We start from the raw sequence: 72,089 nt of genomic DNA, 5'->3' as shown, positions 1-72,089 counted from the left end.
GTTGGCCTAATATTAGCCGCTAGAGAACATTAAATACTGTATTGTAATTGCTCTACATTAAAGATTTTGCCTTTAAGGTTAATAAACGTAATTAATGATTCAGAAACATTTTACATGACAAATCAACAAACTAGATAATAATAATTTCGGAAAGTAGCTAAGTTACGGAGGAGAACCAGAGCCAGTGGAGTAGCTAGGGTATTTGATGCCCTGTGCGGGAGCTCCTCATGATGCCCTAAAAAAAAACAACATAACAGCAAAACGAAGACTCCCCACCCCCAGAAAATAACTGTTGTTAATTCACAAAAAATTAATCTAACAAAGACAAAAAATGCTTCCAATGAATTCTACGTGTTTAATTGGCTGGCGAAATTATTTTTTTCCCCCCGGAAATTCGTGGATAATAAATGAAATGTCCAATTAAGTCAGTCGTTATTTAGTCATCGTAAGTTGCAAATAATTCTTGATCAACTTTGGTTTTAAACAAACTTCTATGTGTATGTAGACACAAACGTCACATAGATGCGAATCAAGATCACGATATTGTGGACTGAGCTATAAAGGCGATGTTTTTTCAACTCGAGCTCACCAGGTTTTTGTTTTGAAACATTTGGTACTTCTGAAGAAACTTTGATAAGTCGTTGAAGCCTCTATCGCTCCAGACGAAATTAAATTTTGTTAATGTCGTTAGGAGCATTCAAGATTTGTTTCAATCTGAGGATCCAAAAGTTGGGATGGTGACAAAAATCAATTTTTCAGCCTCATCATAAGGTGCTTTATTTTTGTGATAATCTCTTAAACAGACCGGTACAACAGAGAATACATTTCCCTCGATATCTCTTTCTTGTGTGTCAATACAGAATCTTCATTTATTTCGCTAGGCATCTTTTTCTTGTGGCCAATACGAAGAGGTTTTGCACTAATCCCTAGGTCTGAGCATATGCTTTCAGCAAAGGTAATACTGGCTTTAGTGAGGTCCTCTATTAATGGTAGAGTATATCGAAAAATAGAACTATATCGACTTCAGCTTCAGCAGCTTAAATTCTGCCAGATTTAGAGATTTGGACATCCTAGTGCTGAACTTTCATGAGAACAGCAAATAGCAAAGTCTTGACCTCCGCAGTCCATTATTTCTGAGCCATACGAACGTAGTTTTTCTAAAATAACCACAGAGATTCCATAGGCATGTTTATTCTTAGTGTCGATGAAACCCATGAAAGACTCATCGTTATCCATTACCATCAATGTTGGAAGGTAGGTCCAACTTTTAGTTGCCAGGTATACAATCGAAAATAATCGAAAAATAGATGGCTAGTTTTAATTGTTGTATGATCTATTTCCATGACCACCCATAATTACAATAAATTCTTATGTATTTTTGTAAGTTTGGTTCGAACCCAATGTTCATTCAGGAGTGGAGTCCACTAGGATAGTAATATCACTAACTCCAACAAAATGCCTTCATTTTTGTTCTTCCAATTCTTCTTCAAATTGTTCGTGATGCCCAAGAGTGCCAGGTTCTGATTGGAGAGCAAAACAAATGATGTCCAAGAGTCTCTGTATGTAGGGTTTCAATTTTTTCCTTCTTGTTTCAATAAATCTTGACCATCGCTGTGAATACCGCCCTTTACACATTTCCTCCCAGCTGTTTGAATGTTCTGCTGGTTTCTTCCTATTCAGTTCTTGGTGATAACCTCCATCTATCGTTTAATCCATGTTCATGCTGATGTAGCCTAATACTTGATCTGGAGAAAAGAGTTTGCAGGGGAAGCTAAACAGTTGTGTTTTTTTTTTGGGTGGGGGGGGATGGTATCAATTTCTGAAAACTTTTTTTGCCGTTTAGTATTTTCCTTAGAAGAAAGTAACGCGGACGTCTAAAAGAGCGTTAATTTGAGATGTAAACAAACCTTGTCAACTCAGGCTAGTCTTTCGTTTATATTTAAGTTAAGAGAGAATAGAGGATATCAACAAATTAGCTAAATAAACAAACGTTTATATTTGAAATAGAATAGTTTGAGTTTGTGCAGTTTTTACTGAGAAAGTTTAAATTGTCCTTTGTTTGATGCCCCTTGTCACTTGATGCCCCGTGCGGCCCGCACCACCCGCACATAGCTAGCTACGCCACTGACCAGAGCACTTGCAATAAAACTAACTCTGACCAAGTAGTTGCTTAGACGGTCACAGACGATTCAGTCTCGACACTTTTCTGGTGTTTAGCTGAGCAAAGTGGTTGGTAAGATCCTCGTAGTCCAATTTTGATTCCCTTTCTATTGACAAAATTGCTAAACTGCACAGTCTGGTTTGCGACATTGTTGATCGTTAATAGTTTTTGATAAGTTTCTACTTTGAAAAGCAAAGGACACCGGAATTGTCAACATAATTCTGTATGCAACACCAAATGTTGGGAAAAGATGGGTCAAATGTGCCGAAGACACATTGATGATATCAGGAATAATTTCTCGAAAATTCTTCAATTCTGCACACAAGTAAAATTTTATCAAAATCCCGGCAGCCCTTCAACAAATCACCGTAGATTCTTCAAGTTGTACAGAAATCCAAAGATTGAAGCATCCCAAGTTTAAGAATCTTTTTTCCATTGAGGAAACTACTTGATCTACTATAGCTAAGAAATGTCCTGTTCTGATAGCGTAGATTTTTTCAACTTTCGATGCGCCACTCCCAACTATTTTTGAAAGTGATTTTGTTGTCATGAAAGGCACAGCTTCTTCCAAACTTTCCACCTTGCAGGTGACGCTGCAAAACCTTTAAAGATTCTCTGTATGACATCAAAAAAGGTCAATGCTTGAGAGTTGCATTAAGCCATGCCTCCTAAGACAAGGTAAAGATTATGGAAGTCTCATGGGGAGTTTTGCATATCTATTCATGCCAATATTGTGCGCTTGAACTCTTTGGTGCTTTCCCTTTATGTTTACACCATTTTCGTATCCCTTGCCACGGCAATAGGCAATGTCCAGACCAAGGTTCTCCAGCACGGCTAGAAGAGCCTCTGACAAACTCTTCCTATTGTCAACATCTAGAACTTCGATAAAGTGTTTCAGCACCTTAACTTTTGGATCTGATAGGTCCAAAAAATGCAATATAAGAGACATCTGCTCTTTGTGACTAACATCAGGCGTGCAGTCAAGGATGACAGAAAAATATTTAGCAAGTTTGATTTGATCAATAGCTTTTGCTTTTACTTTTGATACCATCAGATCAACAAAACTCATTTTAAATCCTATGTTCGAGGTCATGGTCGTGAGCCTTGGCGTTCTTAATTCATCGAAGATGTTCTTGCATGGTTGAGTCAAATTTGGCCAGCTTCACAACCAAGCCTAAAAACTGACCGTTGTTCGATTTGACATCGATGTTTATACAAGAAATTAACGATTTGGATTGGTTGCTTCCTCTTACGAAACCAAAAATGTATGCTAAGAGCTTAAATGGTAATTGGTATCATAAAGATACTGGGAAAATATTGAGTAACAAATCTAGTTTATGAAAACTGGTTTAGTTTTCGAAGTTGTTGACAATAAAATCTCCGATCGCGGCGCCCCCATAAGGCGCCTCACTTGCCACCCATAAAGCCGCTACTGTATATATCAGTATTCTGCTCGGACTCAGGAAGAAACTTAAACCAGTAATTCATCTGAGCGCATCCATAGTCATTCAAAACGGAAGTATGGTCTATTGAGACCTTTCACACTAAAAGTTGATCACAGTTATCTGCTCTTCTTTTACATTTTCTTCAAACAATAAAATACAATAGGAGTAAAAAAAAAGAAGAAAATGATATATGGAGAAATGTGGTGTAGTTACGATGAGACTCAAAGAAAATGGAGAGGAAAGGAAAGGACTGTGGGAAACTTGGTGTAATGCACAAATTGTAAGACAAATTTCCATACGGACAATAAAGATTATTATTATTATTATTATTATTATTATTATAAAACAGACTATTCAACCATCTCAAGAACGCGATATTAAAAAATCACTTCAGTAATAATAAGATAACTAAGAAAGCTTGTATTAATTTACTAACTCATGCGGCCCCGGCGGACCCTGTCATTGTTCCAAAATATTAATAGCTATTAATTATAAGCTGCCATAAACCACAAAACTATCTTCCCCTCTAAAAAATGTTAATTTATAGAGCCTTGTTAATAAACATATAATAATTGTAACATTACAAACATCAACGCAAGAGCTAAATTGACAGATCTGTCTTAATGTTTTTCTTGAATGCAGTTAAGCATGTTGTCTGTCTGAGATCAATGGGGAGTAAGTTCCGAACCTTTGGACCGTACACTGAAAAAGCCCTCCGACCGTAGCGTTTTAGGGAGAAACGTGGCATCACAAGAAGTCCATGGAGCGCAGGGCTCTCTGAAGGACATATGGAGTGTTCAGTTCGCTAAGATACAAGAGGGTTTCTTTATTATAGATGCATTGAGAGCAAAGTGTGGCCAGATTTCTTTTTTGTAGATGCATTGATAGCAAAGTGTGGCCAGATTTCTTTTTTGTAGATGCATTGATGACAAAGTGTGGCCAGATTTCTTTTTTATAGATGCATTGATGACAAAGTGTGGCCAGATTTCTTTTTTGAATATGCATTGATGACAAAGTGTGGCCAGATTTCTTTTTTATAGATGCATTGATGACAAAGTGTGGCCAGATCTCTTTTTTATAGATGCATTAATGACAAAAAGTGGCCAGATTTCTTTATTATAGATGCATTGATAACAAAGTGTGGCCAGATTTCTTTTTTATAGATGCATTGATAACAAAGTGTGTCCAGATCTCTTTTTTATAGATGCATTGATGACAGGGTGTGGCCAGATCTCTTTATTATAGATGCATTGATGAAAAAGTGTGGCCAGATGCCCGGGCTCCTTTGGACGGATCAGTCGAGGGCAGCATGAGTTTGTGTGATAATATAACATCTAAACTTTGCTAGCTATCTGTTTTTTTTTAGTTGTTTTTGTCACTTTACAATTAGTTTACAACTAATGCAAAGGTTTTCAGTAAATGTTTAGTCGATGATTCAGCGAAAATTGTACAAATAAGTTAAATAAATGAAATCATTAGTTTGACAAATAACAAAACTGTATTTATTAATCTCAATAAAAACAAAAATGACTATTAACATCATGAGACGCACCACGTATTCCTACTATCAGTGCATACTGTCTACGTTTTGAATGACAGCTTTGAAAACTATGTTTTTATATAACAAAAACAAAAACGATTTACAGTTTAATTAAAACAAGCTGAAAGGGTCTCACTTTGAGAAAACCTAAAGTTGCTCGGATTTGTTTCTGTAGCGCTTATGACATCTAAACGTTACAGAAGGACAGACACAGACACTTGGACAAAAAACTAATGACTGCTTTCTTATTTGGGGGGGGGGACTGCTATTCAAGAGACAAGTTTAGCATTATACACATTTATTTTAAAATAATTTTCTATCACAGAAATGTGAACAGATCGCCAAGGGTAAGAAGTCTGCAAATACAGGGGAGAGAAGACGGAGGCGATAGAATGCAGACGATCAACAGTGGTCCAGCACTAAGCCCAATGTTCAGCTTTGCTATATACCCCAAGTGGACTCTTTTTTTTTTTAATGTGATAGCAATTGATATAAAAATAAAATGAAATGTAGCCTTGAAAAGCTTATGTTGTAATAGTATAATGTAATACTATGTAATATGATATGATATAATAAAATATCTTCAGCATTCTTGATTTTTCCAAAGTTTATTTTTAAAATTACTCTAACATTCGGAAAAGTTTTACAGCACCAACTGCTTTAAGCACAAAGGGCACAATTTCGAATGGAGTCGAGAAGATCTTACTATGGGAGACCTGTTCTATATCTAAAAGCGCCAACAAAAGTTGCAAGATCATATCACGAGATCTTTAGGGCTCGCAGAAACCTTCCTGTAGAGAACAAAACCAGTGAAAGAAGGAGAGGCAGACAGAGAAAACGATGGGAAGACAACATAAAAAAAAAACTTAAAAAAACCCACAGCCTTTCTGAGGGGAAGGTTTCCACACTTACAACTATATCTCTCAATAATGTAGAAGTTATTTCACTTGAACAATTATTTAAGGGGACTAAATCACACATATTTAGCCTATGAATACTGAAGGATTAATTTCCCTAGTTGGTATTAAAAAAATAATTAATTACCAGTAATTAATTGAATAATTGTTTTTTTTTTATTAATTGATTTATGTATTGTCTTAATCAATAAATATTTGGGCAAAGTTTCAACTTGATCCAGAAATGGGGTGGGGGTGGGGGGAAATAACGTGTTCAACATTTTTACCAGACAGCTTTGTAGAAATGGACTGGCCAATCACTGAAAGAGAATCTAATCAAAGACAGAAATGAACATATTGTAATAAACCTGGTGGTGGCACAAATGGGGGTAGTGGTGTGTGTGTAGTCAGCCGACGCAAATCGCCCCAGGCCAGCGCTAGACGAGCGGTCAACCTTGACGAGTTACGACGGTCAGCCGAGTCGAGTGTCAACAGGACGGTTCGGGAAGGATCGCCGTCGTGAACAGAGCTCAGGAGCGTCACGAGAGTTGTAGTCATCTGACCACTGTTAAGGCCTCCGCGAGGTGTTGATGCTTGGCAATATGTCTAGTGTAGATCTGACTGGAAGTAACGCTGAACTCAACTAATTCAGTAACACCGGCGAAAGGCCGAAACAATCAAATATGTAGTCGACGCTGACATGTTGTTCTACAAATATGTTTAATACTCAAGAAGGGAATCGTCCGATGTCAATTATGTCGTACTCAAGTCTACTATTCTACAAGAAGCGTCTTCCTTTCAGCGTCACTTAGAGCGTTCTTATTTTTAAAAGATCTGTCACGTCACTTGTCGCTAATTAAAACTTTCCCCTTATTCCCGAAACAAATAACTACTTCCTAATCATGTCATAACACCACCTAGAAACGTCGAGAGGCGTTCTGTCCGGTTCGAGAAGGCCAGTAGGGACCCTATATAAGAGCGGAGGTGTCGCAGTCAAGACGGTCGAGAAAAGGGGCTCAATACAGCGAGGTTCAGAAAGGAGGTTCAGAGCCCGGTTCACTACAGTCCGGTTGACTACAGCACAGTTCAGCGGTGTGGTTCTGTACGGAGCATTACGACGGTTCAGTGCGGAGTACTGTCAAGTACAGTTGAGACGACTGGCGTCTTGATCTTGGTCTGTGATCGAGTCCGACACAACGAGCCCAGTGTGTGAGGTCAGTCCTGAACTGTTGAACCCAGTACAAGCCCGGAACGAGACGGAGAGGCCAGTGCAAGAGTTGATACGGCGGTACGGTGTTATCGGAGAGATATTTGTACAGTGTACGTGTGCCAATTGTACAGTATTGGCTGTTATTTATTCATCTATTAAAGTGTTACGTTACTTTGGAGCTCTGATTTGTCAAGTTCTTTAAGTTGGTGGTGTATGGTGCAGTTTGCAGAGAGCCTGGATAGGAAGATCCCTAACAATATAAAAAAGATCAACAGATCTGGTGTCCCCAACAGTCCAACAGATTCAGGGCTAGAAGAAGGTGAAAAGTGAATCTCATATACATTCTGGATGTGACAGATCATCTTACGCCAGCCAAAACACGCTGTAATATCTAAGCTTCAATGGAGATGATAAGATTAACTAAAAAAAAAATTAATTCAATAAGTCACACCTAAGAACAATATCTGCGTAACTTACCAACTTTTGAACATAAATGAGATTACAAACATGATAACCGGGTCGCTACAATTGTGTCACGTTCTATTAATTAAACTTATAATTATATGCTTACGCACAATGTTTCTGGGGAGATTTCTATCTTTCGATCTACATGATTCACCAAATAAATAAATACAAATAGAACGCATTATGCGCTAAATATCTGTTGAGGACAAAAACCTTCCACGCTCTTAACACGACCTTCGAAATCTATTTCGTATCAATCTAGATCTATATCTATGATTATGATTCTTTTTGGAGACATACAAATGTAGAAATTAATATAGGTTTTAATTGTGATTTTATAAAAAGGAAAACACTTATTTAGGTTAGGTTTTGACTTAACATTGTATGAAATTCATATAATTAATAAACAATCCGACATCTCTCACCACACGCTATACATTGTAGACCTCTTTACAATGTAAAAAAAAAATAGACAAGTCAATGAAAATGTAGGTACTAAGTTTACGTTTGCATGAAGATATATAATTATACGATTTTAAGATGTTGAGTTATTTTTAAGTATGTTTTTTTTTTTGGTGTGTAATGTGGGTTATTTTATGTTTACTTTATTAAGCGGATGGACATAGGTAATATATTAACATAGATGCTTTTTTTAAGCTAAGGTTAAGAATAAATCTTGCGACGAAGCAAGAATGGATTCATTGCGCCAGAGCCCACGACAGATACAGGCAAATCAAGGCCTTTGAAATATAGTCGCTTATTACTTATGAAAAGATGTACAAGGATTAAGTATTATCATGAAACTATTACGTGTACTAAACAGAATAAAGGGAGCTTGTGATGAACATCTAAGGGAAGAACAGGCCGGATTCAGAAAAGGGAGATCTTGTGCTGATCAAATAGCGACACTTAGAATAATTGTAGAAAAATGTGTCGAATGGCAATTTCCTCTCTATACAACATTTGTCGACTTTGAAAAAGCTTTTGATAGTGTGGACAGAGAATCTATCTAGGCTTCAATGAGACATTAAGGGATCCCAAATAAAATAATAACCATAATCAAGAACCTTTATGATGGTTTCACCTGCCAAGTAACCCACTGTGGCAAGCTGTCAGAGGAATTTCCAGGCACAACAGGAATCAAACAGGGATGTCTTCTTTCACCACTCCGTTTCCTTCTAGTATTGGATTGGGTCACAAAAGAAGCCTACTCTAACGCAGGGAAAGGAATCCAATGGACTCTCACACAAAAGCTGAAAGATCTGAAATTCGCTGATGACATAGCCTTATTATCACACAGACTACAGGATATACAAGAAAAGGTCACAGCTTTAAGCGAAGTAGGAAAAAGAGTAGGCCTCAAAATAAACCACCAAAAAACAAAAGTACTTAAAGTACACAATAAACAAATTGGAGACATAGTACTGGATTCTCAGACAATAGACCAAGTAGAAAATTGTATATACCTTGGGAGTGTAGTCAGTATATCAGGTAGAACAGATGAAGACATTAAACGCCGTATAAATCTATCGCGTCTGACATTTACACAGCTGAAACCAACCTGGAAATCTCCTCACATCTCAAACAAGACAAACTAAGAATCTTTAACTCTAATGTCAAGGCTGTCCTACTGTATGGTTCTGAAACATGGAGAACAATTGAAGTGACAAAAAAAAAGTACAGACCTTCATCAACAGATGCCTGAGAAATATCCTAAAAATACACTGGTATGACAAAGTAGAAAACACCAAACTGTGGGAGATGAGTGGACAGAAAAAATATAGAAGTGCGGATCTTAGAGAGAAAGTGGAAATGGGTTGGTCACACCCTTAGAAAAGATACCAGCAACAGAGCTAGGCAGGCCTTAGAGTGGAACCCCCAGGGAACAAGACGCAGAGGAAGACCAAAAAGAACATGGCGACGCAGTGTACTAGAAGAAGCCGAGAGGACCGGGAAGAGCTGGGAAACCATAAAAAAAAAACAACTAGCAAGAGACCGTGTAGAGTGGCGTGTTTCTGTTGAGGCCCTGTGTTCCATGAGGAACCCAAAGGAATGATGATGATGATTACGTGTAAGAAGTCGTAACTAAATGGTGACATGAAATTATCATTTATAAGGTATCGTAACTGAACTGTGACATGACATATTATCATTTATAAGATGTCGTAACTGAACTTTGACATGTCATTATCATTTATAAGATGTCGTAACTGAACTGTGACATGACATTATCATTTATAAGATGTCGTAACTGAACTGTGACATGACATTATCATTTTTAAGATGTCGTAACTGAACTGTGACATGACATTATCATTTATAAGATGTCGTAACTGAACTGTGACATGACATTATTATTTATAAGAAGTCATAAGTTAATTGTGTCACGACACTATAATTTATAAGAAGTCGTGACTGAATAGTGTCATGACACAATCACTTATAAGAGGTCGTAATTAAATAGTGTCATAACCGTTTCACTTATAAAAAAGTGGGACATACATTGAAAATGTCTTTTTGTAAATGTTTTGAAACACAATAACATGAATCTTTTTTGTGTCATAACCTTTCTTTCCTTATCTACATTATCACATTGTATAGGAAAGCAATTTGTTGTTTTTTTTAATCCCATGAAACCGTAACGCAAGACGAGTGTACGTTATAAATTACTTTCCTTTCATCTCAACCTCATGATTACACTCGATGTGACTCGATCGACACAACATTTGGTGTAAGTTGATGTACAGCTGAATTGCAAACACCTAGAGGGTATTAGCTAAAGATCCAATAGATAGCTGTTCAATTAAAGATTTACTGCTTCTGTAACGACGAAGTTGTTTTGGAGTTTTTAATATCATTGTAGACTTGAGCTTGACAAAAAACAAACTATTGGAGAAATGTCATCATGGGGGTTAAAGGCATTGGCGGATTTGTGACAGGGGGGTGGAGGAACGGGTTAAAGTGATGCCCTCCCCCCTTACCCGAAGGCAATTCCAAAACGTTGAAGTGGGTGACTAAAGTGAAAGCCCTGGGCAAGATTTGTGAGAAGGCATCTGACTTTTAATATAGATTTTAAAATGAATTCTATTTATAGTACTCAAGTTGGGTAAACATTTTTTGAAGAAAAATATGAATTCTTGTACCTATGTTAGGGCTCTCATTTTTCTCTGATGGGTTTGTAGCATGTCCAATATCATTAGTGCGTTTATGAAATGAGACTCAGAATGTAGAATTTACCAGGAAAAGTGGACGGATCTTTGCTTTTGAAACATGATAATAAGCCAACATATTTGATTTGTAAAGAAAGTGTGGCTGTTTAAAAAACAACATATATAACGGTATTATGATAAAAATATGACGGCATTCTTGGTTTGAGCCGCGAATAAAAGATTGTTAAACTATGCCCAGAGATTGGAGGATTGATGGAAATATTTTCCAGAAAGAGACAAAAAATGAGTTGGTGGTAAAACTATCTAAAATGATGCTCAAATTTTTAAGTAAAGAAATGAAGCCATAATAAAGAAATATTTCCAATGTCTCATTAATTAGTGTAAGTTTCTAATCAAATAGTTTGAAGTCAATTTCATTTCGTTTTTGTACCTTTTCGGTCTTGTGGCCCGCGCCACGAGTGTCGGAATTTAAGATAACCCGCAGGTCAAATTAGGTTGGGCATCACTGCTTTAGACAAAAACAAAATGAATTGCATTGAAAACTTGATTAAAATGATAAATTAACAAGTGTTTTCCACGGTCTTCACAACATCAGTCTATGGATCATCTCATGGAAATGGGATGAATACCAACACATCAGTTCCCCCCTCTCTAAGCAGATGATGTATCTAAAGGAACGGTAGCGCCGATACAGTTTTGGGTCAGCATCCTTCAGTCGCAAAATGACTATGGATCATCTCAGGAAATGAGATGAATGTCTTGGCATTAGCTATGGTCGGAATGATGTCGCCCACACAGCAGTTCCCCCTCTGTTCGCAGCTGATCTATCCAAAGGAATCGCAAGTGCCGATAAAGTTTGGCATCAGCGGCGTCGCAGGTTCTGCCAGGGTGTAGCACTGGGTGCTGCAAACTGACTTGGCGTCGCAGCTCCTGATGTTTCCTCAGGGTTGACTCCCAAGCACTATTTCTGGTATTGAAAGCCAACAAAATGCATATTCTGAGCTATCTACAGTGCATTTTTCTGCTATTAAAAAGTTTTGTTTAAAAAACCTAAAGTGCTATTCTTACTGACTTAGATCCTCCCGCGAAGTCCGGCGCATTGGTCGTCAAGCTGTTTCCAGAAACATCTGTCACTGGTAATGTCTGAAGCCTCTTCCCACCTGCTCTGAGGACCTCCATGAATGTGTGGTGTCAAGTTGTTGTCATCGCAACTCTTGTTATGCGTAATTCATTTTGTCGGAGAACATGTCCCGCAAACCTCATGCAGCGCTATGTCACAGTCTTACTAAGGGACTAATGGGTCGACTCCTAGTTCGGCATAGGATTTCCTTGATTTAGACCCGATCTCTATAACTGACTCCTAAAATCTGTCTTAGCCATCTTTGTTGAGCCAAATTTAGTGTTTTTCAATTTCGGCAAATGACTATTCACTGCAGTTTATTAATGGAGACCCGCCACTGGTAGAAATGTGTTACCTCTCGTGAATACTCTCTTGCAATTAGGTGACTGAAGTTCGCTTTAGATTTTATATCGAAGAGGTATGTTTTATCGTCAAAATCATCTGTTGGGGGTTTTAAACAAAAAAATCTCTGGAGTTTGTTTTTTTTTGTAAATTCAAAACCCCATTTAGCTACGTCATAGAAATTGGTAACTGTAGTTTGCTTTAGAATAATATTGAAGATAGAGGTTTTGAATCACACAGCGCTATGTAGGGAGATTTTAAACTCAAAACCACCTGGAGGAGAGGGATTTAAACTCAAAACCCCCAATTGGCTTGGCTACACTCAAATAATTTTAGTGTGTAATTTGCTTTTTTTTATATTGAAGAGGTATTTTTTAGCATCAAACCCCTCTGAAGGGGGGTTTAAACTCAAAACCCCTTTTGGCAACGCTCATTGCATTTTGAGTGAATAAGTTGCTTTTTTTTTTTTTACATTGAAGATGTATTTTTTAGCTTCAAACCCTCTGGCGGGGTGTTTAAACTCAAAACCCCTTTGGCTACGCTCTTAGATTTTAGAGTGTGTAATATGCGTTTTTTTTATATTGAAGAGGTATTTTTTTTAGCTTCAAACGCCACTGAAGGGGAGTTTAAACTCAACACCCCTTTGACTACACTCATAGGATTTTTAATATATAATTTGCTTTGTTTTTAATATTAAAGAGGTATTGTTAGCTTCAATTTAAACCCCGCTGAAGGGGGGTTAAAACTCAAAACTGAGTCAAAACCCATTTAGCTACGCTCATAACATTTTGAGTGCGTAGTTTGCTTTTTTAAAAAATATTTTAGAGGTAATTTTTAGCTTCAAATCCTACTGAAGAGGGGGGGGGGTTGAACTCAAAACCCCTTTTGGCTACGCTCATAGAGTTTTAAGTGTGTAATTTTCTTTTTTTAAATGGAAGATAGGGGTTTATCGTAAATTTTGGAGGGGGTTTTAAAATCAAAATCTTCCTTAACTGTGCTCTTGGAATTTGGGGATTGTTGTTTGCATTTTTTTTGTTTTGTTTTATAGAAGAGGGGGATTTAACTGCAAAAATCCCGCTGTAGGGGTTTTAAACTCAAAAGCCCCTTAGTTGTGCTGGGGCTAGTGATGGTTTAGTATTAAAATCTCACCTTGAACTCCAAACCCCACCCCCGGCTCAGCCCATGTTTGGAAGTATATATATATTTAAAAAAATAACCTATTAGTTAATCAATTAATACTAATTAATTGGTTTTTTTTTAATTAGCAGAAAGGGAGCAAAACCCGCAACTTTCAGATAAATGACAGTAATTAGCGGATCTTTTCCTTACATAAGCTTTGGCTTTTAAAAAGTACTTCTTTTTTCTATTGCTTGTTTTTAAATAGCCTAATATTTTTTAGATATGAAATTCCCAGCAATGTAAGTAATCTTAGCCAAGCAATAGACTTGGATTTCAATTAGTTAGAAATATCCATGTGTCTTTGTATGCTTCTATGTGTTCAGATGACTAGACCAAGATCTTAGATGAACTTGTGCAGTGGTGTCCCAATCAGGCAGCTCTCTATATAATTTTTCTTCTATATTTTTTTTTTTGGTTTGGGGGGGGGGGGGGCAGTATCTTGTTCAGCCTGCAGTTTTGAAGGACATGGTCAGCATTGTCTGGTGAAATTTCACAAGGATGAATTTCACTAATCCCAATTTTCAGCTTTCGGAACTTATATTGTCTCATTCTGATGTATCCGGTTCTGAGGCGACCAATTAAACCTTGGTCGTGTCGGGATAGCTTATAGTAGGCGTCGTCATTTTTGTGATTCGGATTTCATTCATCTCTCATTTATTCTATTCACTATGAATTTCTTCCGGAGAGAGAGTAAAATTTTCGATTGCTTATTTATTCTCACAAATCTGGCAAATGTGAAAGTCCTTCATTTTTCCTCTTTTTTTTCATTATTTCAGGTCATGCCATCCAAATGAAAAGACTCTTAAATATGATATCCAGTGAATGGCATTTTCAACACATCAATCGCTTGAAATAGCTTTCAACACTTACTTCCATCATAAAACTATTTAAAATTAAACAAATATCGGAAAAAAAAAGCAACAACAAAACAGAAAACCTACAAAAAAAGTGTTATAGCCTCATAATCTCATATTACAAGGTCTTCGGGGCTCGCAAAGACCTTCCCTCAGGGAACAGTACCTGGAAAAAGAAGAAGAGGCAGACAGAGAAAGCAATGGGAAGACAACATAAAAGAATGGACAGGCATGTCATTTTAAAGAGGTCAGAGACAGAGAGGAATGGAGAAAGACGATCGACAAATCTTGCAGGGTCCCTTAACGGTCCAACAGACTAAGGGATAGGAAAAAGGTAAAAAACAAATCTCATTTATTCAATCAAACTTCAAAATTTCCTACAAGCTTCAAAGTTATTTCTCACAAAAAAATTAAGACTTTAAGCTTGGTCCGAGATTGGGTATCGAGGAAATAACGTGTACAAACATTTGGCCAGACAGACAGACAGAGTGAGTTGAATAACGCTTTGTAAAATTAAGACTTGAAGCTATACGTGACCAAGATGCAATAAGATACAAACAATTTCAAAATCTGGGAATTCCAACGAAAATTGTCGCCCGTTGTACTTTTAAACGCTTTACCCTACCGAGGAGGGGTGGTGGAGAGAGTAGAGGCCGAAAGGTGACACGAGAGAAGTTTAAGCAAATCAACACGTAGCTGCATTTATTGACTGAGTATTTTCAGAAAAAAATACTTCGTAATTTATACACCAAAGTTCACCTGTTCTGGAGATTTAGGGGGTGGGGTGGGAGGGGTAAGAACTTTAAATTAAAAAAAAAAGGTGTGTGTGTGTAGGGGTACTTCACCCTTTGTCTGCCGTTTCTACTAATAAACCAACCAGTGATAATAACAGGCATAGGTCTTATATGGATGACACACGCTTACGAATGAAGCTAACCTTGAAAAGATTTTTCTCTTTTATATGTATAAAAAAAGCAACTGATAATGTGATCTACCTACATAGGACTTGAAGAGGCAAAATCTATATTTGGAATGCACGAGAATTTATTACCACTGATCCTATGAATTACATGAGCGAATCACACACACACAAAGTTATTTTAAAACAATATCTTTTGATTTAATCCACCCCGACACCGACTGTTACAATGTTTGCCCTAATATGAAGTGCCTCTATCTCTACCATCTGATTATATTGGTTTAGTCTAAGCCCTGTCAAACGTTGTGTCTTGTTGAAGAATACAAGAAAACATATGTAAATGGATAGGTTACACAAAGCGATGAATTTAGCTATCATAATTAGACATTGTTTTTCATTCCAATACATTGTTTCAGTGGTTCTCAAACATTTGACGATGCCCCTGAAACAAACACACGGACAAAAGAAATTTGTTCAAGCCCTCTAAAATCAGCTGAGTACCACAGTGGTGTACGGGGTGTTTCAAGAATGTGAAGAAAATATTATTTTCACTGTTCGTATACTAGAAAGGTTCTTTCCTATTATTCTTAAAGTTCGTACTCCCGAAATACAATGGGGGTTTACGGTCCATCTAAAGGTCACACTTTACGCCGGCGAGGCACCATTCACTTGCAGGTTGAGGATACTGGAGATCAAGTTGACTGAAACATCGGTCTGCAAGAAAACTATTAATAAAGGATCAGACCAACGAAGAATGGGATATTGACACCATCAATGCTGCACCCTACTCAGTAGCACACTCAGGATTCCAGTCCACACTGTGTACAAGAAACCGTACGTGAAACCGACCTCCTCAGCCCAGTTGGCTTGAAAGTAAAACATTTATACAAGGTGATAATAATAGAAATTAAAAAACAACAACACACAAACAGATGTATCTTATAGGTGAGACTTTGTGTGTCATGAACTTGTCAGAAAATGTATGCTTTCTTCCTTAAATATATTTAATGGATAATATACAAACATCGCTTCAATCGTGAACACGAACAAATTTATGTTCATTATATGCAGATATTAATTATTTCAACAGAACTATATATTAATACATTACCATTATATGTTTTTAGCCAATATTAATAGATACTGTCAAAATATCGTCACAACAGTAATGTAACATAATGAATACAAGCGAATCCTTAAACTTCTAATTAAACTAATATTTAATATCTATATATGGCATGATGGCCACTTTACAATTATGTAGAAATTTAATGATTTTTTCAATAATGTATTGATAACTGCATTCATAATTAATGATAACTGACATAAAACAACAAGAACAATAGTCTTTCACCCATGCTCAGCCAAAATAAAGTCTGCAATGCACGCTCCTTGATCCAACATCATAAGGCTACATGAGCTCCACAAATCTTGTCAAATAACGATATGTCCCGTCTGCACCAAACTTCTCTGTCTGTAGGCTGAGTCTCCAGCCAACGCCTAAACTAACACTAATAACTTGTCCGTGTCTGTCCTGATCCACGGTATCAGTCACTCTTCAAGGCAAACATCAAACGTGATATTGCCATAACCTTTGCCCTGTTAGCCCTATTATTGTCTGTTCTGTCTCGTAAACTTGTCATGTTCACTAAAATCTAACCAGAATATTGTGACATATACCACGAGATTACAGAACGTTTTCATCGCTTTACCGCCAGCGGTTCCCCCAGCGCGATTTCACGATGAGGACAAACACAATAGTTTTACTTCCAAGTTTTGAGTTCTCTAAATACGACGGCTGTGGCAACGTCAGCCAAGTTCCGCAAAGATTACGTGACCAACATACGCTGACTCCTGATTCTCCTGATTCACTTCTTTCAGCTCCGCCTCATATCTCTCATTAGACTCTTCTGCCTCTTACTTTCATACCCGAGAGATCGGCCATCACGGATCAAGTAGGCAGTAAGAATCGATTTGATAATCATAATACGATACGATAAACAAAACACGATTCGATACTTCTCTCCAGCAAAGACAAATAATTTAAATGTGCACGACCTGGTAGAAATGTTTTTTGTAGTCTGCCAGCTACAGGAAAAATCAAAAGTCTACACCACGTTCAAAGATTTCAACAAAGCATTTAATAATGTCATTTACAGACCGTATCACAAACCAAGAGATCAGCGATTGGACCCCACGTTGACCTGCTAACTATCGTAAAAAACGTAAGTTAAAAATCTGTGGCCATATTAAAGGTCTTCGGGGCTCGAAAATACCTTCCTTCAGAAAACAGTACCAGTAAAAAGTACCAGGAAAAAGAAGAAGAGGCAGTCAGAGAAAGAGATTGGAAGACAACATAAAAGAATAAAAAAGAGTGATCTTTCCATAACTTCTTGGTCATAACGGTTAAGTCTGCTAATTTGTGAAGGGTGAATACTACTTGTTCTCCCCCTTCTTTTTTTTCGTAGGGTAACTCTAGTCCGTCCGTCTTGCAGAAATAAAAGAGTTATCTTTCCTTTACTTCTTGCGTGTCCAAACTCTTGACCCATGAAGAGAATTATATATATGGATAGTGCTTAAAATCTAAAATATAATACTTTTCAATAGCTCTATACAAATTGGTTTGATCTAGATTAATAATAATATGCCTCATATTTACTGTGAGAATCTGTTGGATTTTTTTTTGTTTTATGTGTTTTGTTTTTTGTATATGGTTAATTTAACCGCTGCGATTGTAACTATGCCATACACTACATTTCCTAGATTTAATTTTCACATTTTACATCCACAAGCAGGGGAAATAGAGATTGGTGAGTCATTGAATGAATCAGGGTCCTGTAAATATAATATAGATAAAGTTAAGTCCTAAACTTGTTACACTTTTTGAAATTACAAACAAATCTCAGTCCCAGATTATGCAACTAAACCCAACAGAACTCTTCTTATGTTAAACAAACGAATTCATAGATTAAGTTACTTTTAAATCCCAGTCAATATTGTCATTGTTGTTTCTGATCTCCCCTGATGTCGCAGATGATTGCGATAACGTTATTGGAAAAATCGTGTATTCAAAATTAATATTTAAATTCGATTCATCCCCTGTCGCTATTGGGATGAGGACTGGAGGTATAAATGACGTAATTTGGGCATCACTTGGTAGCAAATCACCCAGTAGCGTTCAGTTTGAGCTTTCGGTAAGTAATCCAAGTTGGTTTGTGTGAAGTTATTTCGTGGATGATGCGGCAAAGTGAACTCAATCCAACGGAAACATCAAAATTAATAATAACAAAGAATCGCAATTTTTGCCGTTAAGCGATAATAGGAAAGTGGAAGCTAACATAGCTTCTTGTCTTAGACAAAATTAACATTTGTAAATGCACTCATTAAGTCCGTAGCTCGTATCAGCCTAAAAATTGCACAATTTGTTAGATATTAATTCAATGTTGCTGCGGATCTATTCGTATAGTTTATTAAAAATTGCCGACATTTCTTTAAAAGAGAAGATAATTACTTCCTACGCGTATCCATTGGTTAGTCTAGTCGTACATGTTTGGTAGAGACGTCAAATACTGTTTCAAGTTACATGTATTTGTTTTCCAGTCTGATTCTGGCATCCCGTCCCAAGTTCTAATAGCACTTGGGAAGAATAAACACTTGTAAGAATTTGTCAGAAGCGAATCTATATATATAATTCTCGTCTTCCCTCAAGAGTTTGGGCGAGAAGAAGAAGTAAATGAAAGATCACTCTCTTATATCTGCAATTTTTTTTAGTTTTCAAAAGATTTTAATAATTTCCGGATATTTCCATGACTTTTTTGAATATTTTGTTATAAGTTATGGTTTAATTTAATAATTTACACCTAGAATAATCGGGTGTCCTTTTAAAGTCCGGGGAACACTGCGGTCAGATAGGGGCCTAAGGCCGTATGCTAGTCGACTAGTCTAATACATTTCATAATTTATGCAAATTTAGCATATCTAAATAGGTTTTAATTTTATGTTCCTTTTTGTAAGTCAATCTAAGCAAAATGGATACTATATACTTCTATACATAATTCAGGAGGCACCTAATTGTCTTATTGCCACATCTATAAAGTGAATTAAGTTTAAAAAGTCTAGGATAACAGTTGCTAACGTCCAGATCATCAACTCTACAACAGCGACAAAAGTTAGCCTTCCTAGAGATAAAAACAAGCTGTGTTCTCCTTTTGCAGATTTATCAACCATTTAAACAATTGGAATATTCAATCAGTTTGAATAACTCAAAATAATCAATAAAAAAAATGACCAATGGGTTGAGAATGGCTGCCAGGTCACGTGGTATGCGCCTTTGGAAGTCCTCTTGATTGTCCAGGGTTAGAACCCTGCCTGCTGGGGAAGGTTTGGGCTAGAACCCTGCCCGCTGTGGAAGGTTTGGGCTAGGATTCTGAAGAAACATCTGAAAAGTATAATTCATAAAAAAAAAATAATTAATGAAGAATAGTAGAGTTCATTGAGCATGTTGTTGTTTTTGAAGCTGACAAGCTCATTTAGTAACCTTTCCAATTTCTACACCAGATTAAGGAACTAGGGTATTTTTTTTTTCTGCCAAATAAATAACCGGGTGTGCAAGGAAGTAGGTTCAAGTCTGTCAGTTTGTTATAGTTGGGAAATTCATGTAGCAATATCTCATTATTTTAGAGTATGATTTACTTTTTTGTTTATTTCACCACATTAACTTATATGTTGTGGCATTATTATTTTAGAGTATGATTTACTTTTTTGTTTATTTCACCACATTAACTTATATGTTGTGGCATTATTAGTTTAGAGTATGATTTACTTTTTTGTTTATTTCACCACATTAACTTATATGTTGTGGCATTATTATTTTAGAGTATGATTTACTTTTTTGTTTATTTCACCACATTAACTTATATGTTGTGGCATTATTATTTTAGAGTATGATTTACTTTTTTGTTTATTTCACCACATTAACTTATATGTTGTGGCATTATTATTTTAGAGTATGATTTACTTTTTTGTTTATTTCACCACATTAACTTATATGTTGTGGCATTATTATTTTAGAGTATGATTTACTTTTTTGTTTATTTCACCACATTAACTTATATGTTGTGGCATTATTATTTTAGAGTATGATTTACTTTTTTGTTTATTTCACCACATTAACTTATATGTTGTGGCATTATTATTTTAGAGTATGATTTACTTTTTTGTTTATTTCACCACATTAACTTATATGTTGTGGCATTATTATTTTAGAGTATGATTTACTTTTTTGTTTATTTCACCACATTAACTTATATGTTGTGGCATTATTATTTTAGAGTATGATTTACGTTTTTGTTTATTTCACCACATTAACTTATATGTTGTGGCATTATTAGTTTAGAATCTTACATAATTTATCACATTAAACATTTGGCAAACATCTGGGTACGAAATAGATTTGTTTTATTACTATTGAATGCACAAAGCTTCCAGATACGTCAATGGGTGGCCCGGAGGTGGAGGGGAGTATGGGTTCGGGCAGGCCAATAAATGAGGTTGGACCAAGGAGCTCTGAGCATGCTATAAGCATGAAGGTAGCGCTATGTAAGAGCTATAATTTCTCATTTGTGGACCAGTGGGGGGGGGGGGGTATCTGGGAGAAGGTTTTCCGTGGTGCCTTTGGGCGCTCACTAAGCACAACTCTGCTCGATTGTCGAACCTCGAGTCCCCTTCATAGGTAGCCAAGCCAAGTTTAAGTGTACTTAGCCTCTCGACCACGCTTATTTATTTATTACGAATAACTTAAAAAGACTTAAAGCTAGAGTTTGAAATTTTGTTTTACAAGTTATATCATAAAGGCAAAGATTTCAAATTGCTATAGTAACAATTCTATTGAGGATATATATGGCTTCCATTTACATTTACATTCGATTTATTTTCAATTTTATATATCTATATTATATTGTTCTGTCCTGCTAGTTGTCAAGCAAGACAAAAATGGCTCAAAATTTGATGTTCCTGGCGTGCGCCTTGGCTGTGGCAACTGGCTTGTATATAGACAGCACAGCCTACAAATCTCCTTCATTATACAACCAGAAAACTGACTACTCGAGTCAAGGAGTATGTGAGTATAATAAAAGGGCCAAAAGAATTATCCCCCTTACAAATGAGTCAAATTATGCAAAACTATAGCCAGACATTATTGTTACAAGAAATAAAGTCAATATTGAATTTAATATTTGGTAAATCATAACTCCAGACACAAAAGAAATATTTAGACTTTATTAAGTTTATTACTTATTTTATGTTTGTGTCGAGTTTTTTTTTTTAGAATTGCAACATTTGTATGATTTAATATTCAATTTAATTGTATTCTGATGCTTACCAAACTGGCAGATTCTTCTAGTGTTACATTGAATTGACAAGATATCGTTAAGTTGTTAGTTCCTTCAAGTTTCTTATTGGCTCTTTGTAGCGTTGCTGGTTCCTGTTAATCTGTTACTGTTTGGCTATCAGACAGTATTAATACTAACAGAATTTGATTGTGTGATATTTCTTTGCAATCTGTTGCATTGCTGGAGTGCAATACATTTTTTCAAAACCTTTATTAGCTCCCTTTGTCTGTCTGTCTGCGTGGATTATGTCACACCTTTTTTTTTTCTCTCACTTCCCATTCTTAAATCAAGTTGGAATTTCGCCTAATTATGTATTATCGAAAACAACATATATATTTATGAAGTAAAAAATTAATTCTTAAATTAGTGGTAATTAATTTTTTTGTTTTACATAAAAAGAGTGGTGTAAATCTTGCAACGGAACGTTGGTCTCAAGTTTTGTTTAAAAAAAAATATTTTTCTTGTTTGTGACTAAGTATGAATAAACTAAACTTCGATTTCCAATAAAAATGTAGTGCCACTTCAGTGCAGTCTAATAAAAACGTACAAATGTGTGCATTACATTGGGAGATGGGGTTAAAATTAATAATACTAATATTTCGACTCTCAAAAAGCCCTTCACGATGTTGAGGTTGAATAAATTTACATAAAATACAGACCGTTAATTTTTTTTTTCATCTTTCTAGATCCCTGCAATTCAGCTCTTGAAGGCACGGTGTATCCTATACCATATTTCTATGAAGGATACTTCATCTGCACCAATGGTGAATCTCTTTATAGATCATGCACAGAAGGAAAGGTCTACGACTCAAGTATATGTAAATACAGTAGCCACAATAACTACGGTGAATATCTCTTTTTTTTGTCTTAAAAATTGTATCTTTTTTTTTTTACTTTTTCTTTTCTTTCTACAAAGTTTATATCACATCACTCTGTCTGTCTGCCTGTCTGGTGGAAGATATTATACGTTATTTCTCTCACCCACAATCTCCGATCAAGGTGAAATCTTGCGCAATTATTTCTTGTTCCTGACAAAACAAGAATCAATAAAAAAAATTAACAAATTATTTAATTAACTCTAGATAATTAATTACTTGGTATCGAACAAGGGCAAGAAATCGTAGTAGACAGGTATGGTAGTACAAGTTCAATTAGTCTCCTTGAAGAGGCTTGAGCCCTGTGTTCAATTCAAGTAGTATATTTTTAGGCATTGAAAAAGCTATCAGCTACCTTTTACGCAGATACCTCATTCTTCCCCCCCCCCCGCCCACTTCTCAACTGGTCCAGACAAGTGATAGGATCAAAGCGTATTGAGACTAAAAGTATGAAAGTACTCTGAACAAAAACAATTGGTAAAATATTTCTAATCGCACAGATTTATTGTTATTAGTCTAGAGTCTAGATCTATTAAAACTTAATTATTTGACTAATCCAAACTATTTGATACAATGACAACATAAGCTTTTTTTTAAAGTATTTTTTTTTTGCTTTTTTTTTGTTATTATATTTGAAATTAACTTTTACTTTTGTAAAAAATAAATGGACTTTAAATTATAAATATATATTTTAAAAATGTAACTATTATTTTTAATATTAACAGATAATCCTACTCAACCTACTGATGCACCAACAGACAGTACTACCCAACCTACTGATACACCAACAGATAATCCTACCCAGCCTACTGATGTCCCAACAGATAATCCTACCCAGTCTACAGACGTCCCAACAGATAATCCTACCCAACCTACTGATGTTTCCACAGATATTCCTACCCAACCTACTGATGCACCAACAGATAATCCTACCCAACCTACTGATGATCCCACAGAATATTCTACCCAACCTACTGATGTCCCAACAGATAATCCTACCCAACCTACAGACGTCCCAACAGATAATCCTACACAACCCACAGACGTCCCAACAGATAATCCTACCCAGCCTACTGATGTCCCAACAGATAATCCTACCCAGCCTACTGATGTCCCAACTGATAACCCCACACAACCTACTGATGTCCCAACAGAAAACCCCACACAACCTACTGATGTCCCAACAGATAATCCTACCCAGCCTACTGATGTCCGAACAGAAAACCCCACACAACCTACTGATGTCCCAACAGATAATCCTACCCAGCCTACTGATGTCCCTTCAAACACCAATCAGCCTACTTACCATTTCAATAATGATGCTTCGTACGGTGTTTGTAAGTATACTTCTATCATTGATCTATCACATATGCTCTTCTCATACAGAAAAGTATACTCACTCAAATTTAGTTTATATTACATCTACTTTAAACGAAAACCTGAGTGTAGATCGAAAATTTAAATAACAATTGTTAATGCTTTACAATAACCAAAATCGACATAAACAACTTGTTCAACCTGCTTACACCCTGTCCGCGATCTTCGACGTCATATTCTACCGTATTTCCACGTATGTCTTGCCGTATGGCCTCAGACAGACGTTTGTCTTATTTCTCTAGTCTAGAAAGTGACGTCTAGTTGGACACTGTGCTGCCCAGGTACGTTACTTGATCGGCAACATGAAGGATGTGGTCATTCACTTGGAGCTAAGTTAGTTCCGTTTGAGGACTACTGGAGCATGACTTCCGTTTTTTCTGAGGTTGACAGGCCAAACAAGGCAGCAGCCTAAGCAAGTTCATTGACGTAGTGTGCAAGAAGGACGCAATCCTCCGCATCAAGAATGGGAGCGTACGTTTCAATCCCTGACGTCGGTGTGTAACGTGATGGAGATGCACCCAAGCAGACTTCGTCTCAGTTGATTGAGCTCCTAAAAAGATTGCGGAGAGTATTTGGGGCACTTAACCCTGCTTTACATCATTCTCTATCTAAAATTGAGCTAATAGGTGGGCCCTACCCGAGATAGTTAAAATAAGTGTTAAAATGGTATTTTAAATTATTTAGGATTGGCATTTTTCGGATGTATTTATTAGGAACTTAAAGTATCTAGCACCAAATTTCTCCCAATTTGTTTTCGTTATTCTATATTGATTCTTTTTTTTCACCTTTTGATGAACAAAGAGAATGTCTATTTTGTGTGTGTGTGCGTGTGGCGGCGATGATTGCTCAAAAGAAGTAACATCACAGGTGACATACAAGTCTCGGAGTAAGGTGTTGAAAGAATAAACAACAATGTCGTCAAGTCAACATAGTAGCACGAGAGTATTGCTAAACACGGTCACAATGAAGAACTTAAGTTTTGACCGTAACGACATGATTAGTATGCTCTAGGACGTCATTTTAGTCAATGACGTCATCTTCGTCTTTGCCATCGTTTCGCCCTCATGGCTAGCGCTATTACTTTTTTTTTGTTTCTTTAAATATTTTCTTGTACTATTTTTTTTTTAGTTTTATAATTTTATCTAACTTCAACTTTTAAAATACAGTCAACGATTGCATAATACATATTTCTAAAAATTATGAAGAAACAGACCAAAATGAAACATAATTTCAAGCCTTTAAAAATAGAAAATTGAAAAATAGATAATAAATAACAACAAAATGGGTGCAAGTTATTGTACAATGTTAAGGAATATTACAGTCCTATAAAAATGGAAAGATTGTGGATTACGCATTATCTGACACAGTCAAAAACTAATGCTCATGTAATAGACCAAACATTTACTTTTATCCTAACTAAAAAAAAAGTTTGAACATTTCGGAAATGGAGAGAGGACAATACGAATAGCCCAGTACTTCTTCAGCTGTTCCCTAGATCTTGAATGTTTCAAGTTGGAACAGTCATTTTCTACCAGAGAACTGCCTCATAACGCGTAGAACAAACTATGAACTTTTCTAAACATAGATTGAGGTAGTATGCTCCACTAGTTCACAGAGACGCTTGTTGGATTGTTCCCAGGCTATTTAATGTTTATTTTGGCCAGAACCTCCCAATTTTGCAGTTTCAAAGGGAAACAAAACGTCCGTGTTTGAACGAGCTCTGTAATATACTTTTATCGTATAACTCTTAGTATCTGATAGGCTGAATTGAACGGCCCGCTCCGACTCGCTCTTTTTTCTTTCTCTCTCCCTCTTCCTCTTTATAGCTACCTTATCTGCCTCTCTCTCACTCTCTCTCTCTATCTTATTCTCTCTCTTTACCTCATAATATCTTCCCTACCTCTTTTTTTTTTACCCTGCGCATCGCAACGCTCTACCACTTAGACCTATATCTTGAATTAAAACGATGCGCTTTATCTTCTCTCTCTCTGTTTCTCTTTCTCTGTAACTCTTTCTGTCTCTCTTTGTCTCTCTCTGTCTCTCTTTCGCTGTCTCTCTCTCTTTCTCTCTCCGTCTCTCTTTCTCTGTCTCTCTCTATCTCTCTCCTTCTCTCTCCCACTAGAATTCCTATTTTTACACCCTAGGCATTGTAGTACTCGTCCACATATACTTTAGACTGAACTGGACCATCCCCGCCCCGCTTACACAAACACGCAAACAGAAACATAATTTCTAATCGAAACTTTCCAACCCCCCCCTCCTTTTTAAAATCGCGTACAATTTCTCAATTTTCTTCGGCATGTCAATTCTATAAAGAAAAATTTAATAGGCTTTGTGGCATAACCCATAAAACGCACACAAAATCTCTCTCCAAAGCTTACACACACGCGCGCAGGCGCCGGCACACGCACACACACACTCACAGAGTTTGAATAGCCGACCATAGATCGTTGGTGTACTGAGAAAAAAAATGAAAATATGAATTTAGTTTAGTTTGTTCCCTTTTTAAATGTTCACAAAAGTGACTTATGCACCGACTTTGTATTTCCTAGTTAAGGAAAAAGAATGAAAATTGGGTTTCATAAAGTCTATTTTATGCTATTAAACAGTTTTCTTTTGGTTAATAACAGATACGGACTGTAAGACTGTAAGACAACGTGTCCAAAGATTCTTTAATAATCAGAAGAACGAATCTTTGGTATTTCGAAAATGCATATTTAATTAGAAAATGATCAAGGTATGTTGTAATATCAACATATTTTTCTTTTTTTTATATATAATTCACTAGATCCCTGCAATGCAGGTCTTGAAGGCACGGTGTATCCTATACCATATTTCTATGAAGGCTACTTCATCTGTACCAATGGTGAATCAATTTATAGATCTTGTGCACAAGGCGAGGTCTATGACTCTGAAATATGTGAATATATAAGCCAGAACAACTATGGTAAACTATTTTTTTATAGTACATCTTTATAATTTTTTTTTTCAAATCTTTAATATTTTTCCTATAGAGGCTATTTTTTAAACTACAATTAATAAAAAGAAATCCTCTTTATAATATAAATTGCGGATACTATACATACATTATTTAAAATAAAACATTTACAGTTCGTATTGTTTTTATTTAATAGGCTCATCGGAAACAAACCCTCCCCAACCTACTGGCGCCCCAACAGATAATCCTACCCAACCCACAGACGTTCCAACAGATAATCCTACCCAACCTACTGATGTCCCAACAGATAATCCTACCCAACCTACTGATGTCCCAACAGATAATCCTACCCAACCTACTGATGTCCCAACAGATAATCCTACCCAACCTACTGATGTTCCAACAGATAATCCTACACAACCTACTGATGTTCCAACAGATAATCCTACACAACCTACTGATGTTCCCACAGATAATCCTACCCAACCTACTGATGTTCCAACAGATAATCCTACACAACCTACTGATGTTCCAACAGATAATCCTACACAACCTACTGATGGTACAACAGATAATCCTACACATTCTACTGATGTCCCAACAGATAATCCTACACAACCTACTGACGTTCCCACAGATAATCCCAACACTAACCAGCCTGTTTATCCTTACAACAAAGATGCTTCCTACGGTGTTTGTAAGTATCATTCAATCATTTCATTTCTCTATTCAGAACATTTCATTGACCTTTAATTGAATACAAAGTTTAGATTATTATTTTATAATAAGTTCCAATGTGAAGGATACAAACTATGATGCAGTGTTTACTTTATAATACATCTTTTTTGAGTAAGAACTTAAAATAAATCTATACTTTAACAAATTTGTAATAACTCAACCAAAATCAACAGAGATTTCAACTGGCCTACATCTTGTGTTCCAACACTTCCGTGTACGCCCATCTTCATGGAAACATTGTACTATAATTGCTAGAAACTTACTATAATCTTAAGTATTGAAATATTGTAACATTAAGAATTTTTCACGCATTGTTGTTGTATTATGATAATGATGCCAAATTAAGGCATTCGGGTCGAATACGGCCCTTGATGCATTACAATTCGGCCCCCTTTAAACCTTGTCAGCAGTACAAAGCAACAGAAAATCGGTTATATTGGAATTAACACTTCTTTATTGTACGGCTTGTAGCTCGTGATTCGGGGAAGTATTTGACTATAATGCCGTAAAGATTATCACTTAATAAAACATAATAAAAGTATGTTGGCATGTTATTTTATCAATGTTTTGTTCTGTCTTCAATAGATCCCTGCAATGCAGGTCTTGAAGGCACGGTGTATCCTATACCATATTTCTATGAAGGCTACTTCGTCTGTACCAATGGTGAATCTCTTTATAGATCTTGTGCACAAGGCGAGATCTATGACTCTGAAATATGTGAATATATAGGCCAGAACAACTATGGTAAACTATTTTTTTATAGTACATCTTTATAATTTTTTTTTCAAATCTTTAATATTTTTCCTATAGAGGCTATTTTTTAAACTACAATTAATAAAAAGAAATCATCTTTATAATATAAATTGCGGATACTATACATACATTATTTAAAATAAAACATTTACAGTTCGTATTGTTTTTATTTAATAGGCTCATCGGAAACAAACCCTCCCCAACCTACTGGCGCCCCAACAGATAATCCTACCCAACCCACAGACGTTCCAACAGATAATCCTACCCAACCTACTGATGTCCCAACAGATAATCCTACCCAACCTACTGATGTCCCAACAGATAATCCTACCCAACCTACTGATGTTCTAACAGATAATCCTACACAACCTACTGATGTTCCCACAGATAATCCCAACACTAACCAGCCTGTTTATCCTTACAACAAAGATGCTTCCTACGGTGTTTGTAAGTATCATTCAATCATTTCATTTCTCTATTCAGAACATTTTATTGACCTTTAATTGAATACAAAGTTTAGATTATTATTTTATAATAAGTTCCAATGTGAAGTATACAAACTATGATGTAGTGTTTACTTTATATTACATCTTTTTTGATTAAGAACTTAAAAGAAATCTATACTTTAACTAATTTGTAATAACTCAACCAAAAATCAACAAGAGATTTCAACTGGCCTACATCTTGTGTTCCATCACTTCAGTGTACGCCCATCTTCATGGAAACATTGTATTATAATTACTAGAAACTTACTATCCTCTTAAGTATTGAAATATTGTAACATTAAGAATTTTTCACGCTTTGTTGTTGTATTATAACAATGATGCCAAATTAAGGCATTCGGGTTGAATACGGCTCTTGATACATTACAATTCGGCCCCCTTTAAACCTTGTCACCGGTAGAAAGCAACAGAAAATCGGTTATATTGGAATTAACACTTCTTTATTGTACGGCTTGTAGCTCGTGATTCGGGGAAGTATTTGACTGTAATGCCGTAAAGATTATCACTTAATAAAACATAATAAAAGTATGTTGGCATGTTATTTTATCAATGTTTTGTTCTGTCTTCAATAGATCCCTGCAATGCAGCTCTTGAAGGCACGGTGTATCCTATACCATATTTCTATGAAGGCTACTTCGTCTGTACCAATGGTGAATCTCTTTATAGATCTTGTGCACAAGGCGAGGTCTATGACTCTGAAATATGTGAATATATAGGCCAGAACAACTATGGTAAACTGTTTTTTTTTATAGTACATCTTTATAATTTTTTTTCAAATCTTAACTATTTTTCCTATAGAGGCTATTTTTTAAACTACAATTAATAAAAAGAAATCATCTTTATAATATAAATTGCGGATACTATACATACATTATTTAAAATAAAACATTTACAGTTCGTATTTTTTTCATTTAATAGGCTCATCAGAAACAAACCCTCCCCAACCTACTGGCGCCCCAACAGATAATCCTACCCAACCCACAGACGTTCCAACAGATAATCCTACCCAGCCTACTGATGTCCCAACAGATAATCCTACCCAACCTACTGATGTCCCAACAGATAATCCTACACAACCAACTGACGTCCCAACAGATAATCCTACCCAACCTACTGATGTCCCAACAGAAAATCCTACCCAACCTACTGATGTTCCAACAGATAATCCTACACAACCTACTGATGTTCCTACAGATAATCCCAACACTAACCAGCCTGTTTATCCTTACAACAAAGATGCTTCCTACGGTGTTTGTAAGTATCATTCAATCATTTCATTTCTCTATTCAGAACATTTCATTGACCTTTAATTGAATACAAAGTTTAGATTATTATTTTATAAGTTCCAATGTGAAGGATACAAACTATGATGCAGTGTTTACTTTATATTACATCTTTTTTGAGTAAGAACTTAAAAGAAATCTGAAATCTATACTTTAACTAATTTGTAATAACTCAACCAAAATCAACAGAGATTTAAACTGGCCTACATCTTGTGTTCCAACACTTCCGTGTACGCCCATCTTCATGGAAACATTGTACTATAATTGCTAGAAACTTACTATAATCTTAAGTATTGAAATATTGTAACATTTAGAATTTTTCACGCATTGTTGTTGTATTATGATAATGATGCCAAATTAAGGCATTCGGGTCGAATACGGCCCTTGATGCATTACAATTCGGCCCCCTTTAAACCTTGTCAGCAGTACAAAGCAACAGAAAATCGGTTATATTGGAATTAACACTTCTTTATTGTACGGCTTGTAGCTCGTGATTCGTGGAAGTATTTGACTGTAATGCCGTAAAGATTATCACTTAATAAAACATAATAAAAGTATGTTGGCATGTTATTTTATCAATGTTTTGTTCTGTCTTCAATAGATCCCTGCAATGCAGGTCTTGAAGGCACGGTGTATCCTATACCATATTTCTATGAAGGCTACTTCGTCTGTACCAATGGTGAATCTCTTTATAGATCTTGTGCACAAGGCGAGATCTATGACTCTGAAATATGTGAATATATAGGCCAGAACAACTATGGTAAACTATTTTTTATAGTACATCTTTATAATTTTTTTTTTCAAATCTTTAATATTTTTCCTATAGAGGCTATTTTTTAAACTACAATTAATAAAAAGAAATCATCTTTATAATATAAATTGCGGATACTATACATACATTATTTAAAATAAAACATTTACAGTTCGTATTGTTTTCATTTAATAGGCTCATCAGAAACAAATACTCCCCAACCTACTGGCGCCCCAACAGATAATCCTACCCAACCCACAGACGTTCCAACAGATAATCCTACACAACCTACTGATGTCCCAACAGATAATCCTACCCAACCTACTGATGTCCCAACAGATAATCCTACCCAACCTACTGATGTTCCAACAGATAATCCTACACAACCTACTGATGTTCCCACAGATAATCCCAACACTAACCAGCCTGTTTATCCTTACAACAAAGATGCTTCCTACGGTGTTTGTAAGTATCATTCAATAATTTCATTTCTCTATTCAGAACATTTCATTGACCTTTAATTGAATACAAAGTTTAGATTATTATTTTATAATAAGTTCCAATGTGAAGGATACAAACTATGATGTAGTGTTTACTTTATATTACATCTTTTTTGAGTAAGAACTTAAAAGAAATCTATACTTTAACTAATTTGTAATAACTCAACCAAAATCAACAAGAGATTTCAACTGGCCTACATCTTGTGTTCCATCACTTCAGTGTACGCCCATCTTCATGGAAACATTGTATTATAATTACTAGAAACTTACTATCCTCTTAAGTATTGAAATATTGTAACATTAAGAATTTTTCACGCTTTGTTGTTGTATTATAACAATGATGCCAAATTAAGGCATTCGGGTTGAATACGGCTCTTGATACATTACAATTCGGCCCCCTTTAAACCTTGTCAGCGGTAGAAAGCAACAGAAAATCGGTTATATTGGAATTAACACTTCTTTATTTTACGGCTTGTAGCTCGTGATTCGGGGAAGTATTTGACTGTAATGCCGTAAAGATTATCACTTAATAAAACATGATAAAAGTATGTTGGCATGTTATTTTATCAATGTTTTGTTCTGTCTTCAATAGATCCCTGCAATGCAGGTCTTGAAGGCACGGTGTATCCTATACCATATTTCTATGAAGGCTACTTCGTCTGTACCAATGGTGAATCTCTTTATAGATCTTGTGCACAAGGCGAGGTCTATGACTCTGAAATATGTGAATATATTAGCTACAATAAATACGGTAAACTAGTGTTTTATTCTTCCAGTGGAAATCTTTCTAAATTGGTTTAGAAATCTTAAAAATTAGTGTTATAAAGTCTAATGGTAATCTTTAATATATTTTTGTTTATAATGTTTTCAACAACTGTCAATTACTTTGAAAGTTTATTTTTTATTTTAGTTGCTTCTACACTATATATAAAATATTTATTAATTTAAAATATGCAATTCATATTTTCTTTTACTAATAGGTTCATCGGAAACTAACTCTCCCCAGTCTACTGACGCCCCAACAGATAATCCTACCCAACCCACATACGTTCCAACAGATAATCCTACCCAGCCTACTGATGTTTTAACAGACATTCCTACCCAACCTTCTGACGCCCCAACAGACACTCCCACCCAACCTACAGATGCCCCAACAGACAGTCCCACCCAACCTACCGATGCCCCAACAGATAGTCCCACCCAACCTACTGAAGCTCCAACAAAAAGCAACAAATATTACAACAATGCTGCTGCTTTCGGACCAGGTGTTTGTATGTAACATTTTATTTATTTACATTTTATAGGCTAACATCTTCAGCAATTAATTTCTTCATTTCTCATGAACTCACATAGACGCCCATGGCAACGTGATGAGATATTATAATCTATAATCGGTTTTATAATAATAATAATAATAATCTTTATTGTCTGTGAGGAAATTGTCTTACAATTTGTGCATTACACCAAACAGAAGATAGTAACTATGAAAAAATATGTACATTCATACCTGACTCACTCATAATTTGCATACGAAAAGATTTTATATCAATTGTTTCTATTTAATGATTTGATTGCCAGGGATACAAAAGAGTGTTTGTGTCTATTTGTCTTTGCTATCGGTGTCTTGCCTCTTTTTTGTGATGGTAAAATCACAAAATCCTGACCCAAAGGGTGATTTCTTATTTCTAGAATCTTTTTTGCTTTTTTATGGATGTTTGTCTCAAACAGCTGCCCAAATGGGATTTGTTTTTTACCAATGACTTTGCCAGCAGCATTTAGGATTCTACGGAGTTTATTTTTATTTCTAATGCTCAGATTGTCATACCAGGCAGTGATATTAAAACTTAAAATATTGCAGATTTGAGCGTGATAAAAAATAGCCAAAGCCTTTTCACTAATTGTGAACGAGGACAGTTTTCTCAGTAATCGTAATCTTAGCTGCCCTTTTTTGCTGATATAATCAGTATTTGCAGTAAAATTTAGTTTATTGTCTAGGATAGTGCCAAGGTATTTAAAACTTTGCACTATTTCAATAGTTTCTCCAGCTACAGAAACAATATCATTTTCTTTCTTTTCCCTACGAAAATCTATTATCAATTCTTTTGTTGTTTTTTTTTACATTTAATAATAATAAAATTATATTTACAGTACTTTTCAATGTCAATTTACGTGACATAAGTGTATAAAATATGTAAGCCTGAATAGGCCAATGTAACATTAACCTCTTTAATGTTTAGGTCTAGCTTTTTATGAAAAGCAACAGAAACAATATCAGATTAAACAATACTGAAACTTCATCTATCAACTAGATCTGTAGTTATATAGTTGACGAAAACTGCAAATCCAATACACTATACAAAAATTAATAATTTCATTGCAATAATAGTTGTACATAGTTGGAATAATAGTTGGGAGACAGATTCACATGACAGAGTATCATTGCGTCGCGCTGTAAAAACTGCCGCTAAAAATACAAATTATGAAAAGGGGTTTAGTGGCTACAAATGGATCTGTAAAGTTTTAGAGTGTACGATAGAGATACATTCACTAGATTTTATAGCGTCTTTCAGTCTCGAAGCGACTGTTGATTATCTGATACATAGAATATCGGAATGAGCTGCAACGTAGCTGCACCTACCAAGATATATTCTCATCATTTTCTTTCGTAACTTTGTAGTTTTGGAAATATGGCTCAAATGTCGACTTAAAATAAACGTTTTATGCTACAGCAACATAGTCCTTTTTTTTTTTTTTGGTCAACGTATTCAACACATCACTTGAACCTCTGCAGCGACACTTTGTAGAATATCCATAAATAGACTACATGTTTATATATATATTGCAAACATAAAATTCTACTTTTTAAATTGAAGATCTAATTCAGTTTGGTTTACAATAGGGTAGATGATTCTTTCTCTTGCATCGAATATATATTTTAGATATGTTATACATTTTATGTTTATATATTAAATTTTCCAATCCTTATCTCAATAGATCCCTGCAATGCAGCTCTTGAAGGCACGGTGTATGCTATACCATATTTCTATGAAGGCTACTTCATCTGTACTAAAGGGGAATCTCTCTATAGATCTTGTTCAGAAGGCTATCCCTACGGCTCAAGTATATGTAAATACAGTAGCAAAAATAACTATGGTAATAATTTTTAGATACTTTAGACCTTATTTCTTTGTTGTATCACCTAGACTATTTTTCTAAATTTGTTTACACTTTTGTTACCAACTTTTTAAAAACTTTAGTCATTTAACATTTTGAATCTACTTGAGATTTTCATGCTCTCTGTTTACATTTTGTGATCTTTTATTTGAAGTTACAGACGTAGAAAAAGTAAAAACATTTGATAAAGTTTTAAAACATGTGAAGTTTTTCAATACAGCCGTATCTAGTACACCAGATACACCAAGCATGGTAGTTTTTGGATTTCTCTTTGTTAATGACAATCTCTAATACTGATTTCTGACCAAAGGCTAATTTAAAAATGGCATTATTTGAAATAAACATTGATATGTATTGTATGTATTTGCATGTTTAGCTGTAGGTTCAACTACCCCAACCTACAAGAAGCTGTCTCAGTCTACTTACGGTCCAAAATACAGCAAGCCAAGCCAACCATCGTACACTTCTAAGAAAGACTATACCACAGCTAAGCCTAAACCTGGTTATGTCCCTGGCATTTGTAAGTTTTCTTCAACTACTTATATTTCTGTACATCACCTGCAACATTGTTTTTTTTGGATCGTAGATTATAAATAGTTCAAATAAGACTTTAGGACATAGTCGCCCAGTAGAACAAAGTGCACAATCATTTTTGCAAATATTTGAGTGAAACAGTTTTCATTTAAGAAGAAGTGTCACAAGAGTTGGCCTCAACTGTTCGTGTGGCTGGAAATGTAACCTCTACCCAAAAAAACAACAACACACTATTCCAAGCTGAATTGAATATAAAAGCTAAAAATAACTTTTTCGGGTATTAAGCTAAAGTCAAATAAAAGCAACCAGTTGCTTAAGCAATACCTATATTCTGTTTACTTTGGTGTTGCCCCTCTCACCTTAAGTCCCGTCTGGGCAGCATTGTCATCTGACCCAATACAATTGTAAGATAAGAAAGTATAAAGTAAAGGTCCCCTTTCAGACCTTGCATTCTATACGGCAGATGATGTAAAGATCATCTGTTTCTGTGACCCACGGTTAACGAGGGTGCCATGTGGCCAGCACAACGACCTTTACTTTTCCCCAACTAATGTCAGGTGCCCATTAGAGGCGCCCAAAGATCCCGACATTAAAAATCTATGACCTCCAATTCGGAAGGAAATCGCTTTACAGTTCAGCCACAGCGCCTCCAAGATAAGGAAGTGCAGATAGGAATAAAGTAACAATTTGTTGTCTTAAAAATGTTTTCGTTGAAAAAAACAACAACACAGTCTGTTGATATATATATAAGACATGTTGTTATATATTTGTCTTAATTTTTTCCACCTCCATAGATCCCTGCAATGCAGCCCTTGAAGGTACAGTGTATGCTATACCATATTTCTCTGAAGGCTACTTTATCTGTACCAAAGGGGAATCTCTCTATAGATCTTGTTCAGAAGGCTACGTCTACGGCTCAAGTATATGTAAAACTACGAAGTCTAGTAGCTCTGGTTAGTCATTTCTACAAACCTGATATGCTATAGTTGTGGGCCTACCAATGGCTAAAGTTTTACTAACGGCCAAGATTAAAATAATCATAATATAATGTGATTACATGTTTACAGTAGGCTATTACAGAGATTTCTCGCTCAACGGGTTCGCTTAATACGACTCGATGTTATGAAGGGCTTGACAACTGACCAATTATTTTTGTTATAGGCATACAACGAGTTAACAACGCCGCTCGACCGATAATTTTTATAATTACATATTATACTGCTGTATATGTCATCAACTTATTTATGTTAATATAAAAAAGGTGGCCTTGTACGATGGATTGACTGTGACAAAATATCCTTTTATCGACCCCCACCCTACCCGAAAAGGCGATAGGCCTTTGGGCGGTTGCACCCCTCACCACCCCCTCTGGCCACCTCTGAATATAACAATGTTTTGCAAGCGTTTTTGATTCTACCATTAATTAAAATGTAAACAGATAATGTCAGGAATATAATGTCAAGTTTATTTGGTAAAACAAATATTTTCAAATTTATGAAAAACAATAAAATATTTTTTTATATCAAACTATACGAAAAAGCTGGTGTACAGTGTACACTTTAACACGATTAGTACTGTGTATGCAAATACTGTACATAGGTAAAGAAAACAGATACCAAAAAAAATAAAATTCCAAGCCCAATGTGTCCAGACTTATTTAACGACAGATTAACTTTAAAGTTGTTTAAAAGGAAAATCGGAACCCCGTCTTTATGCCATCTCTACCTGTATAAAAATTAAGATTTTATTTAAAGTCAATATACAATAAATTTAAACAAACCAATTCGTAACATTTTTTTTTTAAATTTTTGTCATTTAGTAGTCTTATCAGCCCCAACATACAGCCACCCCTCTCAACCTGCTAATGTAGTAGCCAGTAGTCCTAGTGCTTGACCATTACACTCTATTTATAGATACTTTTTACCTACACCTTGAGCTATCCTTTAGTCTGTTAGACCGCTGTGGCGCGATGCAAGATTAGTCGACCTTCTTTCTCCATTCCTCTGTGTCTTTAGATCGAACCTCTTTCAATGGCAGGCTCGTTCATTCTTTTATGTTGTCTTCCCAGCGCGTTCTCTGCCTGTCTCTTCCTCTGTTTCCTGGTACTATTCCCTGGGAGCGCATCATTCTGATATTGGTGCCTAGTGCTAAGACCTTTGTCTTTCCATATTATTTTAAGTTTTAAAAGTGCTGTTGTGGACTGTGCAAAATTCGGGCCAGTAGTTCAGGTTTCGTTCCCTCATCTGAGACAATAGCTCCGAGGTATTTGAAACTACTGACACTAGTCAGCTCTTCGCCTCCAATACTGACGACCCTTTCAAATCCCTGTTGGATATTGATTTTATATTTATAGATCCACTGAAACATTATCTCTATCGATGTGAAGTTTCTGCTAGATTTAATTTGACCAGAAAAAAAAAATGTCTACTTAAAATGTACTTTACTATCAAATATCTCTACAGACCTCCCGACTCTATATATTTCATATCCTAATATCTCTTGTGCATCACAGCAATTATTTTTACATCTACACTCTACGCATTTCACATTTCGATTGCCCGCATCTTTGATCATAATTGTCTTTGGCCTGATACATATAAACATAATTTGTCGAGACATGTGCCATTTGCATCCAAGCCAAATGTCTAATAAAGAAAGGGGGAGTATCGCGTTGATCATTTAGATTGAGTAGAAGTATTTTATCGTATGCCTTTATTTCCCACCCAGATTTAAAATTACATGATGGAAAAAAAACAACAACCTTAGACGTCCTTAGTATGAAATAAACCCTCGCAAATAGTTGATATTTTTTAAAAACTTTTCCAAATATATATATATAAAATTAAATATCCACAAGCAGTCTACAAATCATCAATCATGGCTTTTGTGGCTTTTATTATGGCAGTTTTTAAAAAAGATACCCGTATACATGTATGTTCGTTTTACAAACTCTAAGAGGCGGATGGATTAACTATTTCTGGCATTGGACTGGAGTTCCATTTAAGCATACACTTGAAATGTGTAGTTTTCATTTTACTGAATTCTGGAAAAAAAAGGAAACAATTTTCATTTCTTTAAGATAAATAAATAGAAAGTTTAAAAAAAAAAGACTTTAAAAACAATGTGTTTGTATGGCACATCGTTCATGCTATTTTCTCACAGTAACTGTTCGTCTTTCAAAATAAAATAGTTTCAAATGATTGATTTCTTTTGCCTTTGTATTTGTTTTTTTGTTTTTTATAACTATACAACGCACAAAGTTCATCAATATCTAATTAATCTCAAACACAAACTTTGTTTTTTTTCAGCTTCTCCTCAGGACAAGAAATCTCCTGGCACCAACAACAACTATCCCCAGGCATCACCCTACCCAAAATATTGAGAGATCACCATTTATTTAAAAATAAAATGTAAGTAGTTGTCAACACAATATGCCACTTGTGACCTTTTCGTTCTATTGGTATTACCTGACCCCCTCCCCCTTTTTCCAAGTAGATACTTAACAGTAAAACAACAGGCTTCAAATCTTCAACTCGATTGATTTCAACTTCAAACTGGGTTTTGTTTTGTTTTCTAATTTCTTACTAGCTGATTGAAAGTTTTTGTATTCAAGACTTAGGAGGACGTCAAGTCACCATTTTTAGCTCTTGTCTCTGGAAGTATTTGTATTCAAGACTTAGGAGGACTTCAAGTCACCATTTTTAGCTCTTGTCTCTGGAAGTTTTTGTATTCAAGACTTAGGAGGACGTCAAGTCACCATTTTTAGCTCATGTCTCTGGAAGTATTTGTATTCAAGACTTAGGAGGACGTCAAGTCACCATTTTTAGCTCTTGTCTCTGGAAGTATTTGTATTCAAGACTTAGGAGGACGTCAAGTCACCATTTTTAGCTCTTGTCTCTGGAAGTATTTGTATTCAAGACTTAGGAGGACGTCAATTCACCATTTTTAGCTCTTGTCTCTGGAAGTATTTGTATTCAAGTCGAGGAGGTCAAGTCACCATTTTTAGCTCTTGTCTCTGGAAGTATTTGTATTCAAGACTTAGGATGACGTCAAGTCACCATTTTTAGCTCTTGTCTCTGAAAGTATTTGTATTCAAGACTTAGGAGGACGTCAAGTCACCATTTTTAGCTCTTGTCTCTGGAAGTATTTGTATTCAAGACTTAGGATGACGTCAAGTCACCATTTTTAGCTCTTGTCTCTGAAAGTATTTGTATTCAAGACTTAGGAGGACGTCAAGTCACCATTTTTAGCTCTTGTCTCTGAAAGTATTTGTATTCAAGACTTAGGAGGACGTCAAGTCACCATTTTTAGCTCTTGTCTCTGGAAGTATTTGTATTCAAGACGAGGAGGTCAAGTCACCATTTTTAGCTCTTGTCTCTGGAAGTATTTGTATTCAAGACGAGGAGGTCAAGTCACCATTTTTAGCTCTTGTCTCTGGAAGTATTTGTATTCAAGACTTGTCACTGGAACTATTAAGGCCTATTTATTGAGTTTAATAATAAAATATTTGAGTTTTTTTTTCCTTCTCCTGAGTTCTCATTATCGAGTTGGAGGGTTCATATTACTATATCAGAGATGGACTGCGCAGTGGTTCCTAGATCAGACATCCCTACATTTTTGTTTCTATACGGGGTATTTCGCGGCTATTGCCTTGTTCGGAACTACAGACAGAGTATGCTAGAAAATTCTGCATTCTCTGGCTACAGTCAACAAGGGCAAATTTCACTAGTACCGATTCCGGAACATTCCTCATTCTGTTGGGGCTAGTAAGAAAGCTAAAGTATGGATAAGTATTTAGCTGTTGAATGTCTAACCTAGAACATTGAAGGAGATCACTTTCCTCTAGAATTTAAGGACACGGCCCTAAAGAATAGGTGGCATTTGTTTAGACAGCTAGAGACTATTGGCAGGTATAATGTCGTAACTCATGAGCCATTCCACATTTACTGGACAGCTCTATCTCAACAGCTTCATTTCATAGATAGAACATTTTTATACGAAACAAAATCAAGATAGTTTTTAATGAAGGATTTACTTAATTTTTTTTCATAGGTCTCACCAGCCACATGAGGAGGCACAAAACCCCAGTGCAAAGCCCTCAGACCCCTGGATGAAAAAAGTGGTCATCATCGAACCAGGAAGTTTGAAGGCATACGTAGGACAAGGGAAAGCATTCAGTTATTTTACAGATCAAGGCCAGTTATCTTTCGTATATTAGATCAAGGTTAATAAGACGATGAGAAGTTTAGAACTGAGCGGTAATACAACAATGAAATCAGTTGAGGAAGTATTTGATAGTTCTCTTCTAGAATCAAAGCCAAGCAGAATCTTAATATCGATCTATGCGATAAACAGAAGCGTTCTATATTTAGTGAGCCTTGACCAAAACCTTCAATATTGTGTGCTCCCTTTGCAGGGACATAATTCAATGAAACAAACAGAGAGCATGCGTTTTCACACAAACTCGTAAGCCGCACCTTTGTCGCCAGACAATACGGCAAACTTGTAAACTACGCGATTCTCAACAACAAAAAAAAAAAAGCACGCAAAGATAACAAATTGATAACAAGAAGAAATTGGAAATGTTTTTAAAATTTCTACAAAAGTATTCATAACAAGTGCATTTTTACTTTTTAAGTCACATTATTTTGTTTTGGTAGGTAAACATACAAAAATGCACACCGAAAATCGATGTTGAATTCCATAGAATTTCTAGATCATGATATGTTTGTGACATCAAAGTAAAAGAAAACAAAAAACAAAACAAATAGCTGTATTTTCTGTCAATCTCATGCCACATCTGGAGGAAGAGTGGAAGGGGAGGTAGTACATCATTCAGATCGAAGAAGAAAGACAACTCTTACAGTCAAGATGATTCGATAAAATTATCTCCCAGACATCTGAAGTTTTATGACCATTAGAAAACATTCCAAATAATGATAATGTCGGTATTTATTTTAATGTTCTCTACAGAGAATGTACATTATAGTTGGTGTAAGCCTGTGACAGCTAAACTAGTTTGAACTGTACCGAAACGGACCACAACCCCCTACTTTGAAACAATGAGTTTATAAAGACTATTACTTAGTACCATAGTGATCACAATGTAAATATTTGAGCATATACCGTGTTGGTGGGTTCGAATCCTGGTGAAGACTGGGATTTTAAATTTTAAATTGTGTGTGAGTCCACCTATCTCTAATGGGTAGGGCACATTAGTTTGAGAAAAGTAAAGGTGGTAGGACGTTGTACTGGCCACATAAAACCCTTGTTAACCGTGGGCAAAGAAACAAATGACCCTTACATCATCTGTACCATAGATCACAAGGTCTAAAACGGGAACTTTACATACATACTTATTTATTAGCTATTCTCTTTATTTATTTCTTCTTTTTTTTTTCATTATCCGTGGACTTTTAGTATTGCTAATGACAAGAAAGCGAGAGTGCTACGTTAAAGACCAACTGAAGAGGTTTTGGGGTCAGACGCGGAAACCGGTGTAATACTTTTTTTTAGTTTCATAATGCTTAAAAAAACATACATACGAAATATTAGACATATATTCTTTGTAATTATTTAGATATAAGCAATTTAATGTGCGTTTTAGGGACTATTAAATTTCACAATCTCGAAGCCATTCGAGATCAGTATTTCCCAGACAACCAAGGTCGATGACGTAGTTTAAGGGAAATTAGGTCAAATTTTTCAGTTTATGGCTTAGCGTATTTCCCTATTCCTGTTTACAGGAATGCCAGTTTCTGAAAACAAAGGCGACTAAAACACACCAATTTATAAAAAGTGGATGTTAGAGTTGGGGAAATTAGGTCAAATGACGCAATTTATTGCTTTGCATGTTAGATCTACTGTTTGTCGGCTTATTCTTGGTCTAGTACCGCGCGCCTCAATTCGTTTTAGTCAAGTTACGCAATTTATGGCTTATGTTACTGCTTCAGGCGTATTCTAGTTCTACATCTACTGTTTTTGATAAAGAGCTAGATCTTCTTTTCTCAGATCATTAATGATGTATGAAGTAGACCTAAATTTAATTAGATGAAGTCTAGATCTAGGAATAGTAGTAGGCCTATTGGATATTTAGAGATTAGACCTATCTATATAGATCTATGTAGACTGAACCGATCGAGGTGCTGGGCCTAGATCTAGAAAAACAAAGTTTAAAATTATATACTCTATCTATACACTGAATAGTGATTATTAACCTATAGCCGTCCCTAAATAGGCCAGATATGGGGAAAAAACAACATTAATTACAATGTTGAGCTCATTCAATGTAGTTATTGTAGTACACGATTATATTTAGTTTGAATCTTTAGAGTCACAACCTCGTACAACACTAGCAAATAGCTTTAACCTTAACCTAGACTTAAAGGTAGTCTGATTTAGATCTACTAGATCTAAATTTCTAAAAACAGGCAAAAATTAGAACTAGATCTACCAATTCTATATTATTATTAATATACGAAATATGGATTTTGTTACACTCTTACTTAAATAGTTCCATAAATCTATATGTAAAAATTGAATTTTCATTTATCTCACAAATAGAATCATTAGATAGTTAAGTTAGCAAGTTAATCTGTAACTGTAACAAAGTTTTAAATTGTGTTTAGACTATAAATAGAAGAGATTATCCTACTGGAAAAGGAGTTGTTTTTGTTTTCTTTTCTCTGGGAAGTGGAAAATAAATTGTGACATCAATATAATATTCAGTAATGCATATAGGCTACTGTTGATGTAGTTATGCAACTCATTTTATTAAATTTTAGTAACCCAATTATTGCCAGTTAATCACTGAATATATATATTTTATTGTATTAAAAAATGCAGAGCTATTCATAATTTAAAGTGTTAAATAAATAAGGCTGGCAGTCGAGTCGAAAGATTAATGAGGAATGCAGTATTTTCCATGGCTACGCAGCCCTAGCTGGTGGTCAATTTAAATGTTCTTTACGACGTCTACGTCTTCCCTCGGCAGTGGATTTTCTTTTGGCCTCTAATGAGTAATATCTATTCCACCTTGCAATTTCTAATAAGTAGCATCATTCGAAGAATGAGATCCAACTCTTATTTTTTTTAAATGTAACCCCTGTACAGATCAAGTCATCATTGCAATAGACATTCAAAACTGCAATAACATAGAAATGATCAAAATTTCAATACGTTTCGAAACGCAGAAAGTTGTGTGGTTTGCGCTCCGAACTGTCTTCTCTGTGGTCTCAGGTTCAAACATTGACCACTGCCATTAACTAACATCCTGCTGGAGTTTTGGGCTATGACATAATAATATTAAATCCTGATTCGAAGCTTTGTCTAAACCTAGCAAGTGAAAAGGAACATACTAAAATAATGTTGTGTGTATAATGAAGAACTCTATTAAAATGTGATTTTGTATTTACATTTATTGGTATTTATTATATACAATAAAATTGTAGAATGTTTCTGTGATTTGTTTCAAAATAGAAACAGGGAATATTAACTCTTCTTGTATTTCCAAAATGATGAAAGATCCATCTAGTAAACTTGTCTGTATGCCACATGTCATATGTTTTCTGTAAAATAGATTTTTAAAAATTTATTTATTAACATTTATACTTAATTATGTATACATATATATAGAACTAGTGGTTTTATATATATATATATATATATATATCTTATATGTTATACTGATTATCTGATCTAACATAAACATCTAACTCTTATTGTTCTTAATAATAATAAATTACTTAGGTTGCAAAGTTCGCAAAGTAAAGTTAATTTGATCGTAATCTTGTACTTAGTAAAGATTGAATAAAATTCAAAGTCGAATTTTTTTAAAATACAAAAGCTTAATTTCCACTTATTTTCCTTATTCCCACCCAGACTAGGCCCTGCGCAATCAGTTTCACATAAGGCCCCGCAATCGTTAGGACCGACCCTGTTTAAGTTAAAGACATGTCACATATTTAATATTACCAATATAAATGATGACTTATTATTTTTTAGGTCTAAGGTCTAGCCTTATTAATAAGTATAGTAAGGGCTAGTAGAGGGCTATATTAGAATTAGATCTTTTTTATAAATATATTCTATAGATTTAGCTTAGGCTTTAGGTTTAGTCCTTGACTAATATAATATAATATTTATTTATAAATATCTATGAATAATCTTTATGCTAGGACACTACTCATTAGGTCTTACTACTCTTACAATTAGATCTAGTACTATTACAGAGATATACAAATTCAAGCATTAAAAAATGTTGGCGATTGGGCTTAGACTTAACATAGATCACAGAGAGGGTAGTCTAGATTACTCTAGATCTACTTAAATCTACTAGTTTATAAACTATTACTCTAGTGTCTCTAGTATAAGTATTAAACTCTATTAGTATTACTACAAGTCAAAGTCAAGTATTATTATTATATAAACTAGATCTAGTGAGTGACTAGTAAAAGTGTTAGAAGGCCTAGCTAGAATTAGATCTAAAATCTAGAAATAGATAGATCTATCCATTTAGTTTTGTTATAATAAAAATTATAATAGACTTATACTTTTAGTATACTAGTATAGTACTATAGTTTATTATTATAATTTATAGTAGATCTAGAATCTACTACTATCTAGATCTAGTCATATTAATTAAGTGACTGTCTACCCCCTAGCCTAGTAGTCTAAGTCAAGTCTAAGAGTCTAAGTCTAAGTCCCTAAGTACTCTAAGTAGTCTAGTCCTCTCTATTAATCTATCAGATCTATAATAATTATATTAATTAAATAGTCTGCTCTATAATATATTTAGAAAAAGTAGAAGACTATCTTCAGGGCATTTTGGTGCATTCCATGATAAGTATCATTTAAAAATTTTTGACAGCTAGATTTAGATAAGTATATCATCTGAATCGCTATCAATAACGTATCCAGCCATGTCTATTTTTATTTACATTTTCTCAGTCCATTACAAGACGTCACTTCCGGTTTCGGCCATTGAAGCTGATTTTCAAATCTCGTTATTTTTTCCACTTTCAAATTACTTTTTCTAATATAAATACGCTTTTCTAAAATCTCAAAATTTTAGGAACTAACTTTGATGCTATCTACTGTCTGAATCAATCGCTATCTCAATTTCGAAAAAAACCTCTTCAGTTGGTCTTTAAGGATGGCTGCCTGGTCGTGCGGTTTGCACGCTGGACTGTCGTTCGGACTTATCGATGGTCCCGGGTTCAAACCCTGCCCGCTCCCATCCCCCGCCGTCCTGCGGGAGGTTTGGACTAGGAAGTAATTATCTTCAACTCTGAAGGAACATCCGAAATAAGTAAAACATTTTACAAACATTTTTACAAGTATTAGAAATGACATAAAGCTTGACTGCTACATCTTCTGTCTATTAAATATTGCAGAAGACAAGAAAGCCAGGCTGCTACATCGAATATTTTAGATGACAAAGAAAGCTTGACTGCTACATCTTCTGTCTTTAAAGTATTGCAGAAGACAAGAAAGCTTGACTGCTACATCTTCTGTCTATTAAATATTGCAGAAGACAAGAAAGCTAGGTTGCTACATCATGTGTCTATAAAATATTGCAGATGACAAGAAAGCTAGGTTGCTACATCTTGTGTCTATAAAATATTGCAGATGACAAGAAAGCTAGGTTGCTACATCTTGTGTCTATAAAATATTGCAGATGACAAGAAAGCTAGGTTGCTACATCTTGTGTCTATAAAATATTGCAGAAGACAAGAAAGCTAGGTTGCTACATCTTCTGTCTATTAAATATTGCAGAAGACAAGAAAGCTAGGTTGCTACATCATGTGTCTATAAAATATTGCAGATGACAAGAAAGCTAGGTTGCTACATCTTGTGTCTATAAAATATTGCAGATGACAAGAAAGCTAGGTTGCTACATCTTGTGTCTATAAAATATTGCAGATGACAAGAAAGCTAGGTTGCTACATCTTGTGTCTATAAAATATTGCAGATGACAAGAAAGCTAGGTTGCTACATCATGTGTCTATAAAATATTGCAGATGACAAGAAAGCTAGGTTGCTACATCTTGTGTCTATAAAATATTGCAGATGACAAGAAAGCTAGGTTGCTACATCTTGTGTCTATAAAATATTGCAGATGACAAGAAAGCTAGGTTGCTACATCTTGTGTCTATAAAATATTGCAGATGACAAGAAAGCTAGGTTGCTACATCATGTGTCTATAAAATATTGCAGATGACAAGAAAGCTTGACTGCTACATCTTCTGTTCTTAAAGTATTTCAAGTGTTATTTCGACTTATACGACCTTCTCACGAACAAGGTCATCCTTAACACTGTGACCTATAGTTATTGACTGAACAGTTAGACAGACAGCTGTTTTAGATGGTGAGACCTATAGTTAGTGACTGAACAGTTAGACAGACAGCTGTTTTAGATGGTGAGACCTATAGTTATTGACTGAACAGTTAGACAGACAGCTGTTTTAGATGGTGAGACCTATAGTTAGTGACTGAACAGTTAGACAGACAGCTGTTTTAGATGGTGAGACCTATAGTTATTGACTGAACAGTTAGACAGACAGCTGTTTTAGATGGTGAGACCTATAGTTATTGACTGAACAGTTAGACAGACAGCTGTTTTAGATGGTGAGACCAAGTGCAAGAAGCCACACTATTACCTGGAGGCTCCAATGACCAGAGTGCGGACATTTAGAACTGGCCCCGTCATAGCCTACTTGTAGCATCCTAATAGTTTGCGCCCTCGGCTACATTCTCTAGGCTAAATTTCTTAGGTGTTCGATGCCGTGCTTATGACCCTCTGTTGCGAGTCGGCTGGGTTAGCTGCAAGGCAGCAGAGGTTTCTTTTCCATGGTGGGTTATCCCCCTACTCAAGCATTCCTGGTTTAGGCGCCAGTTACTCGCCTTTGACCTTTCTTTTGTTAGTTAAAACTGTTCTGCCGGACCCAAGAGCTGAGCAACACATGAAAGCCAAAACGTTTACTTACCAACTTATGAAATGCTTCAGATGCTGTTACTTACCAGCCTACGCTACTACTAGAGTCACTTCATGTTATGTTATAAATCGATGTTTTTAAATATATCTGAAAGCTAAGGCGGTACAGACAATACTTTAGGCAAAAACATAACAATCTAAATGACATGGGTAATCCCCTTTAAAGCTGGATAATAGGTCTATAAAAACCTGCGAGCGACAAGAGCCCGGCTTGTTAAGATTTGTGACTAGGTGAGTTTCATACGTATGAAAGGAACAACATATTCTTACCTTTACCACCAGATAAATGTTTGTCTAAAACAAAAGTAATTTTAATGTTGTAAATATAAGTTTTAAACTTCACAAAAACTATTTCTTTTGTGTTTTGCATTGTGAGTGATTCAGTGCTTGATTTACCTATAGGCAATATAAATTAAAGCTTAGGGGACCCACTTGTTTTGGGGACCCACAGAAATAGTTCCAGTGATATTTTCAATCATTTTTAAGAAAGAGCAGGGGATAAATTTGCCTTATTAGGGAAGGGGGGCATATATCAAATAGCTTAGAGCCTTAGGAAATCTAAATCCGGCCCTGGAGTGATTCCAAGAGGATCCAAGAAGTGTACCAACTGTTAGAATATACATTCTACTTTTTACGGTATTTTTAGTGAAACTGTAGGCTAAATAAGATTTGGTTTTAATATGATAAAGTATAAATACAAATACTTTTTTTGAAACTGCTTACTTGCCTATCTAATTCAAGCTGCATCTCTAGTTCAGTTTATTATGTCAAAAAATAAAGAACAAAAAACAACAACTTTACTCACTAGTTTGTCTATACCACCGGAATATAAAATGGTCATTTTGTCGATTAAAAAAAAGCTGAATTTTGGTATATAAACGTGCGTCTCCTAAAGCATGTTTCATTAGGTCTTTGTAGCAAGTAAGTGCTGGATGTAGCATGTAAGTGCTGAATGTATCAAGTCAGTGCTGGATGTAGCAAGTTAGTGCTGGGTGTAGCAAGTAAATGCTGGGTGTAGTAAGTAAGTGCTGGATGTAGCAAGTTAGTGCTGGGTGTAGCAAGTAAATGCTGGGTGTAGTAAGTAAGTGCTGGGTGTACCAAGTTAGTGCTGGGTGTAGCAAGTTAGTGCTGGGTGTAGCAAGTAAATGCTGGGTGTAGTAAGTAAGTGCTGGATGTATCAAGTTAGTGCTGGGTGTAGCAAGTAAGTGCTAGGTGTAGTAAGTAAGTGTTGGGTGTAGCAAGTAAGTGCTGGGTGTAGCAAGTAAGTGTTGGGTATAGCAAGTAAGTGCTTGGTGTAGCAAGTAAGTGCTGGGTGTAGCAAGTTAGTGTTGGGTATAGCAAGTAAGTGCTTGGTGTAGCAAGTAAGTGCTGGGTGTAGCAAGTTAGTGTTGGGTGTAGCAAGTAAGTGCTGGATGTAGCAAGTAAGTGCTGGGTGTAGCAAGTAAGTGCTGGATGTAGCAAGTTAGTGCTGGGTGTAGCAAGTAAGTGCTGGATGTAGCAAGTTAGTGTTGGGTGTAGCAAGTAAGTGCTGGATGTAGCAAGTAAGTGCTGGGTGTAGCAAGTAAGTGCTGGATGTAGCAAGTTAGTGTTGGGTGTAGCAAGTTAGTGCTGGGTGTAGCAAGTAAGTGCTGGATGTAGCAAGTTAGTGTTGGGTGTAGCAAGTAAGTGCTGGATGTAGCAAGTAAGTGCTGGGTGTAGCAAGTAAGTGCTGGATGTAGCAAGTTAGTGTTGGGTGTAGCAAGTAAGTGCTGGATGTAGCAAGTAAGTGCTAGGTGTAGTAAGTAAGTGCTTGGTGTAGCAAGTAAGTGCTGGGTGTAGCAAGTAAGTGTTGGGTATAGCAAGTAAGTGCTTGGTGTAGCAAGTAAGCGCTGGGTGTAGCAAGTTAGTGTTGGGTGTAGCAAGTAAGTGCTGGATGTAGCAAGTAAGTGCTGGGTGTAGCAAGTAAGTGCTGGATGTAGCAAGTTAGTGCTGGGTGTAGCAAGTAAGTGCTGGGTGTAGCAAGTAAGTGCTGGATGTATCATGTTAGTGCTGGGTGTAGCAAGTAAGTGCTGGGTGTAGCACGTAAGTGCTGGGTGTAGCAAGTAAGTGTTGGGTGTAGCAAGTAAGTGCTGGGTGTAGCAAGTAAGTGCTGGGTGTAGCAAGTAAGTGCTGGGTGTAGCAAGTAAGTGTTGGGTGTAGCAAGTAAGTGCTGGGTGTAGCAAGTAAGTGCTGGGTGTAGCAAGTAAGTGCTGGGTGTAGCAAGTTATTGTTGGATGTAGCAAATTAGTGTTGGAAGTAGCAAGTAAGTGTCAGATATGTCACGTGTCATCATTGATATTTACAAATAGATTTCATTTTGAAAATGATTAACATGACCGGTAGCTTACAAGACGTCCGTGTAAAGGAGGACATTCGTCCTTATTTTTTTTTGGGGGGGGGGCGTCCTTAGTCCGCTCAGTGCTCGACTTCCCTTAAGGCAACAAAAGCAACAGCTCAAGACCCTGCTTTGGGCCCCTCTAAAATAGTTTCAGGGAAATGTTCAATTATATTAAAGAAAGAACTATTAAGTCCGACAGTCATTGCCCTAAAATGGACAATGTTTACCTTTCATCGTGATGTTTACTGTTAATAAGCTTTATCCACCAAATAAGCTCAACTCTGGCTTAAACTCAAACAATTCCTTATCATAAGCAGACAGTGAACTTTTTTTTGGACTATATCCTTCTTGAAAAACTGGTTTCTAGGAGCGCTTCAGCAATTGTGAATACATTCTTTTGCATTCCCTGACATAATGCTAACATTGCAAGAGAGTTTTCCATACAGTGGACACAGGGAGATCACTGAGAGGAATTTTTGTCACAATCTGAAGACGATTTCGTGTATGTAGTTCCATTCCTACGTTATAATGCGACTAAACGCGATGTCACTTCGGCTGAGAACTATGAGCTATACTATAGGCTAGACAAGGCCATAAGAATCTAAAAACTTTATGACCTTTGATACATAGACAAGTTTCATCTTGTGAGCCTATTTTATAGTTTATCATATTGTTTATTTTTAATAGACATTGTCCTTTTTTTTTTTGGCTTTCATATGACCGTGCAAATGTATAGTAACCCTATTATCCGGATTGATTGGGAAAGTGGGCTGTCCTGATAATCCATCGCCCTGATAACCTAATGCGAAATATTATAAACGATGCGTTTCACCAACAAAATAGAAAATTCATTATACGGAACAACTCAGTACGTAAATCTAAAGTTCAAGTCAAATATTCAGAGGAACAAAACGTTATAGTTAGTAGCCTACCATTATTGAGAGCAAATCGACTTAGATACCATACTATAAAACAAAAAAAAAGCAGTTCGGATATTTGACGTTATGGATAACCGCCGTCTGGATAAACGACTTTCTACTGTCTTGATGTAATTCCATGTTATGTTGTGATCTCAAAAAAAAAATAAAAAAAATGGACAGGACCTTAAAAAATATTTACACCCTAAGATCTTAAAAGGTAATTAAATCGCCTTTTCTTTTTTTTTTTTAACTATATCCATCACATTCCCAAATCTTTTTTCTTGACTCTATTTTTTCAATCTGTGAAGGCCGTCATTCTGAGCCTGTATGGGCCAGTATAAATTTATGGCATGCTTCTTCCAAGCCCATTCTACACAGTGTTCCTCTATTTCGTTTTTAACATTTCTATTTCTTGTCCTACTGATGGAAGTTTCAAAAGGCCGCGTGTGAGTCAACAAAACAGACTGATTTATATCTGATTGCAAATCTGAGCAGATAGGCTTTGACCTTCAGACGTCCTGGATAGTAAGTCTATATCCAGATAAACCAGAAGAAATCGCCTCACAGAAAAGATTTTCTTCTCGGTTCTTAGGATCAGCTTACATGATAAACTGCCCTACAAAAAAAAAATAACTTCTTCAAATTGTATTTCAGACTAAGTGCACTATGTCTTCTCTACAGTTCTTATTGGTCTGTGCCCTTGTGGCTGTCGCCTGTTCGTATGGTAGGTATATGAAGTCTTGTGCGTTAATATAATCCATTAATACAATTCATTATAGTGGCTCTCTTTATAAAAGCTTACTTATTCACTTTATATAGCATAGACTAATACACAAGTACAGTATTTTATAGATATCAAATAATCAAAATGCCTTTTATATGTTTGGAGGCGATTCTTCCCTTGATACAAACACACAGTCACAAATTTAATGCTTAAATTCATAGATGTTTCAGCCTTTGAGTCTTCTCCATCTTCGATCCAGGATCCCTTCCCTATAATATGCCCTCCATGTGGGTATATCTTGGGACTTTATTTTCCCAACTATTAGTGTCAATCTTGAAATGTTTTATGTCACGCTTTACAAGCATCAGAGTATCTTAACATTAGATGACCTTAAATATCTATACATGTTTTAATCTTTGCAAATATACGCACCACAATCTTTTCCATTTGTCACAAAAGTTGAAGTAATACTAATATTCATTTGTAGTTACTGTATATGACCGCTGTATGGTCCTTGTTAAAAGCTAACACATTTTACCTTCTGTCTGATATCTACGACTCTCTGGTATTTACTTCTGCCCACAGATCCGGCCTACCTAGTGAGTACATCCTACAGTGAGCAATATCCCAAAACTAACGCTGTTCCGGGTAAAAGATTTACAAAGTACAATTTGTGTCGTGTGTACTTGTACAATGTGTGTCGGGTGTACTTTACAGTGTGGCGGGTGTATTTGTTCAATGTGTGTCGCGTGTACTTGTACAATGTGTGTCGGGTGTACTTTACAGTGTGGCGGGTGTATTTGTTCAATGTGTGTCGCGTGTACTTGTACAATGTGTGTCGGGTGTACTTTACAGTGTGGCGGGTGTACTTGTACAATGTGTGTTGGGTGTACTTGTACAATGTGTGTCGGGTGTACTTTACAGTGTGGCGGGTGTACTTGTACAATGTGTGTCGCGTGTACTGTACAGTATGGCGGTTGTACTTGTACAATGTGTGTCGGGTGTACTGTACAGTGTCTGTTGGGTGTACTTGTACAATGTGTGTTGGGTGTACTTGTACAATGTGTGTCGGGTGTACTGTACAGTGTGGCGGTGTACTTGTACAATGTGTGTCGGGTGTACTGTACAGTGTGGCGGGTGTACTTGTTAAATGTGTGTCGGGTGTACTTGTACAATGTGTGTTGGGTGTACTTGTACAAAGTGTGTCGGGTGTACTGTACAGTGTGGCGGGTGTACTTGTACAATGTGTGTCGGGTGTACTTGTACAATGTGTGTTGGGTGTACTGTACAGTATGGCGGTTGTACTTGTACAATGTGTGTTGGGTGTACTGTACAGTGTGGCGGGTGTACTTGTTCAATGTGTGTCGGGTGTACTTGTACAATGTGTGTTGGGTGTTCTTGTTCAATGTGTGTTGGGTGTACTTGTACAATGTGTGTCGGGTGTACTTTACAGTGTGGCGGGTGTACTTGTACAATGTGTGTCGCGTGTACTGTACAGTATGGCGGTTGTACTTGTACAATGTGTGTCGGGTGTACTGGACAGTGTCTGTTGGGTGTACTTGTACAATGTGTGTTGGGTGTACTTGTACAATGTGTGTCGGGTGTACTGTACAGTGTGGCGGTGTACTTGTACAATGTGTGTCGGGTGTACTGTACAGTGTGGCGGGTGTACTTGTTCAATGTGTGTCGGGTGTACTTGTACAATGTGTGTTGGGTGTACTTGTACAAAGTGTGTCGGGTGTACTGTACAGTGTGGCGGGTGTACTTGTACAATGTGTGTTGGGTGTACTGTACAGTATGGCGGTTGTACTTGTACAATGTGTGTTGGGTGTACTGTACAGTGTGGCGGGTGTACTTGTTCAATGTGTGTCGGGTGTACTTGTACAATGTGTGTTGGGTGTACTTGTTCAATGTGTGTCGGGTGTACTAGTACAATGTGTGTTGGGTGTACTGTACAGTATGGCGGTTGTACTTGTACAATGTGTGTCGCGTGTACTGTACAGTGTGTCGTGTGTACTGTACAGTGTGGCGGGTGTACTGTACAGTGTGGCGGGTGTACTTGTACAATGTGTGTTTGGTTCTGTACAGTGTGTCGGGTGTACTTGTTCAACGTGTGTCGGGTGTACTGTACAGTGTGGCGGGTGTACTTGTACAATGTGTGTCGGATGTACCGTACAGTGTGTCGGGTGTACTTGTACAACGTGTGTCGGGTGTACTGTACAGTGTGGCGGGTGTACTTGTACAATGTGTGTCGGATGTACCGTACAGTGTGTCGGGTGTACTTGTTCAACGTGTGTCGGGTGTACTGTACAGTGTGGCGGGTGTACTTGTACAATGTGTGTCGGGTGTACTTGTACAAATTAGATTTGTGTTTTAAAGTAAATTAATTTAAAAAAAAATGAAAATTTACGCATAACGCATTTTAAGTAAAACTATCGACACTCAAAAGGTTGTTCAAATAGTGTGTTGTTATGTGTCTTATTTAGATAATCCTTATAAAAGCTGAGCTCACGGTCGCTCACACTGTAAACATGACACCCTCGATATAGAAAACGGATAAAATGTACTTTATTTGCTCTATAGATCGCAAGGTCTGAAAAGTGTTTTATTTTACTTGACCACAGAAGAGGACCAGGAATGTGAGTTGAATGCAAACTATCTTTGTTATTCTTTTAGTGCTCGACTTCATATAATATATATATATTGTATTTTTGCTTAAGTCTATTGCAACAAAAGGACAGACCCTGAATATATTGCGGATTCAAAAACTTGCAACGGCTATTACAAATGTCGCTACGGTAAATATGAATACAAGGAATGCAACAAAGAACACAGATATGATGCTTCTAAAGGGGACTGTGTCAAAGATAAAACCTGTGTTTACGGTAAGTCAGAGGTTTATATAGGAATAATCTAATTGATGGCCTTGACATTTGAGACAATCAGCCATTGAGTAGGAAGTTAAGTAGCCTAAGTGTACTTATCTTATATAATACAGATTTTACTTCAAAAAAAAAAAAAAAAAAAAAAAAAAAAAAAAAAAAATTATTACGTCCTACGCGTCATACATTTAATCATGCATATTAACCAATGACCTAAATTCTGCCAAGTCACTGGTTTTCCTGGCTAGCTCAGGCAACCCATTCCATGCTCAAATAGCACAAGGGAATAAGGAGTATTTGTACAAATTGGTCCTAGCATATCTTTGTGTCTTTTTGAGTATTTTATTAAATTTTGATTTTTGTATTTGAGATTATGGTCCAGAGTTTTATGTATAATTGCTACTTTGCTTTTCAGTCTTCCTTCCTGAAGGCTTTCTAAATTTAGTGATTTTACTAAAGATGTTACTCTAGTCAAATGTGAATATACGTTTGTTATGAATCTCACTGCTCTATTTTGTGTTGTTCCAGTTTCTTAATGTGTTCTTGAGGGGTCCCAATCAGAGGATGCATATTTTTGCTTGAAAAGTTTAAATTTAATAGTTTAAATTTTTGTTTCGTAATAAAATGTTTACCTCCATTATCTTGTGGATGTTAATTCTTAACCCATGTTAATGACGCAACAATATTCTTACCATATGACTATGTTAGAATCTATCATTACGGTACACATGCTATGATGTGCCTTTTATGACAATGTAAACGTGAGCCAATTATTAAGATCTGATCATGAGCCTCTTTTTCAAACATACCATATTGCTTTAACTGACATAAAAGAGAGAGGATTCAGAACGAGACTGCTGGAGATCACTTACAAAGGTCGCAAACACATTCAATACCAAATGGAGATCAGCTGCCGAGGACAGACGTAGACGGCGAAAAGAAAATTTTAATTAGCCACCGGCGGACAATGGTTATGCCAGCGATGAATGTGGCAAAATATGTAGGTCGCAGATGGAGCTGCAGAGCCACAGGAGATACTACATTCCTCTTTTTTTGTTATCGGACTGGAAGACAAGCCTTATTATTGCTTGAAGAGAAGTTACTGTATTGTCTTAATCAACTGTTTGTGTCGAGAACTATACTGAGTGATAAGAATGTCGAGTTAAGGAACTTGGATCTGTGAACCATGATTGGGGGGGGGGGGTAAGAAGCGGACAGAAAGGACAGTGCACGTGCACCTATTGTCCTACTTTACTGATGGACAGCTGTTTTGTTTTATGAAAGTTAACTTCAGCCTTATACTTGTAGTTCTGAAGCACTTAGAGAAGCTATTTGAGAACCACTAAACAATCTAAGCTAGATCTACTCATATAGTGATTGATTTGTGTGTGAATTCTGGTTTTTTGACTTTCTTTCCAGGCAACGCCGCTGCCTACACTACGAGCAACTCACAAACTGTTACCAGCACCACCAAAGCGCCCACCTCAACCTACAACCTTAACCCCGTGTATCCGCCTTTCAATCCATATACTGCTGCCAATACGTCAAACAATTATCCAACTAATCCCACCAACTCGCCAAACAATTATCCAACTAATCCCACCAACTCGCCTTACAATTATCCAACTAATCCCACCAACTCGCCAAACAATTATCCAACTAATCCCACCAACTCGCCAAACAATTATCCAACTAATCCCACCAACTCGCCTTACAATTATCCAACTAATCCCACCAACTCGCCAAACAATTATCCAACTAATCCCACCAACTTGCCAAACAATTATCCAACTAATCCCACCAACTTGCCAAACAATTATCCAACTAATCCCACCAACTCGCCTTACAATTATCCAACTAATCCCACCAACTCGCCAAACAATTATCCAACTAATCCCACCAACTCGCTAAACAATTATCCAACTAATCCCACCAACTCGCCAAGGAATTATCCAACTAATCCCACCAACTTGCCAAACAATTATCCAACTAATCCCACCAACTCGCCTTACAATTATCCAACTAATCCCACCAACTCGCCTTACAATTATCCAACTAATCCCACCAAGTCGCCTTACAATTATCCAACTAATCCCACCAACTCGCCAAACAATTATCCAACTAATCCCACCAACTTGCCAAACAATTATCCAACTAATCCCACCAACTTGCCAAACAATTATCCTATGAATAACCCAACAAATCTTGTCTTCAATCCTAGCAAGCAACCAGACCCCGCCTACAACAGCGCTCAAAGAACAAATGGCTTAAGTCCTAACAACTATCAGCCTTCTCCAGCTTTTGTCCCTCCAAACTACATTCCAACAAATAATTACCCAATCAATGTACCCAATCTCGATAGGTATCCGAATCCCATTTATCCTCCTGCGCAGTCCAACCAACCAAATTACGATCCAATCAATAATTACCCAATTAATCTACCCAATTCCAATAACTACCTGAATCCCATTTACCCAAGCAATTTACCCGATCGTGCTTATTATCCGAATCCCAGTATTCTCCCTGCACCTTCCAAACAATCTAACTACAATCCGTCTAATAATTACCCAATCAATCAACCCAAACGTGTTTATAACCCCAACCCTAGTAACCCACCCGAGCCTTATAACCAACAGCCCTATCCTTATGCCAATAGTCCGACAAGAAATTACCAGCCGGGAACGCCCTACGTTGACCCTAACGAAGATCCAGCATTCCTTCCATATAATTTGGCTAATGGATTTACTTCTGATGCAGCAGACAACCAAGCATATAATGCTGATGATAATGAGAATAACGAGGAGCCATATGACACTGCCAACGATGCCCAAAACGATGCCCAAAACTATAATCCACCTCAAACTTCTTACGTTGCCCCTACTAACAGTAATCCTCCCATAACTTCTAATGTTGCCCCTCCTAACACTTATCCAGCCTCAACCTCTTATGTTGACCCATCAGAAGTTTATCTGAATGAGCTTTTCAATTCTGACAATGCTCCAACTTCCTACAAGGAAAACAATCTAAACTGTAAGGACATAACTGTAAGAGGCGACTACAGCAGTGCACAACCTAATGTTCCTGGCGTGTGTGAGTTGTTATTTTTTTTTTTCAAAATTAAAATCTAATTTTTAAAAATATATTAGAAATAGAATTAACATAGCCATTTTGAAGGGGAAAAAATGCTTTTTAATAAATGAGATTGCTTTTCTCTTCAAAATAAACGATTTTTTTACCCAGTCCCCTCCCCCTTCTCTGAAAAAGAATGTACGAGCACATGACATTAGAGACAAACACAGAGATAAGCAAAAAAAAAAATGTTTGAAGCAAATGTATAGATATAGTACACGTTTTAATAGTTCAATGATAGGCGTTTATCATTTAGATCTAGACTTAGAAGACGATTCCTGAACATTAATTTATTTAACTCAATAAAGCTTTTCATTTGGAAATTCCCGAAAATAATAGTCTTTTTCAGGAATCTGATTGTCCTTTCTAACATAGACCTATGTCTAAGTCTCTAACCAAATTTAAATTCATTTAATTTTTTCCATGAAAAAAAAAGATAACTGTCAGACTAGAGTTTTCACCGTGTGGCCAACTAGCTAGTACTTCTTTTCTCAGCGATATACACATCAACTGTTTGTAGGGAAATCGTTAGAGCCATTATTGAGATCAGCTATCCATACAGGTTCCTGGTAGGTTCCAGAGAGAGTGGGAAGAAAACAGAGAGAGTGGGAAAAAAAGAGAGAAAGAGAAAGTGACCTTCTCTAAATCTGCACTAAATGACTATTTTCAGATCCATGTAATGCAGACCTTCAATGCCAGACTTATTCCATTACTGGATCGTGCAAGGGATATTTCTTGTGTTGGAATAATGAATCCATCTACCAAGAGTGTCCGAAGTACCAGAGTTTTAATGCAACATCTGGTTTGTGTGTCAACAGCAACACTTGCAACTGTAAGCTTTTCATTACTTTTTTTTTTGCGCAAATACACACACTCGAATACGCGAACGAGAACACACACACACACATATATATATATATATATATAGGCCTATATTAGAAATTGTGATGTTTTGTATTTCCCAACATTTTAATTTGTATCCTCAGGACACGATGAAGTCATTCATCAGATATGAACAAGATTATCTCCTGAACAGAATCTGTAGACTATGTAGACATTTCGGAAACGGGAATTCTTGAACATCTAAAAATAAAATGAACTTTCAATGTAAACCTTTACATTGTTTGAAGAATGTGTTTCTTGACTTCATTTGTTTTGCAATACGTACATTGTGTGTTTGTGTTTTTGAGGGGTGGGGTGTTTATAACTAAAACTGCTTTTCAAACTTTAAAATGCAACTTTTAGTCCAGTCTGTCTTTCAAACCAAATCTTATTAATAACGTTACCAACTTGGTCACGGTTCCTCAGCTTCAACAGAACCTTAATTATCTCATTAACGGTGGAAGCGCTTTGTAGTCTTGGACTTCAGAGCCAACTTTCACTTGCTTCATAATGTCCTTGGAGCTCTTCTAACGGGACATACACGAATCAATCCAAAATTTAACCAGTTAGTTAATCATTGAGTACTAATTAATTTATTTTATTTTATATAACAGAAAGGGAGCTAAACCAAGTAATTTTCAGATAAATGGCAGTAATTAGCATTTTCCCCCTTACACAAGCTTCGACCTCTGATGTAAGGGAAATGTACACGAAGTGATAAGAAAAATATTTTGTTCTATTTGCTTGTTTATGTTTTCTACCAACACATTATACAAATGCATAAAAACAAATATTATTCTTATCACTTGGTGTACATTTAGCTTACATCAGAGGTCGAAAACTTTAAACTTAAAACAAAAACAAACAAATAGCAAGACAAAACAAGGTTACAAAAGACAGTTTGTGTGGAAACACAAACTCAAAATCGGCCCCCTAAGTGGTCCACCCAGGCAGGCTTTAATATTTTCAGAAAGAACATCCGAATGAAATTATATCAAAGGCAAATGAGAGATAAGAATGGAAAATGAAGGTTAACAGATCTTGTGTAGTGCCCCAATGGTGCAGCAGATCAAAGGATAGGTGAAAGTGAATGTAAAGTTACATGTGAACCTGGCCTAACTAGTTCCCATTTCAGACCTTGTGGTCTATAGAGCAGATGATGTAAAGTTCATCTGTTTTTGTGGCCTACGGTTAACGAGGGTGTCATGTAGCCAGCACAACGACCAACCGCCTTTACTTTTCCCCAACTAATGTCAGGTACCCATTAGAGCTGAGTGGTTTCAGAGGCGCCCAAAGATTCCAAAGTTGAAAATCCCAGTTTTCACCAGGATTCGAACCTGGTAGCCCCGGTTCGGAAGCCAAGCGCTTTACCTCTCAGCCACCACGCCTCCCCTGGCCTAAGTCTTATAATCTAATTGTTTTAAAAAGGCTCAATCTCTTTTTTTTTTTTTTTTTTTTTTTTTTTTTTTTTAAGAAATTACAATTCATTTAATATCTACTAATTTGTAGTCATTTTTTTTAAAATATAAAAATAAAACATGAGTGGTCAAGAAATTACAATTAATTTAATATCTACTAATTTGTGGTCATTTTCAAAGAAATAAAAATAAAACATGAGTGGTCAAGAAATTACAATGCATTTAATATCTACTAATTCAACAACGCTAAGGTTGTCAATTGTAGTCAAACCAAGTATAAGTTATCTTGTAGACATTTTCAAAAAACATTAAACGAAGCCAAAAGAAACTCTGTAGTGTAATTGTATCTAATTAGTCTATGTTTCCTTTTAAGCACTTGGCATTTGTCGTTGTCACTTTATGGCTAAACGGGACATAATGTATTGAACTTGGTGGTAGTACGAAGTGGAAAAAGGGACTGATTTCATCCTAAGCCTCCATTCTGTCTCGTCCAATAGTATTTTAGACATATAATAATATTTAATTTTACACAACAAAACCACATCTTTTCTATAAAGTAATACAGAGAAAAAGGACTTCCTTGATAAGTATACTCAGTATTATTGTTTTAACAGTAACAATTTTCAACATAAATGAGTTCATTAACAAAGTTGCACAGCAACATTAACAATCATTCAGGAAATTGACTTTAAAGCAATGTTATGATCCCAGGTAGTAGCAAGTAATTAGGCAAGGCAAGCCAATATAGGGTTTTATACAGCTGCCCTGTATGCCTTATGTATTTAAAAAAGACTGATCAGGGAACAGGTTAATCCCTCTCACGACAATTTTTTAAAGGTTTCCTTGAGATGTAAGAGGGTGCTCTAGCATTATCAAGGTTGCCCTGGAGTCTGTTGGAGTCATTTTGGGATAGTTAACCAAGCAAAGGTAGGCCTACTGCTGTATCACAATTGTTCAGGGTTCTGTTAGGGTCATGTGTAAATTATTTCAGGACAGGGGTGTCGATTAAAGATTCTTTTTTCTCTCATTACGAGGGGTTTAAAAAAATAAATAAAAAATAGTTAATTTGTCTTAAATTATTACATTATTCATAAAAGATTCTTGACTTTCAATTGTCTGTCCTTGTCTATATTCTTTAGGACATGTATGTATATATATATTGTTACGGATCTCACTATCCAGGCTCTCTTGCAAACTGCACCATACACCACCAACTTAAAGAACTTGACAACTCAGGGCTCCAAAGTAACGTAACACTTTAATAGTTGAATAAATAACAGCCAATACTGTACAATTGGCAACACTTACACTGTACAAATATCTCTCCGATAACACCGTACCGCCGTATCAACTCTTGCACTGGCCTCCCCGTCTCGTTCCGGGCTTGCACTGGGTTCAACAGTTCAGGACTGACTTCACACACTAGGCTCGTTGTGTCGGACTCAATCGCAGACCAAGATCAAGACGCCAGTCGTCTCAACTGTACTTGACAGTACTCCGCACTGAACCGTCGTAATGCTCCGTACAAAACCACACCGTTGAACTGTGCTGTAGTGAACCTTCTGTCGTGAACACCTTTTCTGAACCGTCTTGACTGCGACACCTCCGCTCTTATATAGGGTCCCTACTGGCCTTCTCGAACCGGACAGAACGCCGCTCGACGTTTCTAGGTGGTCAGATGACTACAACTCTCGTGACACTCCTGAGCTCTGTTCACGACGTCGATCCTTCCCGAACCATCATGTTGACACTCGTCTCGGCCGATCGTCGTAACTCGTCACGGTTGACCGCTCGTCTAGCGCTGGCCTGGGGCGATTTGCGTCGGCTGACTACACACACACCACTACCCCCATTTGTGCCACCACCAGGTTTATAACAATATATATATATATATATATATATATATATATATATTCCCTTTTCTTTAAGTTAATGGACAATCTTGGTATTTTTATTTAGCGCTATATTGTTTCACTTTGCGTTCAATAATTTTCTTAAAAATGTGATCTAATAATATTTTACTGTATAGTTTATTAAGGTAGACAATTAGTAGGTAGGTATTCCAAATAAGGTTTCTATTTTCTGATAAAATAATTACATTGATGTCTCTTAGTTTTTTATTCATGGCTTTAGGTACTTTATTAAAGAAAATAGCAGTATTTACATTTGCACAGGTTTGACTGTTTGCGTCAATAATATCTTCGAAAGTTTTTTTTTGCTTCCTCAACCAGCTCACATTCACTAAATAAGTGTTTCTCTGGGTTTTGGTTTTCTTTTTTACGAATTACACAGGTATATTTGGATCCTGTTAAAGTTGAGAATCTTCCTTTTATTGGGGTCATCCCGAAGAGTAATCTGTAGGTCACTTCTAGTGCTTTGGGTGTTATGTATTTGTCGTCTAAATGCGTGAATGTGTCTGTCCAGTTGGTTGGTTTAACCCCTAACTCCCTGACCCACTTTATTCTAACTTCTAGGTTTTCTTTCAACTTGTCTCTGAGTATGGTGTATATTGTGTTATGTTTTCATTGCTGGGTAGGTGTCTTGTGAGTGATCTGTAGAATGGATGTGTATGGTTACCAAAATGATGGGGTGTGTTGTTTTGAATGGGGAGGAGTTGTCCAAAATAATATAATACTAAGGGGAAGTTATTGAGAGACCTTACTACTTTCTCTACAAATTTAATTCTAAGCGTTTTGATTTTTGTGTGAATGCCTTGTAAGCCTATCCCTCCTTCTTTTTGTCTTGTATGAGTTGTATGTTTTATGTTCCTTATTGTGTTTTTGAAAATAAAATTTCTGATAGTGGTATTGATGTTATTTATAAAATTAGGAGGAGGTTCTACTATATTTGCTAAGTAGATTATCTTCGGGATGACCAAGTTGTTTATTAATATAGCTCTCCCAAATATGGTTGTCGCCATGTACTGAAACATTCTTATCACGTTCTTTGTGTGGGCCAGAATCTCCGCCCACTGTTCATGGCAATAGTGTGCTGGGCTGCTAGTCCACACGATGCCACATATTTTTATTTCTTTCTGTATTTTAAGGTTAAAGGGAATTTTGGGGGGGGGGGGGGATTTCCCACCTACCCAGTCCCATAATTGAGGATTTATTTATGTTTATTTTGGACCCGCTCACCCTCCCAAATAATGTAAATTTCTCTATAATCTTAGCTATGTCTTTTTCTGAGGTGGGGAAAAGTGTGGTATCGTCGGCATAAGCTTTAATTTTGACTACGGGGGTTGGAACGGGGATTTTTATTCCTAAAATTTCTTTGTCTAACCTAATATTCTCTAACAGGGGTTCCAGGCAAAGGGTGCATAAAAAGGGGGATAGGGGACAACCTTGCCTAACAGATCTTCTAATAGAAATCTTTCTGCTTAGTGTTTGATTTATTATAAGTTGAATTATGGCATCGGTGTAGACTAGCTTTATGTATGTTATCAAAGTCTTGTCTATGTCTGTCTTGTCTAGTATTTTGAATAAGTAGTCATGGTCAATTCTGTCGAAAGCTTTTTCTTGATCAATGGACACGAGGGCTGCTTTCAAGTCTTTGTCTTTACAGTAATATATGATGTCTCGTAGAAAGTGGTTCAGTTCGTCTATATTTTTTTCCGGGTTGCTACAGTACTGGTCTTGTCCTAGTAGGTGGGGTATAAGGGGCCTAACTCTTTAAAAAATCATTTTGGTCAGCAGTTTATAGTCAGCATTAAAAAGGGAAATGGGTCTAAAGTCACTAGGAGTTGTGTTGTTTTTATTTTTTTTTTTGGTAATAGTGTGATGTATGCAAGATTAAAGTCTGTAGGCGTCTGTCCTGTTTCTAACATGTCATTGTATAGTCTTAGTAGTAGGGGTCCTATTTGGGAGAAAAAGGTTTTATAGAATTCATATGTCAAACCGTCTGGGCCAGGGGATTTGTTATTTTGTGCTGTGTCTAAAGCAGCCCTCAGCTCCTCTAATGTAAAGGGTCTATTTGTCTTTTGTTTTTCTGATGGAGGTAATGTTTTACAGTGTTTTAGAAGTATGTTTTGTGCGTCTGTATCTGTTTGTTCTTCATTTACATGTTGACGAAATGTTTTGTAAAAATTTATATTATTTTGTCACTCTCCTGTATTTTGTTTCCTTCTTTGTCTGTTTTGTTGGTTATTATTCTATTTTTTTTTTGTGTATTTTGTTCTAGCGCCAGGTATAATTTGTTTGGCCCTTCTGATATCTGGGTATTTTTGCATCTGATTTCGGCTCCTCTATATTTGTGTTTGTATAACTCTTCAAGTTGTGTGGTTAGGTCTGTTTTTTTCAATTTCATCCTGCGTTTGAGTAAGCAGATTTTTTATTCTGTTTTCTTCATTTACCCTCTTTGTTTGTTTGATTCTTGCTAAGATTTTGAATTGTTGTTTTATTGAATTTTTTATTATTGTCCACGTCTTGGTTAATTTGTATTCGTTTTGTCTTGTGCTGTTGCTAGCAGGAGTTGGTTTATTACTCTTTGGATTAATGGGTCTTCCAAAAGGTTGTTTAATTTCCAATGGAATTCGTTGTTTTTTTTCTTTTAATTATTTTTTTTTCCAAGTTCCAAAAGTACACCTTAATGGTCGGAGTAATGTAGGGTTTCTCCTAAATGTGTCACACTAAGTATGTTGGTGTCCGTGGGTATGTAAAAACGGTCAATTCTGGTTTCAACCTGGTAGGAACTATGTGTTAATGTAGTTTCCTTGCCATTCGGCTCTAATTTCCTATAAGCATCTACCAGGTGGAAATAGTTTACTATTTCTCCAATGTAGTTGTGTGTTTCTGCTACCGGCTGAGAGGGTGGATATTGTGTGTGTGTGTATTGTTTGTCCAATTGTGCCTCTATAAAGTTAAAATCCCCTCCTATTACTAGTTGTTCTCCTATGTTTGTGATTTGTAGTGTGTCACTGAGGTTTTGGAAAAACTCACGCTTTTCTCTCCCTCTCTGAGCGGGTGCGTAGATATTGACTAGTGTGTATTTCTGTTCTTGTGAAACTACTCTAAGTATTACTACCCTCCCATTGTTGTCGTTCTGAGTGTGTGTGATTTTGTATCTATCCTATGTTTGTAAGATGGCTACCCCCTTATAGTCTCTACCTAAGCTAAAATAACCTCCCATGAATCCCATGTGTGTTGTAGTTTGTTTTGCTTGATATGTGGTAGAAGTATTTGTCTCTTGGAGGAAAATAAAATCCGGTTTATATTTTCTAGCGAGGTGTACTATATATTTATGTTTATTATTTAAGCTACGGATGTTAAGAGTTAAGATTTTAATGTCTGAAATGATTGCGTGATGATGGGTTATGTGTATATGAGTGTGGGTGTGTATGAGTAGTTGTGATCATTTGTGTATGTGTGTATGTATCCTTAGTTCTACGAATGTGTATTTTTGTGATTCTATTTTGATTATAAACACCCTCCCTGTATTGCCACTACTTGAGTATGTAATTATAATGTCTGCCATGATTGTGTGTAGGTGGGTTATTGCGTTTGTATGTGTGTGTGCCTACTATTTAAAATTGTTCATGTGTTTGGCGGTTTGTCAGGTCCTCCCCCTCGTCAATTACTAGAGCTGCAGGAGAGCTGGGGACATCTTCCAAATCCTCCATTCCCTCTATCGTTCCTACCCTTCCCTTCTCCCCTCAGAGCCTTCCCCCTGGTCATCAGAGGTAGAGGACAGAGAAAGAGTCCTTTTTCCGGTTTGCCTTGTTTGGAGAGCAAGGCTCCGATCTAGCGTGTTCGGTGGTTTTCATTTTTTGTGTGTGTATTAGACCCTGTGCTACTTTCGCCTTTTTTGGGGGGAGAAAGGGTACCCCTCCCACTGTCTATACGTTTTTCAGGTGTTGTACCTTTTTTTTTTACTCTTACTGGTTCGAACCCATCTTCATCTACCTCAGGGGGTTTAGCCTTGGTCTGCCCCTTTTTACTATCCTTTCTTAAGACCGATGCAAAAGTGTTTTTTTTTTACCTTCCAAGGACCTCTCAACGTCCTTTTTGGGACCCCTAGGAGTAGCCCTGTTGGGACATTGGTTTGACCAATGATCTTCCTTCTGGCAGAACCAACATTGCTGCCTTCTCCCCGGTGTAATAATTAAGACCTTGTAGGTCCTGGGGTCTTCTTCATACTTCAGCTGTATGTAGTGGGGTAGCTCGGTACCCTTGCGGGGTTTAATCCAAGCCACCCACTTGTCACTAACCCCTAGCCTAAAAGCTTCTATTTTGGAGCCTTCTGCGGCGAGGATACTGAAAATCTCTTCAATTTTTTTCTTTGAAATAGTGGGTGACACCCAGTGAAGCGTTACTTTTATTTTCTCCTCCTCAAGGGTGGTGACTTCCACCCTGAAAGTGTCTTCGCTACTAAAGACCTTTCCTATGATCCTGTTCCTCACCACCAGTGAGGAAACACCCAGGAACCATAGGAAAGGGTTCTCACCCTAACCCACCTCCTCCGGCCCGAGCCTCAAGGCGGCGATGATGGACGCCATCGAGGCTCGAACTGCTCCCTGTCCGGACAGTTTTATTAGTAGAGTACCTGGTTGGTGGACCAAACCACCCTCCAGATCCTTTCTTTCTATAATAAATGTCTTTATAAACATAGAAGAAAGAAAAAATAACTAAACAACCACAACAAAAACTCCTTAAGAAGTAAATTGGAGACACAACACTCCTGAAGAAAACACAAGTAAACAAATACTTCCCATAGATTTAGATTAATCAGTGGAAACAGAGACTAAATTGAGCCTCGACCTGAGAGAACGGCCGCAGTAATCACCGTTTTCGTTAATCAATCTCTTAATCGAATTCGCAATAAAATTAAGCAAAAAAAAAATGTTGAGGAAAATTAAGTTTGTAAGATTACTATTCGTTTTAAATTTGGTTTAACTTATAATGCATACTAATTAGCTTTTTCACTTTAAAAAACTGCTTGCATAACTGATTTTAAAAATTAGATTTTTCACTTTCAGAAAAAAAAAAGTAGCCGTTGCATCAGAACTTTGAATGGTCTAAAATATTGTGATGTCGGATTTTCAATAGCTTTTCTAGTTTACGCGATCTAAACGGGACTGACGGACAGACGGACATTTCACACAAATCTAATAGCGTCTTTTCCCCTTTCGGGGGCCGCTAAAAATTGGTAGGCGATCCATTTAAATATCAAAAAGACTAGTAAAAATATTTCTCTACTTTTACGCACTACGTGCATGGTGGTAACAAAAGGTTTCGATATCACTTTTGAACAAGACTATTTGGTAAGTGAACAAATCGAATAGCTTGTGTTAATATAAGAATCTAAGCGTACGTTTGGATAATACATTGTCAGTCAATAGTCACATCATAAACTACTCGCACTAAAATAGAAATGTTAGGAAATATATACGTCCGTAAATTCTATTATAATTATATCATTGTACCGTTGTTACTATCATTATTAGACACTTTATATTATAAGCCTTGTAAGCGTTGTTTTTGAAAATGGTAGTTTGTACTAAAAAAGAAACGAGTTTGTAAATAGACAAACAAAAAAAAAACTGTTGCACCTTTTTAGTTTAATTAAAATATAGACGGACAGACTGACCGCCCAAATTATTACTTTCGATAACAAAAAAAATAAAAATAAATAATAAATAAATTTCTAAAACAAAAAAAAATATTAAAAAATCTTATTTTTTATGAAGTCTAAATCGAATGACTGCCTGGCCGAGGTGTATACGCTCTGGACTGTCTTTCTTTGTTCTCAACAGTCCAACGTTCGAACATAGCTTTCAACTTTCCAGGCCGCCATGCGAAAGATTAGAGCTAATATCTTTAAATACAAAACAAAATATGAAGATGGCTGTGGAGCTCGTTCACCTGTAAATCTATTTCCTAGAATAATGGAACACGAGGTTTCTATTGAGTTTCAATGTAACGTCTGATTACATTTGTAGCTGAAAATGTATTTAAGTTTCAATGAATACTTTGGAACGCATTAGTCCACGCCACTCCAAAGAGTATTTTGTTTGCCCCAATGTAAAAGTAATTTACTAGAAAGCAATTGAACGTTAAACTTTCGAAAAAATGTTAAGGGTCAATAGAAAGCTTTCATAATAACACTAGAGTTTAAAATAATGGTGATAGAGTGACTTTAGAGGGACTTTAGAGTTTATAGTGACTTTAGAGTGACTTTAGAGTGACATTTATCTTTCTCCATCTCAGTACTTTCCTTTTTTTTTGTCTCTCTCTTTAAATCTCTTACTCATTTTCATGCCCACTGTTTTATTTCATCCTCTTTTTCTTTAACATTCTCTTTCTCTCTTTCTCATTTCTCTCTTTCTCTCTCACTCTTTCTTTCTCTTATTTACTTTCAGTATTCTGTAAAAAAGAAATGGATGAAGAAAATTGATTCTATAAGCGGGAGGCTTGCAAGATTTCAACGTAATGCGAGATTGGTTGTGGGAGAAATAACATGTACACACATTTTATCAGACGGACAAAGTGAGTTGATAGAAGCTTTGTAAAAACAAAACAACATGAGGATAGAATAAGATAATACGCTCTGCTTGACCAAAAAAAACAAACAAAATAAAACATATCGTCCATCCACTTACTGACCACAGGAGACGAAAAGTTCATTGTGCTGCATCCTTTGCACATAAGCAAGCACGTACTTTCTCACATGCACACACACAAACACACACGCGCGCGTAACGTACATATTCAGTCAAGTTCATAATTGATTCTGAATGTCTGCTAAACAATATACATGCTCGTTGAAATGTGAACTATCTCACTGCGATATCACTAAATGTTACCTACAAAGAACTAATGTATTGTACCTACATTTATTTCTAATATCTCAAACCCCCCCTCCTCAAATAGTAATAAAACAAATATGCACATTAAAAAAAAGCTATGAATGACGAATGGGAAAAAAAAATGTCTCATTGTCCACGTGGATCAATTAAAAAACCATTTTGAAATGAAACTTTTCCGTCCAAACTAACAGGAAGGCGAGGTTACAATACATTTCATTGGAGGGTATATATATATAAACAGCTTTCTAGTCCTAGCTCGCACACACTGGTCTACAGAGTCTCCATGTGAGTATGTCAATATTTACATATATAGAACACGTAAAGCTGGCTTCTATAATCTAAAGCAGCCATTGGTTAGTTTTTAAGAGTGGATATTCTACAATATTTAATTGCAATTCATGTTTTAAATAGTCTATTAGTTATTGAGTAAACTCTTATTGAATTAGATTGATTGGAAACATCTCTACAAACTCATTGGTTCTCGAGCACGTACCTGCCATGTAGAGCCTGTTACAGTGGTTCCCAAACTTTTTCCTAAATGAAACACTTCGCACATTTTGAGTATTTAGCGGAACACTTTCTTTTTTTTTAAGAGAGATTAATTCACGTGGTGACCTTCTAGTTAATTATTCCAGTAGTTCCGCGGAACACGGTATGGGAAATACTGGTCTATTTCATCAAGCCTAGACCTGGCTAGTCATTATATAAAAGTTGGAAGAAAGAAGTCTATTGAGTGTTCGGATACATTTTCAACATCTAATAACATGTCATAGCATAATTTAAATAGTTGATTATAGTTTATGGGTTAGAAATTTTTTTTAATAAATAAATATATTGTTTCGAAACCAAAAAATTTTAGAAAGTGTTTCTAATGTAGACGTGCGTTTTTAGCATTAGACTCTTTTCTCATGGGATGCGCGGGACGCGGTTGGTCGATGCAAACAAATATATAGTATATAGTGGGGTTTTTTTTAATAATAAGAAGAAGTATCGTTGTATTTTTTTAAAAAAACAAACAAGCCACTTGACTTTATAAAATGTGTTGATCTAAGGAACTAAAATGAAATCTAAAAGCATTCAGTTGTGTGATTTGTTCTAAACATTTTAGATAAGTGTCTTGTTTAATAGGACGTAATCATCTTCTTTTTTAGCGGCCCCCGAAAGGGGAAAAGACGCTATTAGTTTTGTGCGAAATGTCTGTCCGTCTGTCCGTCCGTCCCGTTCAGATCTCGTAAACTAGAAAAGATATTGAAAATCCAACATCACAATATTTTAGAGTATTTTAGACCATTCAAAGTTCTGATGCTACGGCTACTTTTTTTTTTCTGAAATCGAAAAATCTAATTTTTAAAATCAGTTATGCAAGCAGTTTTTTTAAGAAAAAAGCTAATTAGTATGCATTATAAAATAGACCTAATTTAAAACGAATAGTAATCTTTTAAACTTCATTTTTGTGAACTTATTTTATAATGGAGATTTTACACAATTAGATCAATTATAAGACATCAGTTAGGCCAGGAGAGGCGCGGTGGCTGAGCGGTAAAGCGCTTGGCTTCCGAACCGGAGGATTCCGTGTTCGAATCCTGGTGAAGACTGAGATATTCAACTTTGGAATCTTTGGGCGCCTCTGAGTCCATTCAGCTCTAATGGGTACCTGACATTAGTTGGGGAAAAGTAAAGGCGGTTGGTCGTTGTGCTGGCTACATGTCACCCTCGTTAACCGTGGGCCACAAAAACAGATGAACTTTACATCATCTGCCCTATAGACCACAATGTCTGAAAGGGGAACTAGTTAGGCCAGGTTCTTATCTAACTTTACATTCACTTTCACCTATCCTTTAATCTGCGGGACCGTTGGGGCACTGCACAAGATCTATTAACCTTCTTTCTCCATTCTTATCTCTTATTTGTCTTTGATATTGATATAATTTCATTCGGATGTTTATTTGCTAAATTTGCTAAATTACATAATTTGTGTATAAAAAATGTCATCCCGCCTGGGAAGGGGATCTTAAAAGTTCTCTGAATGTACTAAACTGTTTGTCGTAGAGCCTATCAAACATTGAGGAAGGAGAACTGAAACGGACTAAGATGCAACAGAAAGATCCCAAGTGTCACTCACAATGATTGCATCACAAATGAAGAGATGAGAAACAGGATTAATACAGCATTGGTACCCAACGATGACCTGCTAACCACTGTCAACAAACGTTAACTCAAACTCTGTGGCCACATCACAAGGTCCTCAGACCTCCTTTCAGGGAACAGTACCAGGAAGAAGAAGAGGATAGAGAACATGATGGGAAGACAACATCGAAGAATGGACAGGCCTGTCAGTAAATGAAAATCTATCCAAGGCAAAGGACAGAGAGGAACGGAGAAAGACGGTTGACACATTTTGTGTGATGCCATAACGGGCCAACAGACTAAGGGATAGGTGAAGCCGCAGGGCCGGTCCTAGCAATTGTGGGGCCCTATGCGAAACGGAAATTTCGCGGGGGCTAGTCTGGGTAGGGATAAGCATAATGTCAAAATTAAGATTATTTTAGTACTTAATACTTTCGTCTTTGCAATAAATTTTTAATAAATGAAAGCTCGCAATGCTGTTTTTATTTATTGGCACCCCAAAAATGACAATATCGTCCATTTTTCAGGAGATTTTAATATTTTCAGGAGATTTCCAGGACTTTTTCGTATATTTTGCCATTTCAGGAGATTTCCAGGACTTTTTCGTATATTTTGCCATTTCAGGAGATTTCCAGGACTTTTTCGTATATTTTGCCATTTCAGGAGATTTCCAGGACTTTTTCGTATATTTTGCCATTTCAGGAGATTTCCAGGACTTTTTCGTATATTTTGCCACTTCAGGAGATTTCCAGGACTTTTTCGTATTGTTACGAATCTCCTTATCCAGGCTCGCTGCAAATGGTACCAAACGACACCACCAACTTAAAGAACTCGACAACTCTGGGCTTCAAAGTAACGTAATAGTTTAATGTCAATAAATAACAGCCAACACTGTACAATTGGCAGCACGTAACACAAGACTGTACAAATATCTCTCCGCCGTATCAACTCTTGCACTGGTCTCTCTGTCTCGTCTCTCACTGGCCTTGTACTGAGCCGTTGTAACGAACTGTAGATCGGGAAGTTGTGACTGACTGGTCTCTGATACCTTCGCTCTTTATATAGGGTCCCTACTGGCCTTCTCGAATCGGACAGAACGTCGCTCGACCATTCTGGGTGGTCAGATGACTACAATTCTCGTGACGCTCTTGAGCTGTGTTCACGACGCCGATCCTTCCCGAACCGTCATGTTGAAACTCGTCTCGGCTGACCGTCGTAACTCGTCACGCTCGACCGCTCATCTAGCGCTGGCCTGGGGCGATTGGCGTTGGCTGACTACACACACACACACCACCCCCGTCTGTGCCACCACCAGGTTTATAACACTGCCCCCTCCTTAGATCTGTCCGTCCCGGGCAGATCCGGCTTCACCATGGTACTTGTGGAGTCTGTCGATGTGGACGACCTTCAGTTTGGACCTTGGGCTCTTTTGTATTCGATACACGACATCGTTGATTCTTGTTACCACGCGGTAGGGTCCTTCCCAGTCTGTTTGAAGTTTTGGGGACTTGCCTTTTCGTCTTTGTGGGTTGTACAACCAAACTAGATCGTTCTCATGAAACCCAGCGGCATTGGCCCGTTTGTCGTACCTTGTCTTCACCTGGTCACTGTTGATCTTGATGTTTCTGCGGGCTAGAGCGTGAGTTTTCTCCATCCGTTTTCGGAGATTTGCGACATAGTCTGTCGAAGAGGCTGGCACATTTCCCGGAATCCCGAATAACAAGTCACATGGTAGTT

At 36.5% G+C, this 72,089-nt stretch overlaps 4 protein-coding genes across 5 annotated transcripts in view; all 4 read left to right on the top strand.

Annotated features, from left to right (window-relative positions):
• The window catches only part of LOC106070829 (GATA zinc finger domain-containing protein 14-like), a 13,776-nt gene extending 8,039 nt beyond the window's left edge, over positions 1-5,737 (top strand). For both annotated transcript variants that reach the window (XM_056024676.1, XM_056024670.1), the window contains one exon: positions 5,472-5,737. In XM_056024676.1, coding sequence (XP_055880651.1) covers positions 5,472-5,473 — 2 coding nt within the window. In that variant the 3' untranslated portion in view covers positions 5,474-5,737. The remainder of the gene's footprint in view (positions 1-5,471) is intronic.
• A 12,672-nt stretch (positions 5,738-18,409) lies between these two features.
• Positions 18,410-38,522, top strand: LOC106070828 (cell surface glycoprotein 1-like). The gene is made up of 16 exons (XM_056018551.1): positions 18,410-18,495; positions 21,275-21,419; positions 22,377-22,535; positions 23,291-23,902; positions 28,204-28,362; positions 28,549-28,818; positions 29,447-29,605; positions 29,793-30,128; positions 30,759-30,917; positions 31,104-31,373; positions 32,001-32,159; positions 32,389-32,679; positions 34,403-34,561; positions 34,959-35,102; positions 35,911-36,069; positions 38,425-38,522. Exons 1-16 carry the CDS (start codon positions 18,415-18,417, stop codon positions 38,496-38,498), a joined length of 3,336 nt encoding a protein of 1,111 aa, XP_055874526.1. The 5' UTR covers positions 18,410-18,414; the 3' UTR covers positions 38,499-38,522.
• An 8,825-nt stretch (positions 38,523-47,347) lies between these two features.
• Positions 47,348-58,254, top strand: LOC106052834 (sporozoite surface protein 2-like). The gene is made up of 7 exons (XM_056024658.1): positions 47,348-47,416; positions 51,042-51,111; positions 51,697-51,759; positions 53,832-53,996; positions 55,413-57,083; positions 57,793-57,954; positions 58,109-58,254. Coding segments are annotated over exons 2-7 (2,121 nt in total). The 5' UTR covers positions 47,348-47,416; positions 51,042-51,053; the 3' UTR covers positions 58,111-58,254.
• Positions 58,255-68,494: 10,240 nt separating this feature from the next.
• LOC106073652 (uncharacterized) overlaps positions 68,495-72,089 on the top strand; it is a 20,860-nt gene continuing 17,265 nt past the window's right edge. Inside the window, exon 1 of the mRNA XM_056024655.1 lies at positions 68,495-68,514. The gene's annotated coding sequence lies outside the window, so the exon portion shown is untranslated. The remainder of the gene's footprint in view (positions 68,515-72,089) is intronic.

Source organism: Biomphalaria glabrata, chromosome 1 (assembly GCF_947242115.1).
Source record: "Biomphalaria glabrata chromosome 1, xgBioGlab47.1, whole genome shotgun sequence".
Taxonomy (NCBI): domain Eukaryota; kingdom Metazoa; phylum Mollusca; class Gastropoda; family Planorbidae; genus Biomphalaria; species Biomphalaria glabrata.
This window is presented reverse-complemented; position numbering and strand designations above follow the sequence as displayed.

What these genes read in the sequence shown, in the direction of transcription:
- LOC106070828 (XM_056018551.1), top strand. Translation starts at nt 18,415, where the DNA reads ATGAGGACTGGAGGTATAAATGACGTAATTTGGGCATCACTTGGTAGC. An exon ending in CAGTAGCCACAATAACTACG is followed by an intron (nt 22,536 to 23,290) that starts GTGAATATCTCT and finishes TAATATTAACAG; the next exon opens with ATAATCCTACTCAACCTACT. An exon ending in AGATGCTTCCTACGGTGTTT is followed by an intron (nt 30,129 to 30,758) that starts GTAAGTATCATT and finishes TGTCTTCAATAG; the next exon opens with ATCCCTGCAATGCAGGTCTT.
- LOC106052834 (XM_056024658.1), top strand. Translation starts at nt 51,054, where the DNA reads ATGTCTTCTCTACAGTTCTTATTGGTCTGTGCCCTTGTGGCTGTCGCC. An exon ending in AGATAAAACCTGTGTTTACG is followed by an intron (nt 53,997 to 55,412) that starts GTAAGTCAGAGG and finishes CTTTCTTTCCAG; the next exon opens with GCAACGCCGCTGCCTACACT. An exon ending in ACCTAATGTTCCTGGCGTGT is followed by an intron (nt 57,084 to 57,792) that starts GTGAGTTGTTAT and finishes GACTATTTTCAG; the next exon opens with ATCCATGTAATGCAGACCTT.